Genomic DNA, 72,089 nt, shown 5'->3' on the forward strand with positions numbered 1-72,089 from the left:
AAAATTTTTGGAACCTCTTCTGTAGGTGTGGCCTGCTTTCCAGGTCCACTGGTGGAACCTCTTCTAACCGGTTCGGTAGATTTGACGAACCGGTTCTACCGAATAGGTGCGAACTGGTAGGTACCCACCTCTGGTATCAGGTCAGCAAACTTGAGGTCAATTTCCTGGGGTAGTTTCTTTAATAAGAAAATCTCTCTATTGTTCCTTGAAAGTGTGCAGAGTCCTCCCGCTAGGAATTTGAGTGCAATTAGCCGGCCAGCCAAAAGGGGGTATCGTTGTGATTAGGCACCCTGCTGAGCTTGTGTTGTTTGAATTACAAATCAGGGTGATGGCCTAGGGAAGTTGCAGAACCTTTTGCTTGTTAGTAAGGAAATCTCTGGTGAAAAAGAAAGTCTTCATATCCTGAAGAGATTCCCTTTATTTGAGAAGGCTGATTAGGTTTAATGCGTCTTGCTAATTTCAACCTTGGTGTTAAATCCATCTCTAATTGGAATCTCTAACCTTTTGCCTGGTATTTCGTTGAAAGGTCAAACAAAGGGAGGTTTGGAGAAAGGCTGAATGATGGAGGAGTTGATATCCTAAGAATTCCCACTACTATTTAGTCAGGCTATCTAGGAAGACATATGATTGATGAACCAACCACTGCTACACAAAAATTCTGGATGCCACTGATGGAAGAAATGTCCTTCTGGATTCAGTTCCAAGTGGGGAAAAAGACACTGGAAACATGGAGGCTGCTTGGAAGGATGGTTTTAATGGTGGACAGTGTTAGAATCAGGTCGTCCAGTTCACGGAACTCACAGTGGGCTGTGGGTTCCCGGAGAGCCGCCACGTATTTGTTGATCGATTCTCCCTCCTTCTGGTTCCGTATATTGAGCTGGTATCGGCGAATGTATTTAGATGGCTTCGGCGCGTAGTGGGTCTTCAGCATTTGTTGTAGTGCAGACCAGGATACTGCTTGTTGAGGGGTCGGTTCTGAGAGGTTTTTCGCCATCTCGAATACTTCCCGGCCGCAGTACCCTAGGAACAAGTTCTTTTTTCGGGCTTCTGGAATGCCCGTGAGATCGTTCGAAACACTCAAATCATAGCATGTACGATTCCAAGTGTTCTGTAGCTGGATTGTACGGAGTCGGTGGGCCGTGCATAGCTATTCTGGTTCTCTCTGGTTGTTCAGCAATGGCTAGCTCAATGCCTCACGGGATGCTCCGGGCTGGATGTACTTGCAAGTCTTCTTTCTCTTTGTTTGCCTAGTTGCCTTCCAATCCTGTTCTGGCCCCCACTTAGCCTGTTCCAAAACTAAAGTCACAGAAAGCTTGCCAAAAGAAAGCCTTTATCAGTCTCAGCTCACGGTGGCTGCGAGCACAAAATAAACATAAATAAAGTCTCTGGCAAAAAGGTTACGCAGCAGAATGCAAAAACAAAGAGCTCTTACCGCAAAACCAGGTTTACAGAAAGAAAGCAAATCACTTCTCCAAGTGTCTCTTTGAATCAGGGTTACAGAAAGCAAATCACTTATCCAAGTGCCTCTCACAAACAAACCACGATCGATGAACCACGAACGAACGAATGAATGTTGACCTCTGCAACCAGGGTGTGGCACCATCAGTCCTTTTATCTCCAGAAGACGACGCTAACGAGCCCCAGCTGCATTGTTATTCCTGCATCCCGACTCAACTCACAGCAAACTTCTGCTGAGTCACAACACAATCCCACCTTCGTCGCCAGTGTTAGATCAGGTAAAGGGGGCACAAAGGCTTCAGTAAACAACAGTTCTTTATTGCAAGTCACGTAAACATCCGGCTGGAGAATGGTCGGGCGGCATCCCCTTTTAAAGGGATCTGTCAGACCTCTTGACCAATGAGATTCAACCTCTGTTCCCGCCGGAACAGAGGACCTTGGTGGAAGCCACTTGGTTTGAGTTCCTGAACAGAAAAGGGGGGTCACATGCTTTCAGGTGTTAGGTAAAGAAGAAAAAGAGAGAAAAGAAGGAACTTGCTGAGTTTTTTTATATGCTCTGTTCGGCCCCACCTCTCCGTTTCCTGTTCCTGTGTAAGAAATGTATTCTAATTGGTTGTCAGACTCCCATGGGGCCGTGCAGGGGCAACTCTGTAGGCTATGCTTTGAGCCCAAGCTTGGTTGAGCATTGCTTCTTCCCAGGTGCCCTGTGGTGAGATGGTAAAGGGCTAATACTATCATGCCTTAATCCCATCACCCTGGAGCTGAAGGGGGGAAATCTTTGTAATACAGAATAGACTGGTTCAAGCATTTTAATGGCCCATTAAAAGGTGGGGGCTATTAAGGTGAGTCTGCTTCCTGCCTAAAACATGCTTCTCCATTTCTGATCCAGGGAAATATAATATTCTGCCTTTTCAATATTTCCCAGGATATTTCATTTTTCTAGGAGAGGGGTGGGTGCTAATTTCCTATACCACCAAAGCAGTTTCAACCTTTCTGAACCTCTTTCTTCAATAGTACAACCCACACAGAGTTGGTTATTTACACACACTTTTTTCTAAATAAATGAGAATAATCAATCCAAGTTCACAACCGACACCAGAGTTCAGATTCCATTTACTGCTTCCAAACAGTGTTCGGGTGTCTGTGCAGGTTTTAATCCAGTTAATAGGAGAAAAGAGAGAGCAAGGGAAATAGCAATAGCACTTAGACTTATATACTACTTCACAATGCTTTACAGCCCTCTCTAAGTGGATTACAGAGTCAGCATATTGCCCCCAACAATATGGTTCCTCGTTTTACTGACCTCGGAAGGATAGAAGGTTGAGTCAACCTTGAGCCTGGTGAGATTCGAACTGCCAAATTGCAGGCATAGGTTAAGAGGTAACCAGCCACTGAGATCATGGCAGTGTGCTGCGCATGTCTTTACGTAATCTTTCCTCTATTCCTACAATTTTGTTTCTTTTTTATAATCCCATTTTAAAGAAATCTGAAAAACCAAACTTCTGCATCACGATCTTGGAGAATGTCTACTACAAAAGACCCAGGAGTTGCATTTATCCCGTAAGACATAGATTCAGTGGTGGGTTGCTAATCCCGTTCCAACCGGTTCGGTTGGAACGGGGCCGGCGGCGTCCTCGTGCACGCGCGCAGTTCACGCATGTGTCTTAGCGCCTGTGCGATGCTCCAGCTGCTCGCGGAGACTCGCGCAGGCGCTGTATGTGCCATCCAGCTGCTCGCGGAGAATCGCGCAGGCGCTGTATGTGCCATGTGCCTGCGTGGAAGTGCAGAAGCCTTCAAAGACGGTAAGGAGCGAGGGCGGGCGGGTGGGCCCTTCGCCGTTCCCGGAAGTTACTTACTTCCGGGTTCGCCGACCAACTGGTTCGCGGGGACCGCCGTGAACCAGTTGAAACCCACCCTGCATAGATTGCTTACTCTTAATGCAGAGGTAAATAAATAACAAGAAACCTGCTATACCACTCTTTAATGGTTTAACTATTGTGTTACATGAAAGCATATAAAAAGGAAATGCAAGAGAGTTTTATAAGCAAGAAGAAAGTCCTTTAAGATGTTGTGGACCAGTTTATACAGGCTCTCAAATGACATGCAGGGTCATCACAGTAAGAAAGAAGTTTATAAATGAAATAAATCCTAAAATCCTAATCCTAATGAAGAGAACATTTTATGGCTTTAACATCAATGAGAAAGTTCCATTTTAATTTCAAACCGAGTGAAACACATCTGCCAAAGATGCCACTCAGAGAACAATATTTCTTGTAGCTTTCACTGTTGCCTGGAAAAACAAAGCTCATATTGGCAAAAAAAATAATAATCCACCATTTCCTGGAAAGGTCATTTGTAATTTGGTTTTGTAAATACCTTTTGTCATTTAGAAAAGTTATTTATAAACCCAAATTAATGTCTGAGCACTGGAGATTGCAGGGGGAGAAGATAAAGATGACCAATGCTTTCATTATTAAACTGATATTCATACATCAAAATTGGGGACTGGAAATGTGGTTAGCAAAAACAGAATCACCTTTACAAAAAACTACAGGTCAAAACTGCTTACAAAGTGTCTCTGCTTCTAAATAGCTTTCCATTATCTCTGTGTTTCTGTTAATGATTTTTTATTGTTTGGGGTGTTAGCTCTTGCGAAATGTCATGGATTTCTTAGAATCTAATCATTAAACATTAAACACGAGCAAATATGACATAATTTTCTAAGTTAAATGCCTGAAGGTGAAGCTAGATGAATGTAATGCATCAAGAAGGGTAATTATTAGGTAATCCTGATCGCCAAGATTTCACATTTTAGCAGGAGACTGTTAGCAGTTTATGCATCACAACTAATTTCTAGTTTTTAGATTATGAATTTCTAGTTTTTAATAATTTAATGCTTCCGATACCCTTTCTGTTTTGAATACATTTATAGAGGTTGTTCTTTTCTACCATAAATTGTGGCTGTTTTCTTCTTTTTCCATCAGTAACATGGATTTTTTTTTGCTGCAACAATAAATTGGAGGATATGCAGTTGAATAAGCATTATCATGTATGCTTTCGGTAGACTTTGCAAGCCTTTTGATATTACTGAAAGACTATATCCTCCTCTGGATATGGTAAACATTTGGGTTTTTTGCTATCTGCTGAAATAACGGTGCTGAACATTATCTTTGCAAGTATCACTGGACAAAAGTTCTTTGATTTGCCTCTTCCGGCATTTAGCAACCAGAGGCAATATATTGATCTATTTCACTGCTTATAAGAAGAAATAGTGTGTTCACATCAGTGGTGGGTTTCAAAATTTTTTAGAACCTCTTCTGTAGGTGTCGCCTGCTTTGTGGGAGTGGCTTGCTGGCCATGTGACTGGGTGGGAGTGACTTGCCAGCCATGTGACCGGGTGGGAGTGGCTTGCCAGCCATGTGACTGGATGGGCATGAACAACTTGTAAAATGTGGTGAAACTCACTTAACAACGCTCTTGCTTAGCAACCAAAATGTTGGCTCAGAAACTCTGGCATTTGAAGCACGCAAGTCTTAAAGCTGTCAAGTTACAAGACCCTTGCTCCCCTAACCTTTTAGGAAAAAAAAACTCAGGGATGTTCAAACTTGACAGCTTTAAGACTTGTGGACTTCAACTCCCAGAATTCCTCCTCCAGTCATGTGGGCTCAGGAACTCTGGCATTGAAGTGTGCAAGTCTTAAAGTTGTCAAGTTACAAGACCCTTGCACCCCAACCCTTTACAAAAAAAAATCCAGGGGTGTTCAAACTTAACAGCTTTAAGACTTGTGGACTTCAACTCTCAGAATTCCTCCTCTTACTCTTTATCTTGATGATGTGCGGGTGGGCGGAAGGAGGGAGCTGGAACCGGTTCTAAACGGCACTGTAGATTTCTGGAACCTCTTCTATAGAAGAGCTTAGAACTGGCAGGAACCCACCCCTGGTTCACATGTTGCCAGAGGTACAACTGCTTCCAGCAGTATTAAAAACATTATGCAATTTTTGTCTTTCGTTTCTGACAGTGTGTGCGTGTGTGTATGTGTAGAAAAGAAGTACACTTAGTCCTCAACTTAGAACAGTGACTATTCAAATTTACAACAGCATTGAAAAATGTGACTTATGAGTGTTTTTCATAGTTATGACCTTTGCAGCATCCCCATGATCATGTGATCAAAATTCAGATGCTCGGCAACTAATTCATGCTTATGACCGTTGCTGTGTCCCAAGGTCATGTGATCACCTTTTGCAACTTTCTGACAAGCAAAGCCAGTGGGGAAGCCAGGCTCACTTAACAACCGTGCTACTCATTTAACAATTGCAGTGATTCACTTTAAAACTGTGGCAAGAAAGGTCGTAAAATGCAGCAAAACTCACTTAGCAAATGTCTCCCTTAACAGAAAATTTGGGCTCAATTGTGGTTATAAGTAGAAGGTTACCTCTAGTAGGAAACAGGATAATCATCTGGATCTTTTTGCAAAAGTCTATGAAAAATATAATATGACAAATCAATGTAGTATGGTGGTTAAAGTGTCAGACAGGGATCAGGGAGACTCAACTATAAAGCTACATGATGACTTGGGACAAGATTTAAATGAGATAAATGGACACTAAACCATATGAAGAACGGTTGCAGGAACTGGGTATGTCTAGTTTAATGAAAAGAAGGACTAGGGGAGACATGATAGCAGTGTTCCAATATCTCAGGGGATGCCACAAAGAAGAGGGAGTCAAACTATTCTCCAAGGCACCTGAGTGTAGAACAAGAAGCAATGGGTGGAAACTAATCAAGGAGAGAAGCAACTTAGAATGGAGGAGAAATTTCCTGACAGTTAGAACAATTAATCAGTGGAACAGAAGTTGCCTCCAGAAGTTGTGAATGCTCCAACACTGGAAGTCTTTAAGAAGATGTTGGATAGCCATTTGTCTGAAACTGTATAGGGTTTCCTGCCTAGGCAGGGGGTTGGACTAGAAGACCTCCAAGGTCCCTTCCAACTCTGCTATTGTATTGTATTGTATTGGTGGCTGTGGGCTGGATACATCACTTGTAGGCCACACCCACCCCAGCTCTGCGAAGGGAACAGCATCATAATACGTCACATGAGGGCAACGTGATGCGGCAAGTTTGACATCTGTGAACTATTACTTATAATTAATGCCTGAATCTGGATGCATCCTACATTTTACTAATCATGAAAGATAATTTCAACATATGTTTAATAGCATTATATGTATAAAAGTAAAGAAACCCTCATATCAAGCTCAACTCTTAGTAATTACATCCAACTCCTGATGATCACACCTATTACACCAAGAATGGCAAGGCAATGGAAGTAGTAAACACCTAACAGTCCTATTCAGTCAGAGTCTGAATGTGATGTGTAATGTCCTGCAGTTATCTACGCATTAATAATGATCTAGTAATATTTCCTTATACATTTTAGGGACCTTTCCTTACATAATTGGTGTTTTCTTTCATACTTTTGGATTTCTAATTTCTGTTTCCGTTAGTTGGCAATTGCTAAAACCAATCCCACGTGAAAAAGTATTCAAAGCCTTCTTGATTTTAATTGTCAATTTATTTATTCCTGCACATTGTAATATTTATTCATTTACATAATCTCTGTTTTTCCACTGTTGTCCAAACACAATTCCAGCAGCTGCTAACATGTGTAAAATTAAATATATATTATACTCCCTTTCAAATAGCCAACAAAATATTTCTGGTTTTAATTCCATATCTTGCTTTACGATTGCTTCTAACCACTAACTTCTGAATAGCTACTTGGACCGACCTAAGTACTAATTCATAATTTCATATACGGTCACATCGGCGGCAAACCACTCCCATCCGGTCACATGGGCAGCAAGCCACTCCCATCCAGTCACATGGGTGGCAAGCCACTCCCACAAAGGAGGCCACACCCACAGAGTAGGTTCCAACAATTTTTGAAACCCACCACTGAGTGAGACCTAGAATGTATCTAATCCAGCATTTCCATCCAATGGCAAAGAAAAGATACCGAGAAAGTTCATACATGGGACAGGGCTATATATACATATATAGATAGTCGTCTCCCAAGTGACTGATATTTAAAGATGTATAAAATGTCTTCGATTCTGAATAGTTCAAGACTACTGTAGTAGCTTTTTAATCTCTATCCTCTTTGAATTCGCTAAATTTTGTTTTAAAAATTTAAAAAAGTATTTATTACCAGCTTTATTGGTGATATCAAGAAATTATCTAACTGAATGCCCATTTTTTCATAGTTGAGATCAAGCAACCAGCTTAATATAAGATCAAGTCAGTGGACAGAATTTTGTCTGATTTAAGACAAATGCCAAAAGTTCCTTGTGAGTGTTCTTTTTCTTTCTTCTTTCTTCTACACCAAAGTTTCCAGGTTTTGGATATTCTTCATCCCTAGTAAGCGCATAATAAATCTGTGTAAATCCTTTAAAAAAAAAAAGAATGTGTGGAAGCACATATGAAGCACCCCTTTTGAAATTGTTCACGCAGACACTTTTTTTAAAAAATCAGGAAGCTTCAGAAACTGCTTCCAGCTGCCACCACACATGGCTATTTTGCTCTGCATGTATGCACAGCTAGCCAGGAGCAGCTTCTAAAACAGCTGGGTGAGTCTGTAAAAAAAGAAGCACAATTCTGTTAACATTTCCAAAAGAGATGCTTTCTACATGCGCCTGAGCATTCCAGGCCATCCATCCCTAATACATACTTTCTACTCTGGAATACACTGTTTTATTATTTTATCTTTTCAATTCGTCACCCTCTACAGTAGCACAGCATATAATAAGAACCGTGTTTCTTGGATCATAATATAGTTATTCATAATTATCATAATTATATTGTGATTGGAAGGGGCCCAGGGAAGCCTTAAATTACCCACTTGTAAAGCAGTTCTCCTGGCAACCTCATTTCACAATGATCCATTTGAGCTTTCTTCCTCCCCTTTCTGCATCAATACACAAAGAAATAGCCACCCACAAATAGTCAAGGTGTTGGTATTAATAGAAGTGCTCCTTGCAGACTTCACCGTGGTGAATATTGTCATGTATTCACTGCTTACCAAACGGCAAGAGGTTGTACAGACAGTGCTCCTAGAGCTAGTTTACTTTGTATAATATAGCACCAGAAGTTTAATTGCCTCTTTATAATAATATGTGTTCTGTTGAGAAATATCTGAACTGAACAAAGACAAGTAAACTGTCCTATATGTTTGTGCAGTGCAGTGATGGATTTCAAAAACTTTTCAAACCTACTCTGTGGGTGTGGCCTCCTTTGTGGGAGTGGCTTGCAGGCCATGTGACCTGGTGGGAATGGCTTGCCGGCCATGTGTTCTTTCTCTCTCTCCCTCCCTCCCTCCCTCCCTCTCTCTCTCTCTCTCTCTCTCCCCTTCCTTTTTTGTTTGTTTATGTTGTTTATTTTATTTATATGCCGCCCTTTTCCCCCGAAGGGGACTCAGGGCGGCTCACAACTCAAACCAGGGAAGGGGGATACAGACAAAAAATTAAAAAACGACACATAACAATGCATAATTTAAAACACACGACAGTCATACCATTCGAGACGGGGGCAATGGTTCTTTAGTCTCTCTGTCCCTTTTTCCTTTTTTCCTTTCATCTCTCTCTCACTTTTTCTTTCTTTTTTCTTTTTTTATTTATTTCTTTCTTCCTTTCTTTCTCTTTCTCTCTCTGTGTGAGTCTCTCTCTCTCTCTCTCTCTCTCTCTCTCTCTCTCTCTCTGTGTGTGTGTGTGTGTGTGTGTGTGAGTGGTGGTTTCAAAAAATTTTGGAACCTCTTCTGTAAGTGTGGCCTGCTTTCCGGGTCCACTGGTGGAACCTCTTCTAACCGGTTCGGTAGATTTGACGAACCGGTTCTACCGAACTGGTGCGAACTGGTAGGAACCCACCTCTGGTGCAGTGGTTAAGCTGCTGGCATAGAAAGCAGAAGACTGAGAATTGTAGTCCTGCCTTAGGCATGAAGGCCAGTTGGGTAAATTTGGAGCAGTCACTTCCTCTCAGCCCAACTCACCTTACAGGGTTGTTGTTGTGGGACAGAGGTGGGTTCCTACCAGTTTGCACCAGTTCAGTAGAGCTGGTTTGTCAAATCTACCGGACCGGTTAGAAGAGGTTCCACCAGAGGACCCGGAAAGCAGGCCACACCTACAGAAGAGGCTCCAAAAATTTTTGAAACCCACCACTCACTCACACACACACACACACACACACACACACACTCACACACAGAGAGAAAGAGAAATAGAAAGAAAGGAAGAAAGAAAGAAAAAAAGAAAGAAAAAAGAAAGAAAAAGTGAGAGAGACATGAAAGAAAAAAAGGAAAACGGGACAGAGAGACAAAAGGAAGGAGAGAGAGAGAGAGAGAGAGAGAGAAAGAAAACACATGGCCGGCAAGCCACTCCCACCAGGTCACATGGCTGGCAAGCCACTCCCACAAAGGAGGCCACACCCACAGAGTAGGTTCAAAAATTTTTTGAAACCCACCACTGTTGTGGGGAAAACAGCAGGAGGAAAGAGCATTAAGTATGTTTGCTGCCTTGAATTATTTATACATTAATAAAGGTGGGATAAAAAAAACTAATAATAAATAAAAATGTACCCAGCACAGCTTGCCACCGATTTCCAGAAAAGCCATAACACCCAGTTTTAAAGCTGTATCCCAAATTCACATAAATTCAACCAACTCATTAGATTTCTGTTGAGCTTTTATCAAGGGGTAAGTAAGCTTTAATCATTCATGATTCTTCAAGATTTCAGTGCTTTATTCCAGCCTTCCAGAGCCTTGACAGATCTTCAGGCACTTTCAAAACTTGTGGTTAGGGATTCTGAGATAACTTGTATTTCTACTTTCTGTGTCTTGGATGTAAATCCACCAAGCAGTGGAGAAGTACATTAATTTAAATTAGCCAAGTCTAAGTGTTCTTTTATTTATTTCTTGCCTGTCCTGAATTGCAGCTCCCTTTTTCCTCTAGTGCAGGGATGTCAAACTCGCGGCCCATCAATAGCAATAGCAGTAGACTTATATACCGCTTCATAGGGCTTTCAGCCCTCTCTAAGCGGTTTACAGAGAGTCAGCATATTGCCCCCAACAATCTGGGTCCTCATTTTACCCACCTCGGAAGGATGGAAGGCTGAGTCAACCCTGAGCCGGTGAGATTTGAACCGCTGAACTGCTGATCTAGCAGTAGCCTGCAGTGCTGCATTTAACCACTGCGCCACCTTGGCTCTTATATCAGTCAAATGCGTCACATGTTGGCCACGTCCATCCCCAGTTTAGTGAAGGGGGAAAAGTCACAATACGTCACATGACAATGGGATGCCGCGAGTTTGATATCCTACTGCCACACTCCTCCCGGCGGCCGGTAAGATCCCACAGGGTTGGCCTCCTTCAGATGCCGTCAGCCAGACAATGTCGGCTGGCGGCTCCCCGGAGGAGAGCCTTCTCTGTGGCTGCTCCGACCCTTTGGAACTAACTACCCCCAGAAATCCAGACCTCACCCACTCTCATGGCATTCAGAAAAGCTGTCAAGACCTGGCTTTTCCGGTAGGCCTGGGGCTGTTGACTTCATTGTTGAGGTCCAGCCCCGTCTGAAGTGAATGTATTTGTGTCATTTTAACTTGTCTTATTTTCTTTTTATTTTCTTTTATTTTCTTTTTGTAAGCCACCCAGAGTCCTTCGGGATTGGGCGGCCTATAAATAAAATTAAACCTTAAACCTTAGTGGCACGGCTAGAATGATTTCTGAGAGAAGACAAAATATAAAGACATGATAAGGCATCACCAATTCACCCTTTCTCGTCGCAACAGATTTATTCTATTATTTGCTTGTGATATAAATGTAATCCTCGACTTACAACCACTTACAACAGACTTACAACCACAACCTCGACTTACAACCAAGTCCCAAATTTCTGTTGCTAAGTGCGACATTTGTTAAGTGAATTTTGCCACATTTTATGACCTTCCTGGCCACAAGCAAATCACTGCAGTTGTTAAGTTAGTAACAGAGTTGTCAAGTGAATTTGGTTTCCCCGTTGACTTTGCGGTCAGAAGATCACAAAAGATGGTCACATAACTTCGGGACACTGCAAGTATTATAAATATGAGTCAGTTGCCAAGCGTCTGAATTTTGATCACGTGCTGCAATGGTCATAAGTGCGAAAAATGGTCCTAAGAAACTATTTTCAGGGCTGTGGTAATTTTGAACAGTGGCTAAATGAATTGTTTTAAGTTGAGGGCTACCTATATCCCCTCCAAAATTGTTGTTGTTTCAGACATTTGTCTTACCTCAGCTCATTTTGTAAGAGCCGAGGTGGCGCAGGGTTAGGGTGCAGTACTCCTGGCCACTTTAGCTGACTGTTATCTGCAGTTCAGCGGTTCTAATCTCACCGGCTCAAGGTTGACTCAGCCTTCCATCCTTCCGAGGTGGGTGAAATGAGGACCCAGACTGTGGGGGCGATATGCTGACTCTGTAAACCGCTTAGAGAGGGCTGAAAGCCCTAGGAAGCGGTATATAAGTCTATCTGCTATTGCTATTGCTATTGCTTTTTTGATACAATCCTTACAGTTTCTGGAGATTGTTTAATTATATGTCTCTCTTTCCATCTCCTAAATCCTATTTTCGCTCCAGAATTTTAGGAAGCTGTTCTGACCCCCCTCCTCTGTCCAGGAACGAAAGCTGAAACGTAACGTAATTGAGAAGGTTTCTTTTAATCATTCAAGACTCTCGTTGGCTGAAAGCCAAATAAACAAAGAGATAAGACTTGGCAGCAATGCAAACAAACTCTGGCAGCAATCCAGCCTGCCAAGTTTGTTTCTTGTTAGTCCTCAACGTTGACTTCTGCAGAAAGGCGTGGCACAAGCAGTCTCTTTTATAATCAGGAGAGGATCTTAATGAGCATCAGCTGAGCGTAATCACCTCTTGTAATTATGCCATTGTTCTTGACGCAGAGTAGCCCTTCGACAGCGTGCATCCCGGAACAACTCACAGGTGTTTTCTGGATCACTCGCTCTTGTCTCCTCCCCACTGATCCAAGGCTCAGACGCCACCTGGTGGCCAACCAGTCTCTCCTCTCCCTGCTCGGAGTCGGACCCCTGTCCAGGGTCCTCCACCTCCTCCAGGGCCGACTCATAAGACCCCTCACTGTCGGAGTCTGGCGGCAGCTCCAACGGCTCCTGCCGGGCTACAACAGGAAGCTATGTGTGCATCTCCACTAATATCTTTATATGTCTTCCCCCTTTCCTTCTGGCAGCAGTTGTTTGCAACTACACTTTAAATATCTTGTTTTACAGGATTACCCAACCTTTCCCAAATATTTTTCTCATTTAGGATTTCAAGTCATTAATCTGATCTTAGGTTTATCAAAATCTTCCCCTTTAAAATCCAATATTCAAGTCTGACTTGATATCTCCTTGATATTACAAACCTAAGGATACTATTGTCTCAAGCTTCAAGAAGAAGTCAATTCTTCTCTGTTGGTGGGGATTAGGTCCAGGACAGCAGATCACTTTGTTTTTTTCTGACAAATAAAATCAGCAAAATGCTTTTGGCAGAGTTAGATTTCCAGCAGCTGTCAAGTTAGATGAAATCTCTTATGGTCATTATTATATTCCTTTCTGAATGCTTGATCATTTCACACAACATGACTTCATCTATAACTTCTGTCTGTCCAGGTGGTCTGTAATAAACTCCCACAATTGTATCACTTTTTCCCCCTCTCTCATTCTATTCTTACCCAATACTATAACAGGATTTTCCATATTCTTATCTGTATTTTGATGCAGCACATACATTTTTTAAATGAAAACCTTAACATCTTTTTCAATCTGTTTTTTTTCTGAATTAGCCCACGTGGGCCCAATTATGCCAGTCGAGTTTCAGTAACATCTACATCATCATTATATATACCCTCCCGGGTTAGGATTCCAATTTCCCCCTGTTTATTCCTTATATATTTTGCACTGGCAGAGGTAGTCCTCAACTTATGGCCACAATTGAACCCAAAATTTCTGTTAAGAAGTGAAACGTTTGTTAAGTTTCCCAAACGTTTGTTAACGTTTGGGTACTTGAGAGACCTCCTGCTGCCAATTACCTCCACCAGACCGATTAGATCCCACAGACTAGGCCTCCTCCGAATTCCATCCGCCGGCCAGTGTCGACTGGCGACTACCCGGAGGAGAGCCTTCTCTGTGGCTGCTCCGACCCTCTGGAACGAACTCCCCGTGGAGATTCGCACCCTCACCACCCTCTAGGCCTTCCGCAAAGCCCTTAAAACCTGGCTGTTCCGACAGGCCTGGGGCTAAAGAACCGTTGCCCCTATCTCGAATGGTATGATTGTTGCGTGTTTTAAATTATGTATTGTTTTGTGTTGTTGTTAATTTGTCTGTATCCCCCTTCCCTGGTTTGAGTTGTGAGCCGCCCTGAGTCCCCCTTCGGGGGAAAAGGGCGGCATACAAATGAAATAAACATTCATTCAAGTGAGCTTGCCCCGTTTTACAACCTTTCTTGCAACAGTGAATCACAGAAGTTGTTACACTAGTCAGTTGTTAATTTAATTTAATTTAATTAACCACATTTACATGTCGCCCAATCCCAAAGGACTCCGGGCGGCTTACAAAAATAAAGAGAAAGAAAAGACACATAACGAACACATAACAAACGAAAACAGTTTAAAATAGCAACACCTCATGCATTCATTCCAATCGGGGCTGGACCTCAACAGTGAGGTCAACAGCCCCAGGCTTGCCGGAACAGCCAAGTTTTTACAGCTTTCCTGAAGGCCATGAGAGTGGGTATGGCCCAGATCTCTGGGGGTAGCTGATTCCAAAGAGTCGGAGCAAAGGGAATCTGGCTTCCCCATTAACTTTGATTGTTAGAAGGTCACAAAGGCCTTCTCTGTGGCTGCTCTGGCCCTTTGGAACGAGCTCCCTGTGGAGATTTGGACCCTCTCCACCCTTCGGGCCTTCCGGACGGCCGTGAAGACCTGGCTGTCCCAGCAAGCCTGGAGTTGAGTCCCCCCCCCTACTCCAATTTGCTGTGTCTGTTGTGCTTTTAAATTGTTCGTATTGTCCGATTGTTTTTGTCTTACTTTTTGTAATTTCCCCTCCCTTGGCTTTTGTTCAGCCGCCCTGAGTCCCTTCGGGGAATAGGGCGGCCTACAAATTGAATAAACTCCAAACTCCAAACTCCAATCACATGACTTCACAATAATGCAACCGTCATAAAGATGAGCAAGACATGCAGTCAGGGGAGGCGGGGGAGGCAGAGCCTCACCACTGTCATCATGAAAAGAAAAAAAAATGTAAAAGGAAAAAGGCAAGAGCTGAGGTCAGGCTGAGCTAGTTGCTGCCAGAGTCACCATGGATGACTCTGCTTAGTGCTTAACTGTTTACAAAAGCCTCCAAAAAAAGCGCCCTCTACAGGAGGAGGCAAGAGAACAACGTGCCTCATCTAGTCTGACTTTAGGCGTTTTATGATCACTCCACAAGTCCACAAGTCTAAAAAAATTTGAAATCCACCACTGTGTCAGTGCCTCACCAGCAATAAACCTCGCCGCACATCACTGAAGATGAGTCAGTTGCCAAGCATCTGAATTTTGATAATGTGACCATGGGGATGCTGCTACAGTCGCAAGTGTGAAAACCCTACAAAAGTGACTTCTTTCAGTGCCATTGTAACTTTGAACAGTTCCTAGACAAACTGTTGTAAATTGAACACTACTTGTATAGAAATGTTTAAGATTGTGAATGGTACCCTCCGTGATATGCGATAGTTTTAATCACGAGGCAAGAGCCTTCAGATGCAAACCAATTTCATTTCTTTATTACAACTCATAAAACTTTCCAACAAAGCATGAGGTCAGAATGGTATCTGACTCTTTTAGTAATTTCTCAAAGATAGTCTCTATTCAGTGACCTGCTGGTACATTTGGTAGGCCAGACTGTGGCCCTGATCTAAAATGGATGGCTTTTTGCATTACCAGTCAGAAGGCCCAATGCAAAGCTTTTCTTCAAAGAAAAACCAGAAGGTCCAATTACTGCAACACACTCTACATGGGGCTGCCCTTGAAGAGTGTTCGGAGACTACAGTTGGTCCAGAATGCAGCCGCGCAAGCGATATCGCCTATCCTCCGCGAGCTGCACTGGCTCCCTATTGGTCTCCGGACGCGCTACAAAGTGCTGGTGATTATCTTTAAAGCCCTACATGGCATTGGACCTGGATATCTGAGAGACCATCTCCTGCTACACACCTCCCAACGTCCGATAAGAACCCACAGGCTAGGCCTCCTCCGGGTGTCGTCGACCGGACAATGCCGGCTGGCGACCACTCGGGGGAGAGCCTTCTCTGTAGCTGCTCTGGCTCTGTGGAATGAGCTACCAGCAGAGATCCGGACCCTTCCCACCCTCGCGGCCTTCCAAAAAGCCACCAAAACCTGGCTGTTCCAACAGGCCTGGGGTTGCTGATTTTTAAATCAGGTTCAACCCCCTGTTAAACCAAATGTATGTTGTGTTTTTAAATTGTTTGTATTCTTCCCCTATGTGTTATTTCATTTCATTTCGTATTTGTAAGCCGCCCGGAGTCCCCCGGGATTGGGCGGCATATAAACTCATTAAATTGCGAAATTGCGAATTCTCTCTTACATTGTTTTGTTCTTTAACCTGGGAAAGGAAGAAAAAAAGCAATATTGTATAAACACAAAAGGGTTTAAAACCTGTCTCTTCCGTTAAAATCTCCCGAACGAGAACCTCCATTAGAGTCTTTATGTCAGAACATGAATATCCCATTGTCAAAAAGTGTTTTTTATTCCTGCATAGAATACTTTTACTTAAGAGTAAACTCCAGAATCAGGTCTAGAGCACTCTGTTCCAATTCCAGTATTTATGTTCCGTAGTCAAGTAGATTAGTTTCTGTTTAGCTGCCGTGAATCTGAAAGCACACACACACAAAGCTACTTTTCATTTTGTAAAAGTAAAGTTTTGCATCTATATAGTATGCCTTGTGGGAAGTTATCATCCAGCCCTCTCCCAGAAAAATGAAATATCCTAGGAAATATTGAAAAGGCAGAATATTTCTCTGGATATGAAAAGAAACATGATTTAAAAGACAGAATAATTGCCTGTAGCTTCCTGCCCATCCCCACTTTGTCAATGGGCCATTGTGAAGGCCAGGCTAGCCCACTTTACATAATAAAGACTTCTCCACTCCAGCCCCAGGGGGTTGGGAGTAAAGGCATGATAATGTTGGAACTTTACTCAACTGACCACAAGGCATCTGAGAACTCATCACAGCCTAGAGAGTAGCATGGCCTGCATGGGAGTCTGACAACCAATCAGAATACATTTCTTACACAGGAACAGGAAACAGAGAGGTGGGACTGAACAGGCTATAAAAAGCCTAGCAAGCCCCTCCCTCAGCCCTTCTCTTCTTCTCCACCAACATTGAAGCATGTGATCACGTTTTCTGTTCAGGACTCAAGCCATGTGGCCCTGTCCAACAATAAACCATGGAGCAGCCTCCATGTCTCCAGTGTCCTTTTCCCCACTTGGAGCTGAACCCAGAAGGACATTTCTTTCATCAGCCTATTGGTAGGAACAGTCATTAGTAGCTTCAGCTGGTACAGGTTTTTTTTGTTTGTTATAAAATCTGTAAGGAAAAAGTGGTCAGTTACAATTCCTCAGGTTTTTTATTGCTCTATATACCTCACCCTCCACATTTAATTTTAAAAAATAGTTGAGATTGATTTTGGATCTTTTGAATTGGTAGATCCTTGCAATCAGTGATGGGATTCGGCCAGTTCGCACCTATTTGGGAGAACCGGTTGGTAACTTTCTAAGCAGTTCAGAGAACCGGTTGTTGGAAGAAATCTCCTTTTGTTTTTTTTATCACTTTACAGGGCTAATCCTATAAGGAAGGCAGGAAGGAAACATTCTGGTGTTGTTTCTAGCCTCATCTTTATTGCCCTGCTTACAGAAACTGCCTCTCCGGTTAACCCTTATTACCATTGTAACAGCTAAGGTGAAGCGCCCATCGACCTGAGTGACCTTGAGTTGGCCACGCCCACCCAGTCACATGACCACCGAGCCCCACCTACCCAGATGGTCATTAGGGCAGAGAACCAGTTGTTAGGTGGCGCAGTGGTTAAATGCAGCACTGCAGGCTACTTCAGCTGACTGCAGTTCTGCAGTTTGGCTGTTCAAATCTCACCGGCTCAGGGTTGACTCAGCCTTCCATCCTTCCGAGGTAGGTAAAATGAGGACCCGGATTATTGGGGGCAATATGCTGACTCTGTAAACCGCTTAGAGAGGGCTGAAAGCCCTATGAAGCGGTATATAAGTCTAACTGCTATTGCTATTGCTATTTGAATCCCACCACTGCTTGCAATAATTCATATGCTCGGATTAGCCTTGCAAAGGAAGGTAGGATGAATTTGGCAGGAGTTCTGCTTGATTCCTCCTTATCATTGGTGGAAAGGTTGGTGAATTCAAAATTCCAGGATGTGGTTTTGGTATACTGCCCGTGAATGGGCAGGATAGGTGTGTGTTTGGTAACAATTTCTTGCTTTTCTTTTCGGAAGTTAGGTTGAGGTTTCACTGACTTATTTTAGATGCTTTTCTTAGAAATTATTCTCCCCTTGTCTTCACCTCCAGCCACTGTAGTAACATGCAGTGATAAATACAGGGGCTGAAGAAAGTATGTGTTTGCAAAATTGGCTGCATTCTATACTTTCACTTGACATATTTTAAATGCAGTAAAAGGATATCGGCTGGGTGGCTTTACAGTTATGCTTTTGTTGCCGCTTATCAGATTATTATTATGTTTATGAACAGCCGGCCAATTAATGTAATATGTTCTGGAAAGGAAGAGGAGAGATTGTCCTTTATCTTGCTGCTCTTTTGGGCAAGAAAGAGATGAAGGGACTTCGATTATTCTAGGTTTGTTAGGGATATTGAATGCATGAAGTTTTTCTACTTTACCCTTAGTAAAATGGAAGTAGGTCTTACTTGTCTCATGGTGTCCTGAAATCTGTAGTGGTAGCAGAGGTGGGTTCCTACCAGTTCGCACCTATTTGGTAGAACCGGTTCATCAAATTTACTGAACCGGTTAGAAGAGGTTCCATCAGTGGACCCAGAAAGCAGGCCACACCTACAGAAGAGGTTCCAAAATTTTTTGAAACCCACCACTGGTCCTTGGATATGATTATTCTATGCTATCATGCTCATATTTATAAAACTCGGTGCCTCTGTGAAAGGCAAGGATGACTACTGCGTTTGTGGTGCAATCAGAACATTGCGTGTGTTGACGTTGTTTTAACGCAAACCAAAGATGCCTTTTAAAAAACAAGTTTACATCATATTCTTATGCAGGCCAGTGCTGTGTGTGAGGTAATTTAAGGTGGTTCTGACAGGTGTTGTCGGCATCTTCATATCTGGTCACATGGGCGTCAAGCCACTCCCATCCAGTCACATGGGTGGCAAGCCACTCCCACCAAGGAGTCCACACCCACAGAGTAGGTTTGAACAATTTTTGAAACCCACCACTGAGTGGTAATGGCAATTATATAACCAGCTTCAGCATTATTGACAGAGATTGGACAGTAGAACTGGATCCAACTGGAAGTGCCAAATATTGATTTTTTTTTTCCAAAAGTAAACTGGGATTGTAAAGGGGTGTAAAAATTGAGATAAAAGAATAATCCCATTCTGGAGTCTATATTATTTTTAAAAACTATTGTGTATTATTTTAGTTCAAAATCAATTGTGCCTCTTATTAATTTCTGTAATACTAAGTATTTAACTTTTTCATGGTAATTTAAGTACTTCAAACAGCTGTGATGAATCTGTTAAATTACTGCATATTAATTTCAAGTCTGAGAGATAGCATTAAATATTAAATATGGAGAGGAAGAAAAGTAGATGCATGCTAATTCACTGGGAAGCATGAAGGTATATAGAGGAAGCTTGTGGAATATTATGATGCTAGATAGCTGTCATGTAATAACAGCTAGGAAACTGGGTTCCACCACAAACCCTAACCCTAACCCTAACCCTAAACCGCGCCCGACTAAACCGCGTCGCTGACGTCATCAACAGGGCGACAACAGCGCGGAGACAGAAGCACGCTGTAAACCCTAAACCTAAAATTAACCCCTAAACCTAAACCTAACCCCCCTAAACCTAACCCTAAACCTAACCCTAAACCTAACCCTTAACTTAAGTTGAATTGCCTTGCTTTCAAAGCGCTATTTAAAGTGCCCTTCTTTCTCCGCGCTGGCTGTTGTCGCCCTGTTGATGACGTCAGCGACACGGTTTAATTGGGCACGGCTTAGTCGAGCGCGGTTTTGACGGGTCACGGGAAACTGGAGTTTTGTTTTAAGTCACAAAGTCTGATGCTCATTTTATCTTACATGATGGAGTTAGCGTACATTTTGTGCTACATGAAGAAAAAAAATCAGCTCACACACTTTTCCAGTTAAGCAAATATAGCAGTAAAAGACCCCACACACCCCAAAAAATCCCCACCCCACAACAACCGTCCTGCATGAAACCTACAAATGTTTAGACCACACAAGATAAGAAAACTGTCAGACCTGGAAGCATATCTCCTTAGCCATTGACTGTTATAATTTTTACATGAGATCTAACGAATTTCCACATAACAGAAGGTTTAGATACTAAAAATGCAACCTTGAAAACACTACTCTTAACAAGAAAGCTAAATGAGATTTTCCTGATATGTAAGCCTATAAACCAGTCCATAATCTTTATTCCATCCTTGACTCCCAGGATGACTTAATTACCAATATACAGTTCAGATGTGCATATCTGATAATCAAAGAGGGAAGAGCCTTTCTTCAGGCCTAACTGTGAATTTAAAGTATTTCATTATTTATCCCATGTAGAGTGTTTTCTTTTTAATGATTTCCAGAATGGAGAGAGTTGCTGTAATCTAGACGGCCACATTTGATTTAACTAAACAAATCCTTATGCATATCTATGAAGGATGTGAAGAGAATATTATATTAATATTAGCACTACTTTTAATATTAGTAAAATGATATGGGACATGCCAATCTGGGTTAGACTTTATAACTGACAATGTAAATCAGAAAAAAATAATCTACAGTATGGAAAAATGTTGAATGCAATCCTTTTCAATCAGCCGTACCATACTGTATTAAAATGACACAAAAGCTTATATAAGTAGAAAACTTTTGTATAAATAATAAAATCGGGACAACATCATTGTAACGCTATATATGTGGGTAGAATCATCTGTCCAAATTTTTCTGGCCTTGGAAACAAAGTTATGACTGGTTACTGAGATAGCCAGAGAATTCTACGGTTATTGTCTGTGTTAATAAGTAAAAGAAAATAAAATATCTGAGCAAGAAAATGAGAAATCATTTTTATATCACTAACGTAAACTGCAAAACTGATAGGTGTGATCATCAGGAGTTGGATGTAATTACTAAGAGTTGAGCTTGATATGAGGGTCTCTTTACCTTTTATACATATAATGCTATTAAATATATGTTGAAATTATCTTTCATGATTAGTAAAATGTAGGATGGATCCAGATTCAGGCATTAATAATAAGTAATAGTTCATGGATGTCAAACTTGCCACATCACGTTGCCCTCATGTGACGTATTATGACGCAGAGCTGGGGTGGGTGTGGCCTACAAGTGATGCATCCAGCCCACAGCCATCAATACAATACAATACAATAGCAGAGTTGGAAGGGGCCTTGGAGGTCTTCTAGTCCAGCCCCCTGCCTAGGCAGGAAACCTTATACAGTTTCAGACAAATGGCTATCCAACATCTTCTTAAAGACTTCCAGTGTTGAGGCATTCACAACTTCTGGAGGCAAGCTATTCCACTGATTAATTGTTCTAACTGTCAGGAAATTTATCCTCAGTTTTAAGTTGCTTCTCTCCTTGATTAGTTTCCACCCATTGCTTCTTGTTCTACCCTCAGGTGCCTTGGAAAATAGATTGACTCCCTCTTCTTTGTGGCATCCCCTGAGATATTGGAAGACTGCTATCATGTCTCCCCTAGTCCTTCTTTTCATTAAACTAGACATACCCAGTTCCTGCAACCGTTCTTCATGTTTTAGTCTCAAGTCCCCTAATCATCTTTGTTGCTCTTCTCTGCACTCTTTATAGAGTCTCCACATCTTTCCTACATCGTGGAGACCAATTCCAAGTGTGGCTTTACCAAGGCAGTTTGATATCCCTGTAGTTGAACACCTAAATGAATTTCTCTGCACTCTTCTCATAATTCAATGGTACCCATGCAATTACTGAACTCTGTTAAACTGAATAAACTATGAAGTGCACAAGTAAGATGCCATGGGAGACAGACTGAGAGAGAGATTCTTTGCAGTGAGCCCATCTCAAGAGCATCTCCCAACTCTTGGTATACTAATCTTTAGGTAGCAGAATTTGTTTGAAGGAGGAAGGAATAAAGAATTTTGATTCTCCCTGTTCATCTGTCCATGAATGAATCTGAATTCAAACTGCTTTGTTCAAGATTCAAGATACTATTTGGATCCCTTAAAAGAGTCTGTCATCCTTACTTTTTCAATACGGATCAATTTGGCATTGTATTAAAATAAATAACTGCCAATCATTATTGTGTAATGCACACATTTCTCTTTAATGTGTTACTATTCATTTCAGTCTGAGCTATCACTGATTTCTCACCTTCTAAAAATAAGTCACAAGAAAGATTTTAACATCTGAACTAAGATCTGATCTTAATATATTATTTAACAGAGCATTCAGTAACAAAAAAACCCTATACCACAGCTTTATAAATTATGATCAGAATTGTCATGACATTATTTTTAAGCAGAACGTCTATATTATTTCCTTCGCTTATCCCATGGCTTCCAAAGACCGAACTCACAATATTTTCTTTCCTTGCTTCCTCATAATAAAAATAAGCCCCCAACTATGTAAGTAATAGGTAAATCTCATGAAATCAACTGCAAAAGGACAATACTCTTAAGATAAGTTCACATGGAATTTATTGTGAACTCCCACAGTGCCATTTGTGTTTAGCAGCTGATTTAGTTTTAGTCTCAGCTGTGGTGTATCCTTCCTTCCTTTTAAATCATCTTTTATTTGAAGTTTTGGAGCTTTGGAATGCTTGTGGGTGGCCTATTTTCCCATTGTCAGGAACTCATTTTAACCCATCCTCCTACTGTAGCTTTTGGGCTCAAGTGACATTCTCCTCATTCCTTGTGCTATAATAGCAATAGCAGTTAGCAGTTAAGACTTATATACCGCTTCATAGGGCTTTCAGCCCTCTCTAAGCGGTTTACAGAGTCAGCATATTGCCCCCAACAACAATCCGGGTCCTCATTTTACCCACCTCGGAAGGATGGAAGGCTGAGTCAACCCTGAGCCGGGGAGATTAGAACCGCTGAACTGCAGATAACAGTCAGCTGAAGTGGCCTGCAGTACTGCACCCTAACCACTGCACCACCTCGGCTCCAATGCCTCCAACTACCAATGTCTTGGTAGTTTTGCATCTCAACCCTCCTTAGCAATATGGTTTTTTTTTTAAATCTCTTCATCCCCTTCCAAACTTGGTAGCCATTCCTCTGCTTTGGGGAGTTGTGATTTGCTTGGAAATTCATTGATCAAATGCACAGAATATGAACTAAGGTCATAGTAAGGGAGGCATGACGGGGTACTTAGTGAGTGCCATTTTCCACACTTGGGCAGTAGGAAGAGAGAATTAATTGGCTCATTCAATTCTCTACATTTTAGGCTCAGTACCAGAGGTGGGTTCCTACCAGTTCGCACCTATTCGGTAGAACCAGTTCGTCAAATCTACCAAACCGGTTAGAAGAGGTTCCACCAGTGGACCCGGAAAGCAGGCCACACCTACAGAAGAGGTTCCAAAAGTTTTTGAAACCCAACACTGGTCCTTGGATAGGATTATTCTACACTATCATGCTCATATTTATAAAACTCAGTGCCTCTGTGAAAGGTAAGGATGACTACTGCGTTTGTGGTGCAATCAGAACATTGCGTGTGTTGAAGTTGTTTTAACGCAAACCAAAGATGCCTTTTCAAAAACAAGTTTACATCCTATTCTTATGCATGCCACAGTGCTGTGTGTGAGGTAATTTAAGGAGGTTCTGACAAGTGTCGTCGGCATCTTCATATCCGGTCACATGGGCTGCAAGCCACTCCCATCCGGTCACATGGGCGGCAAGCCACTCCCACAAAGGAGGCCACACCCACAGAGTAGGTTTGAACAGTTTTTGAAAACCACCACTGCTCAGTACCGTTGAACTGGTTTGTCAACTACTGAGGGGTTAGGGAAGGAAATAGAAATGCCCTCAGTTAAACCTGTGTGAAAAGCTTTGGCTAAATGTGAATATTTATCAGTTCACCAATAAGAAGTCCCAAATTGCTTGTGTGGTAAGCAGACTATTCCGCCCATCACTTCACTCATTTGGAGCAGGAGAGGAAAATTCATAGCTGGTAGCAATTGTAACTTTTAAAATAGCTATATTTCACATAATTATTTTCAGTATTATTATTTTTTTCTTGGTGCAGCCACCTGAATTTCATTCTCATTCTGCCTACAGGAATTATGTGAGTAATTAATAAATCATCTTCATCTTCTCATATGGACATATCCTCTGTTTCTCAAATATGTAATTGAACTGAATTATGTTCATAGAATTTTACGAAGGGCAAGGATATCATTAAGCTAATGTAGGTTATTTTCCACATTATAATTTATATACAAAGCTTTTATTTCCTACATCTTCTTTATTTAGTTGTGGACAACATGTAATTCACGTCAAGGTTAAAATCCTTCTTGATCATCTGGCAGTGAAATGGCAGAGCTAATTTACTTCTGTTGTTGCCTGTAGGGAACAGTGTTGATTTAAATAATAAAGTAACAATTAATAACTAGAGGAGAACAAAAAAATGCAAAATCGCTTCTGCAGATGGAAGCAGTGTGAACTAGATATAATAATATATGTTTTAAATCAGGATGCCATTTCATTTCTTAATTGTTTCACTTAGTCTCCACAAAATGAAAAAAAGGGGAAAACTTCAAGGCTGTATTTATCTAAGGTGGAGTTTCCCATCCTAGATAAAGTCTTTAAATGCTTTTTTTTCTCTACAGAGAAATTTAATTTGCAGATGCACCAATATATTTGTAAAGAAATAACTTGCCCAAATTTTTATTCTTATTTTGGATTGATTTGCTATTTGTGTACTTAGCTACGGCTATGCTGGCTTCAAAAATAATTTCAGAAGTATTTGAGATTTCAGACAAGTATTAGCACAGCACCTCTGCAACACTTTAAAGCAGCCCAATGTTTTTCAGGCTTCTACCTGATCCTGAAAAAGGGAAGATATAGCCGCTTTCATATTACATACACCCCAGTTTCCTACAGCCTAAAAAAAAGTTTTAATGGGAAGTGCTGTTGCATGAAAAATATTAAGCCCTTATTTTAAATGTTTTTGAAGTGTGCACTGTCCTAATATAGCATTCAAAACATGTGATTAAGTATAGGATTCCCATTGAAAAGGTTTTTATTTTCCATTTTTTCATTTTCATACATTCACATATATACTGTGCATAGCCGAAGCCATACCACATTAAACAATAATCACAGCAATTCCTCTTGTCAACAATACCCCCCAAAATAGAAACCCAATATACCTCTTCCACTCTCCATACACCTCTTTCTTCCACCCCCTCCAACTTTCTATCTTCCCTCCGTCATCCCCCTCTACCCTACGTCCCCTCCCCCTCTACCACTCCTCTCTCCCGATCCACTCCCTCCCTTCCTTCTCACCTTTCCCTCCCACCCTCTCTCCCATCCCTCTCTACCCCTCTTTCTTCTATCCCACTCCTCCTCCCCTTGGTGTATTTCCACTATATGTCAATGTACTTAACTTATCCTATTTTTACAGAGAAATTAAAGAAAAACAATATACATGTGAAGTCGCATTACATTGAAATCTAACACATCGTCTCTAACCTAGTATATATCCCTCCCTCCCCCCACTCTCCCCCCAATACCCCACCTCCCTCCCCCCCCGACTCCCCAGAGCCCGTACACGGTATAGATTTTTAACAAACACAGTCTAAAATATATTGAGAAAAAAGAAGTAAAAAAAAGAGGGTTAATAACATCTCTACATTGATCTTAGCTTCTTCTTGCTACGCTAACTTTGAACAGTTTAAATCATTCCTGATCTTAAGCATAGGCTATCTGGAATTTCTTAGTCCCATATTTGTTTTGTATATTCTTGCAAACAAATTATATCATTCTTAAACTGTTTAAGATAGTGAAATATTTTCTTTCGTGATTAAGCATAGGATTGAAGAACCACTAAACAAGAATTACTAGGTATGAACCCTAGAAACATATCTGCAAATATAGCTGATCATAGCTTGATCTGCTGTAATAACATATGGCCCTTGAAGTTCAACAGCGGAAGAGCATTTTGCAATCCCGTATGGTAATTTTGGTTATTGGGGCAGATAAAATAGAATGATATTGCAGAAGCTGAATCTGAATTTTCTCAGAAATAAAATACAGCCTTATACACATAGCCCTCCATCATAAGAAGTTGCCTGACACATCTTTTCTACTCCAGGAACTGTTCCTAATTCTTTCATCATAACTACTTAGCTATATTTTGTACACACAGAATAATTGATTGTGGTGTGATCGCTCTCTGTTTGCATTCATTTTTCCTTTCCCATTGTCCAGATTGCAAATTGATTTACTTATGTAGTTAATAGTACTACCGTTGTATTTAATAAGGGTCTTTTATTATGCGAGGAATCCATTTGGATCTGTCATTTTTGGAGTAAATTGTTTTCTATTGGAGCTGCCAAGATTCTTCTGACTATGAGTAAAGGAGACATGACATTAAAATGTCTTCACCTTTAACAGGCAACTGCTTTACAATACAAATTGCATAAACTGGGGGGTAGGGGGTGGGGGCTATTGGAAGCTGACCGCAAATGGATTAAAAGAAGCATAGAAGGGTTCTGAAGAAATCTTATTCATGGAAGATATTTGTACTGGGAGGAAATCTCTCGTTGGTTCTGCTCCAAAGCTCCTGATTGTTTTTAATCAAATAATTATACTAGTAAGAAGCAGCACACCTGCTTTACTAAGATTTTATATATATATATATATATATATATATATATATATATATATATATATATATATATATATATATATATATATATATATATATATATATATATATATATATATATATATATATATATATAAGATTTTTACAACCCCCGGTATGCCCAAATATGGGAGGAAGATCACTACTTCCATTCTCTGTCCTTCGGCTCGTCACAAGAGACCATCCAGGCAGAAACCCAATTTTTTTTTTTTTCTGCCTGGATGGTCTCTTGTGACGAGCCAAAGGACAGAGAATGGAAGTAGTGATCTTCCTCCCATATTTGGGCATAAAAATCTATTTGGGGTTGTAAAAATCTAATAGATACCTTTCACCCTGGCTTCGCTGATAACGGATAAAAGCCTGTGGTCTAATGGCTAAGATGTCTGCCTAGTATGTAATATAGCCCAGGTTCAAATCCCAGTAAGGGTATGGCTAGCTGATGAGAGCTAAATAGCTTGAAATAGATCTATACTAGTCTCCCTTTATATATATATGGCTATCCTGAGTGTCCTTCTTAAACTGAATTTGGACGATAAATTAGTAGTTTTATTTTCATATTATGCTAACCAACTCCCTACTTAACACCAATTTGTTAAATTAACCCGATTCTTTAGTTCATACTGTACAGCTAACCTAACCACATAATGAAGTGTATTGTGAGAATCCAGTGAAAATGCAGCAGTAGATAGGACTATCCACCAATGGGTGATACATTTATCCAGATCTTGGTTGATTTAGATGAAAAGATTCTTATTCTCTATGAATTACATGCATTTAGCAGTAGCAATAGCAATAGCAGTTAGACTTATATACCGCTTCATAGGGCTTTCAGCCCTCTCTAAGCAGTTTACAGAGTCAGCATATTGCCTCCAACAATCCGGGTCCTCAATTTACCCACCTCGGAAGGATGGAAGGCTTAGTCAACCCTGAGTCGGTGAGATTTGAAGTGCTGAACTGCAGTCAGCTGAAGTAGCCTGCAGTGCTGCATTTAACCACTGCGCCACCTCGGCTCTTATTTCTTCTAGTGCTTTACATAACAAAGAAATCTACCATGCAGTTATAAAATTACAGCTGTATTGTTTGTATATTAATAGACATTACCAAAAAGATACCATAAATTAATCTCTTTAAACTGAAGTATGAGCAGTATCCTACAAACTAAAGTGTCATGGAAAAATCTGTCCTTGGATAAATATTAAAAAATAGCATTGTGTCCTTTAACAACTCTGAAATAGTTTATTTGATTAAGTCTTTGCTAAATATTTGCACCTATGCATTAAATATATTCTCATTTTAGCATAATTGCTAAACAATATTTTCCTGCTGGGCAAAGGGATCAGTATGTTAAACATGTGTAAGAACAAAAAAAAAAAGATATAGTAAGATACTTAATTGGCCAGCTGCCATCAACCATTTCAACACTTGCACACCTTCTTGACCACTTATACCGCATTGTTAAAGGATGATAAATCATTTGACACACAACTAGGGGTTTTGAAAAATATGTGAAAACCATTCAGCTGAAAAATCTGTTTGAAATGTATGAAATTTTCCACCTGGCTGCTTTCCGCTAGGAGGAAATACTGCACTGAGCTGCAAATATTTTTTAATCTTGTTTTATATTAAATCGTTTAATATATGAATCACTCAAGAGTACAATTGTTAAATTTAACACAATTTTTATTTCATTTTCACCTGACAATGTTTCTCAGTTTGATTTCAAGTAACCCAAAATGTAGACATTCAAATAAGACTGCTGCTCTAGCAAAAGCTGCAAATTTTAAGAATACAAACAGAAACACACAGAACGCTTAAGTCAACTGAAATTGGAAAACGTTGCTAATAAAGGTGAAAGCTGAAGCTTTCATTTCAAACTGGCTGCTAACTAAAATGCATACATCTTGCGTCATCCGTTCAGATGGATTCATCTGTTATTTTGATATGAGAGAAAATATAAATTTGGAGCCCTACGTGCAGAGAAGTTACAGGGAGAAATGGAGTAGTAGAGAAATAGATGGGGAAGGAATTAAGCTTCTCTGTTTGACATTACCTCTCCTTATCTTGTTTCTTAAAAACAAACAACCACCAATAATTTATTATGCACATTAAATTTTAAAGTTGAACTTGTCCTTTCAGTCCGAATAAATAAGAGCAAAATTTCACTAAGGCTTGAGTCTCACAATGTTGTTTATCTGTGGATGGGTTGCCTTCAATAAATCATTTTGAGAATGTTTTTCCCAGTCTTTGGTTCAACAGACTCCCAGAGTGTACTTACATACAATAAGTATAAACAACAGTCCCTTAGTGCTAGCTTCCAACTTAAATAAATGGGAAGAAAAGATGGGGGGGGGGGGGGAGAGAGAGAAAAAGCAGATTCTTAAGCCTGATAAAAGTTCTCAGGATATTATTACATGAAGGCTTTAAATCAACATCCGACCAGTCTGATCACAAGACTTAGTTGGTGTGGGAATTGTCCCCCCCCCCCTTAACTTTGCATCAACTTATTTGAATTAGAGAGAACAGGCATTTTCTATCAAAATTGTTGTGGCTGTTCTGCGAAGCTGATTCATAATAGAATTTCCTGAAGGAAGGCAAGTATATGTGTCCTAGGATAATGTTGTAGGATCCAATCTGGGTCATTCACTAGGACCAGAGGTTTAGTCTTCTGAGGATGGGCTCCAGAGCCGAGGTGGCGCAGTGGTTAGGGTGCAGTACTGCAGGCCACTTCAGCTGACTGTTATCTGCAGTTCAGCGGTTCTAATCTCACCGGCTCAAGGTTGACTCAGCCTTCCATCCTTCCGAGGTGGGTGAAATGAGGACCCAGACTGGGGGGGCGATATGCTGACTCTGTAAACCGCTTAGAGAGGGCTGAAAGCTCTATGAAGTGGTATATAAGTCTAACTGCTATTGCTATAAGTCCCAAACCTTAGAAGACTGAATTTCTGGTCCCGATGGCAGACCCGGATTGGATACTGCCATAGAATTTCCCATTGGTAGTTCTTTTGTCTCACTTTTGGCTCCTAAATTCAAAAGAAACATTTTGTCCCCTATTAAGTTTTAGGATCTTCTTATGGTGCTTGTTTGGAGATACCTTTTAAAATATATATTTCATTTTTTTAATGATTGGAATAAGATGCATCAGCGGTGACAGTTACTGGAAGTGACATCTGATTGCCGAATTGCTAACATGCAATTCACCAGCAGTGGATCTATAATGCAAGAGTTACAAAGCTTTATCTCATAGCTATAACTCAGATTTTTTGGGGAGGGAATAGATAAACAAACGTATATTGAACAGATTGGTGTAATAGGCTGAATATTAGCATTTTCCCCATTTTGTATGAAGTTGAGGGGTTGGGAGATTTTTGTTATTCCACAGTGGAATTCTTTGGACTTTCCTATTGAACAGCTGCAGGGAGTATTACAGATTAGGCCAGGTGTTCTGTGCACATTCCCAAGATTTTGGAGGACAGCAGAATTGAAGTTACGTGTTGGTTGCAAATTGCTTCCAGTGGATTGGAACATTTGGTGTCTTGGACTGTAAATACACTTTGATTTATTGATTTATTGATTGATTGGAGAAAACATACAGCTCTGTCAAATCAGCAATGCAACCTGATTTCCAAGAAAAATAGAGATAAGGAGCTTTAAGATTCTGAATGCAAAACAGATGAAGGGAGGGAACATAGCTGCAAATAATTTTTAAATTCAATCATTTTTAACAGAAATTTAAAGAAAGCAAAAGGCTATTTGCATTCTCGTATATATAAAACAGAATAACAGAATTATAAGTGTGTTTGTGTGTGTGTGTGTGTGTGTGTGTGTGCATGTATATGTATATGTATATCAATGATGGGTTCCGGATGCCGTTGCTACCGGTACGTTGCAACTGGGCCAGGTGTCCTCCAAGTGAACGTGCGCAGCGCATGCGCAATGCATGCATCCATACTTACCGCCTGTGATACTCCAGCTGTTCGGCAGAGCGTCACGCAGGCGCCGTACACTTCGTGCCCATGCGTGAAAACCCCAATTGGCTCAAATAGCGGTAAGCAGAGCGAGCGAGCGGGTGGGCTCTCCAGAGCACCGTACCGAAATGGTACCTGGTGCTTCCAGTTGATCAACAATCGACTGGCATACAATCATAGTAGTGAAGGAATGGTGTGTAATGATGCCATTCATCACCAATTAGATTCCAAATTTCTTTTGAAGCTGTGTACCCAATGTACCCATTCTTCGTGACCCGACAATTGCACGATAGACATATGCGCACCGACAAAATAGCACCGATTAAAACTCGACGTCAAAATCGCACCCACAAATTCACGACAATAAAATCGCGACGACAAAAGCGTGATGACAAGACAATAAAATAAAATAAAAAATTAGGGTTAGGGTTAGGGTTATAATGTACGTATACACGTCCCACTATGTTAAAGGCCCAGCACACTCACTGGGCTGTCTATAGTTTGTTGATGACACAATTTTGTTATTGCGCATTTGTCGTCGTGCTATTGTCGAAAATCAATTAGCGATTTTGACGGCGCTCATTTGTCCGTCACGATTTTGTCGGCACACGTATGTCTATCGCGCATTTGTCGGTGAACCCCTATTCTTGCAGGCATTGAACATGGCCTCAGAACAAATTTGGAATCCAGCAAAGATAAACATAACAAAGATAAAGGTTTCCTGAGGGTGAAAATAATAGCCCTTCTCATGCCACCTTATGAGTAACTAGTAACTTGCTGGTGAGATAGAAAACGGGGGGGGGGGGGGGCTCAGTGCAATCACTTCTCCCTCTGATTCTTTGTAATGATCAACTTGAATTCTTTGTAATGATCAACTTGAATTTTTTGTAATGATCAATTTGAGTGGAAATAATCCATGGGGAGATAGAGATCTTCAATAAGTGATCTTGGAGAGAGGAATGGTCTGATGGAGCTAGGTTATCTATAGTCTTTTTCCATAGCAATTGAATAATGTGTTGTTGTTGGAAGACAATTTCATTCCTTCTTCCTCTTAGGAGTCCCTGCCAATGTCTGAGGGTTTTTTCCTGCTCTTATTTTCCACTCTCTTCCCTAATTCCCATCTGCCCAGAACAGCCCTCTTTTTGTCTGCATCCTGAACAAAACAGTACTCTTTGATTCTGTGCAGCAGCCAATATAAAATTTAAATTTCCGCTGTCCAATGATGACACTCATGGTAATTATCATTTGTACTTTATGTTGCATGTTGTAAGCTGATGTCATTAGCAAGAGTGTGTGATGCATCCATATCTTCTGGAACATTTGGGACTACTATTCTGAAATCTTTCTCCACCGGACAAGACTTCTGTTGTATACAGGGAAGCAAAATGGCTGTGTATCAACCAGAGGTGGGTTTCAAAAATTGTTTGAACCTACTCTGTGGGTGTGGACTGCTTGGTGGGAGTGGCTTGCTGCCCATGTGACCGGATGGGAGTGGCTTGCTGCCCACGTGACCGGATATGAAGATGCCGACGACACTTGTCAGAACCACCTTAAATTACCTCACACACACAGCACTGGCATGCATAAGAATAGGATGTAAACTTGTTTTTTAAAAGGCATCTTTGGTTTGCGTTAAAACAACTTCAACACACGCAATGTTCTGATTGCACCACAAACGCAGTAGTCATCCTTACCTTTCACAAAGGCCCTGAGTTTTATAAATATGAGCATGATAGTGTAGAATAATCATATCCAAGGACCAGTGGTGGGTTTCAAAAAATGTTGGAACCTCTTCTGTAGGTGTGGCCTGCTTTCCGGGTCCACTGGTGGAACCTCTTCTAACTGGTTCGGTAGTTTTGACGAACCGATTCTACCGAATAGATGCGAACTAGTAGGAACCCACCTCTGGTATGAACTCAAACATAAATTGGTCTAGGCAAACTCTCCAAGCACTTATTTGAAATGGTTCAAAAGTTATGTTTTACACAGCCCTAATAGGTGTTTTAAACACAGGTGAAATATTCTACCCTTACATTTGTCCTGAAAGAAATCCCTCTTCCTTTCCTACTTCCTTTCCCTTTCTCTCCCTCTCCTTCCCTCCCTCTCTCTCTCCACCCCTCTCTCTCTCAAAAATGAGCTAAACTGAAGAATCATCAAAATTATCCAATCACTGGCCATCCCAGAATACAAAAAAGTGGGACACAGGATAAGTATAATAAAATGTGAACATATTGCCATAGTACAATTTTTTTTTTAAGATGTGGGTGGGATGGGGGAGTAGATAATGGTGTTCCTGAGCAGTTCTTAAATGATTTCTTAAACTCCTGAAATCTGCCCTAAATTATATGCTGAATATAAAACATTGCATTTTTGGTCATGACATGTATATATAAAATATACACTAACCCCATTAAACATTAAGCAGCAACACATGAGTACTATTAATTATTACCTGTCATATTGAGATTAAATTGGGCATTAAATTAAGGTTAAAGAGAGATTAAATTGTGACCTGAGGTGCAGAAAAGACTCACTAGGCACTGAAATATAAAGTCATTATTTGCACAGAATAAAATTAAGGGCCTGTTCTGGCTGCTTCCTATGATAATGAGATACATTAGGAAAATTAGTACCATCCATATCATTGGTGCTTCCTAGAACCTAAGCTTGAAGATCACTTTTAAGGACAAACTGGTCACCAGTTTGTCAGCACAGGCTGAAGATAACAATGTGTCACGATATTTTTGTTTTGTGGGTTACTTGAAAATGCTGTTTTCTGTTCTAAATCTATTGCTATCAAGCCCATTTTTTTTTAAAAAAAGAACCTCTTGAAATTAATTTTAAATCTATTTTGAATTCATTTTTTAAAGGGGCGAGTAGTCTGGTGCCTCTTTGCTACAAGACATTTTAATCAACACTAGTTGATGTCCAGAGATAATATATGATGCTATTTAATAGTCATGACACTCTAGGTAAGCTAACTCTGGGATTCTTCTACCAAACTGCTTCGCTGTCTTACTTTATTATATTCTTTCTTGGTTTTTAGGTGGCAGGAGGAGAAACAAAACTTCCTGCTTTCTTTTTTTCAGCTTTTTACAGGAGTTTCAGTCAGGGTAAGTACCAAATTTCCTCTTGAAAACTTCTGCAAAAATATCAGCCATTTATTCTTCCCTAGTCGTTTCCCTACAATTTTGCCTTATTCTTTCTCATGTAGCACTTGTGTCTATGGTGTCAATAACAGGTTGCTATATTATGCAAGCAGTCCTATACTTACGACCACAATTGAGCCAAAAGTTTCTGTTGTTAAGCGATACATTTGTTAAATGCCTTATTTTATGACTTTTCTTGCCGCAGTTGTTAAGTGAATCACTGCAGTGGTTAAATCAGTAACAAAGTTGTTAAGTGAATCTGGCTTCCCCATTGAATTTGCTTGTCAGAAGGTCACAAAAGGTGATCACATGACCTTGGGACATGGCAACCATCATAAATATGAACCAATCGCCAAAAAGCTGAATTTGACCATGGAGAGGCTACAACTGTTGTAAATGTGAAAAACGGTCATAAGCAGGGGTGGGTTTCAACCGGTTCGCGGTGGTCCCCGCGAACCGGTTGGTCGGCGAACCTGGAAGTAAGTAACTTCCGTGAATGGCGAAGGGCCCACCTGCCTGCCCTCGCTCCTTACCGGTCTTTGAAGGCTTCTGCGCTTCCACGCAGGCGCATGGCACATACAGCGCCTGCGCGATTCTCTGCAAGCAGCTGGATGGCACATACAGCGCCTGCGCGATTCTCTGCAAGCAGCTGGATGGCACATACAGCGCCTGCACGATTCTCCGCGAGCAGCTGGAGCATCGCGCTGGCGCTACAACGCATGCGTGAACTGCGCGCGTGCACGAGGACGCCGCCGGCCCTGTTCCAACCGAACCAGTTGGAATGGGATAAGCAACCCACCACTGGTCATAAGGCACTTTTTTCAGTGCTGTTGTAACTTTAAAAGGTCATTACATGAACTGTTGTAAATCAATCACACATTTTTTATACATAATAAAAAAAAAACCCAAAGCATCTGTGGTGTCAAAAATAAAGAAAACATTTAAATAGTAGCTGGACTCATTACAAATCAGAACTCCAGAACATCCAGTTTCATAGTTCTTTGGAGAATCTCTAGACCAATGGTTCCCAACTGTTTTTTTGGCTAAGCCCCACCTAAGAATCTTTAAAATCCTGATGCTCCCCCTGTGACATATAATTTTTACTTTACTCCAAAAGTGAACTCTACTTACACAGAGGAAGCCTAAAAGGCCATTAACTTGGTTTAAACAAGGTTCAAATTGCCCCCATTAAAAATCAAATTGCCCCCTCCCGTGTGGCGTGGGGCAGTGGTGGGTTTCAAAAATTGTTCAAACCTACTCTGCGGGTGTGGCCTCCTTTGTGGGAGTGGCTTGCCGCCCATGTGACTGGATGGGAGTGGCTTGCCGCCCATGTGACCGGATATGAAGATGCCGACGACACTTGTCAGAACCACCTTAAATTACCTCACACACAGCACTGGCATGCATAAGAATATGATGTAAACTTCTTTTTTAAAAGGCATCTTTGGTTTGCGTTAAAACAACTTCAACACATGCAATGTTCTGATTGCACCACAAACGCAGTAGTCATCCTTACCTTTCACAGAGGCACTGAGTTTTATAAATAGGAGCATGATAGTGTAGAATAATCATATCCAAGGACCAGTGGTGGGTTTCAAAAAAGTTTGGAACCTCTTCTGTAGGTGTGGCCTGCTTTCCGGGTCCACTGGTGGAACCTCTTCTAACCGGTTCGGTAGATTTGACGAACCGGTTCTACCGAATAGGTGCGAACTGGTAGGAACCCACCTGTGGCGTGGGGCCCACATTGGGAACCACTGCTCTAGACTCATGTTAATCCAGATACCTTTGGGAATGAAAACAGCCTTTGCTTAATGTTTCATAAAAGCACAATACAGCAATTGCTGCTTCTGACACTCTTATATGATGAGCTCAAAACAATGCAGATTGCCTCCAGATTCATAATGAAATTGCTTTTTTCTAGTGTTTTAAATGGAAATAGCCAGCACCTGATCAGCTTTGGAACAGTGGATAAGTGCTTTGGTGTGAAGATAGAATTGGTTTCAACTCAGATACAGAACAAAATCTTACCGTGTTCATTTTCTTAAGCTTGGCTTTTCTCCCATTAACTGTATTGGAGAAAATAATGTGATATTAATCTTGCAATTAAGCACTTAATTTAATTAATTAAATTTTATTTTAATTAAAATAAATACTAGCGGGCTGTGAGCTATCAGTTCCAATACAAATGATAGTAGCTCAGATACCGAATAATTTAGGACTAGTGATCATAAAAAGGACATTTTTCCAAGAAAAGCAAATGCTTCCCCATCAAGCTTGGTGGAAATTGGAAAGCTATAACTAGAAGAAATAATGTTAAACAAATAGTTAAAATTCAGTAAACTACAATAATATGTAGTTTGAAGGAAGCAACAGAAAAAATGTATGTAACTATACAACTGTTAAAAGGAATTGAAAAGACAATAAAACTGTTTTGGGTTAAGAAGAAAATACTCTGCATTTACGGTAATTTTAAAAAAATAAGTTTATTTTGGTAATGATTGTGCGTTGTAGCAACCACATATTGTGCCACACTGGCAATGATCATCTTGTCTCTTGCACACTGCATCACAACTCAAAAATATTGGAGTACATGCTAAGTGTACCATCTTTCAGTAGCTCCAGAGGCGAGGAGCCGAGGTGGCGCAGTGGTTAAATGCAGCACTGCAGGCTACTTCAGCTGACTGCAGTTCTGCAGTTCGGCTGTTCAAATCCCACCAGGCTCAGGGTTGACTCAGCCTTCCATCCTTCCGAGGTGGGTAAAATGAGGACCCGGATTGTTGTTGGGGGTGATATGCTGACTCTGTAAACCGCTTAGAGAGGGCTGAAAGCCCTATGAAGCGGTATATAAGTCTAACTGCTATTGCTATTGTTTGTTGGCAACAAGTTTTATCAACTTCCTTAAGTGAATTATCCCTAAGCTAATAGGAGTGAATACCTTCACAAATGAATTTCAGCCTATAATTAGATACAATTAAATGTCTCTATATGACATTGTTACTATGCAACAAATTGTTTACATGGCATGACTTACTATACTATATCAGCTTCTTATTCTGTTTATTCATCCATATATAAAATGTGCTATTTGCTTTCCATTATTACTATAATTTTTTTTCTTTACACTGGTATAATCCACATTTTTTTTCCAAATATTTTTTACCTGCGCTTCCAACCAAATAATGAGATGCTGAAATTGATAAGTGAAACTACAAAAAGTTACATAAATGTGGTGGTTGCGATATGCAGATCAGATTCTGGATTCCTTGTATTATAGGGTCGCAGATGATCTAATAATTCTAGTTCGTTCAGCACAACTGCCCTCTGAGCTATTCTTTTTCTTCTATATATTATTCATAGGACTGATATTTTATTTAGTGTTAGTGAAAGGGATTGAGATAAATTCTGCAAATAGTATTAAAGGAACCTGAGTGAATTACAACCCTGAAATTGAGCTATAATAGCATTGTTTCTGAGATACAATCTGTTATACTTCCAGCCAACTAATTCAACAGAAGCAAAAGAGAGTACCATGTCAGATCATAATTACTGAACAGATTCTGTTGAAGTGCTTTGCTTTATCATTGGGTTTTAGGAAGGAAGAGTAATACACATAAATTATCCCTAGCCGGAAGCAGGGCTTACTGTAATTAACAATTGTTTAGGGTTCAACCCAACAAATGTAGTCATTGAAGTTGCTTCGGGGTATGAATGTAATAATGCTTGAGTAGCACTGTGAGCAAATATTGCTACAGGTACACTGTGAGTAAACACTGATACATAAACACAATAGTTAAAATGGTAAATATGCACTCAAGTCTCTGATTTGAACATGCATATTTAGTACTCGGGGACTGCAGAATTGCTGTTGAAGATTAACAATCAATTGTATAGCATTCATATTATTTGACGTTGCTTCATATATAATCTTTTTCATGTCATTGTTTCTTGAAAGATAGGAAAGAATGTTTCATACAGTCTTGATGTCAGAGATAGATTAAATCCTTTTGACAATTTGGTATCCTATTTAAAAAAAATCTACTGGTAACATCCTATCTTTCCATGTTATCTTGGGGTGGAGTGGGAGCAGGGGTGGGTTTCAACCGGTTCGCGGCGGTCCCCGGAAACCGGTTGATCGGCGAACCCAGAAGTAAGTAACTTCCGGGAACGGCGAAGGGCGCACCCACCCACCCGCGCTCCTTACCGGTCTTTGAAGGCTTCTGCGCTTCCACGCAGGTGCATGGCACATACAGCGCCTGTGCGATTCTCCGCGAGCAGCTGGATGGCACATACAGTGCCTGCGCGAGTCTCCGCGAGCAGCTGGAGCATCGCGCAGGGGCTAAGACGCCTGCGTGAACTCCGCGCGTGCATGAGGACTCCGCCGGCCCCGTTCCAACCGAACCGGTTGGAACGGGAATAGCAACCCACCCCTGAGTGGGAGGGACAGATATGAATGGGGAGGAATGGGAGAGACAGATAAATTAAAACTTCTGAGCATCAGAAATGTAAACTTAAAGAAAACAAATTGAGATTGAGATTTATTAGATTTATATGCCACCCTTCTCCCAAGGACTCAGGGCGACATACAACAATTAAAAGAAACACATAATATAAAAGTTTAAAAAAAAATGGAATATCCCAAACCCAATTAAAATTGACATTACATTTTTTTAAAAATTCGAATTAAAATTAACAGTGATCAATAATTTGTTTTGTTCAGGCCAGGCTGGCTTGCTGGAAAAGCCAACTTTTTAGGGTGCGTCAGAAGGACCGGAGGTCAGGGATTATACGAAGCTCTGGGGGCAGCTCATTCCAGAGGGACGGCGCTCCCACAGAGAATTCCTTTTAAATGGAGACATGATTTCTTATACTTTCCCTCCACATCATTTTGTATATCCTTTTGCTTCTGTAGTTTTTCAAGTATGTTTCACAAAAGTTAAGCATGGTGATTCCAGTCTTTAAATTGGTCCTGTAGGCACACTGATGCTCTTTTCTGCTAAGTTTAGCAGAAATAATTCAATACCCGTTTCAATATCTACACCTGGAAGTATCCAGGTGACAGGTTTGACCTCCATTTTCTGTTTCATACTATATAGTCTATTTGATTCAGTGTTGTTCATACAATGATCATAAAATTATAGAGATGGAAAACACCATTTAAGTCACCAAGTCCAACCGCCTGTCCAATGCAAGAATCCCAATTAAGGGATTGTAGATAATTGGCTAGCCTCTGCTTCAATACTTCTAATGAAGGGGAGTGCATCAACCTCAATAAATAATTGATTCCACTAACTCTTCATACCGTTAGGATCCCTCCCTCCCCCCCCCCCCGGCAGAATTAGCCTCTCTTTCATTTAAATCCATTATTTCATATCTTATACTTGAGAGAGAATAGGTCTTGGCTTTCTTCGGTGTGACATCCTTTCAAGTATTTGAAGCATGCTATCATGTCCTTGGTCATTTTTCTCAAAACTAAAAAGACTTTTTTCTGTTCCTTTTCATGGGGCTTAGTTTCTAGTTCCCTGATCAAATTCTCTGCCTTGCAATGAACTTGTTTCACTTTCTCCCTTCTTAAAGTATGGTAATTAGAATTGGTCACAGAGTAGAGTGAAACAATTATATGCTATAATTTGTGAAATTATAAGTCTCTTTGCACAGTCATTTTGGTATGAAGTGAAGAACATAGGATATATATCATCTATCTACATACATACATACACATAAATACACACACACAGACAGACAGACAGACACACACACACACACACACACACACATGTGCGTGCACACACACATCATATCTCAGCAGGTTCTGACCAGTTCTGGAGAACCAGTAGCAGAAATTTTGACTGGTTCAGAGAACCGGTAAATACGACCTCTGACTGGCCCCGCCCTCATCTATTCTCTGCCTCCCAGCTGATTGGGAGGAAATGGGGATTTTGCAGAAACCTTCCCCTGGAGTGGGGTGGGAATGGAGATTTTACAATATCCTTCCCCTGTCACACCCACAAAGTCATGCCATGCCCACCAAGCCACACCCACAAAACCAGTGGTAAAGAATTTTACTACCATTTTTATTATATTTAATATACTGTGTGTGTGTGTGTGTGTGTGTGTGTGTGTGTGTGTGTGTGTGTGTAAAAATATTGGGTTTCTGTCTGGATGGTCTCTTGTGACGAGCCGATGGACAGAGAATAGAAGTAGTGAACTTCGTCCCATATTTGGGCATACGAGGGGTTGTGACTTTAAATATATACCTTTCTCCCTGGCTCAGCTGATAACGAAGGAGATCCTGTGGCTTAGTGGTTAACACATCTGCCTAATATGTAATACAGCCCAGGTTCGAATCCCAGTAAGGATATGGCTAGCTGATGAGAGCTAAATAGCTTGAAATAGATCTATACTAGTCTCCCTTTATTTATTTATCAGCACAAATACAACACAAATGTAACAAAGGCAACAGTAAAAATATTGGGTTTCTGTCTGGATGGTCTCTTGTGACGAGCCGATGGACAGAGAATGGAAGTAGTGAACTTCCTCCCATATTTGGGCATACCAGGGGTTGTGACTTTAAATATACATACATACATACATACATACATACATACATACATACATACATACATACATATTCAAATAGTTTGAAAAAAGTCTGTTAATCCACATCTTGCATGATTGTATTTATTCAATCTAAACCTTCCTGTGATTTTTCCAATATTTGCATTCCTTAAGTTGTGATATATTCTTTCTTGATGTCACATCTAGCACAGTTTGCTATAAAATTTCCTCCTATTTGTGTATTTACCCGATTGCTGTTCCTTCGTTCAGAACCCAAATCCATAGATTTTTCTACTTGGCTTCTCCCATTAAATTCCTAGTGGACAAGATGTAAAACTACATATATACATTTGTTCTGTTTTGACCAGCTCTAACACACAGGTCAGCTTTACTAAAATCAGCTTTACTAATACTAGAACTGCATGTCAAGAATAAAGTGGGCAACAGTTTGGCATATTGGACAGGAAGAAAGAAGCCATTATATCAAATTATGCTCTAAGTAAACAGCATTATATACAAAGATCCTGCTGAACACTTTTCTGGCTATTTGTTAAGGCCGTGATCTAGAACAAATTTTCTTTTTGGAAGTAGGATTTTAGATATTTCCATATTATACCTCCTTGCCCCAGGTCTTTAACTGAATATACTGTTTGTAGGGAATGATCTTTTTGGATCTAAAACAAAAGCCTTAACATCCTCTGATTCTCCATGAATCAATGGGATGAAGATGGAATATATAAACAGTGTTACATGGCCATTTTCATAAATATTTATTATGTTAAAAATGAATTATTGAAAATATTTTTCCAAATAGATATTTTTCTAAATTCTGCTCATTAAAATATGCTGAATTCCAATCAAGCAATTTTAATCTGCAATAGTGGCTAATATATTCGAAAATTATATTAGAGAAGAAAATTATTTCTTTGAATATAGGCATTCACTTGCTCCTGCATTTCTTGCTGCTCAATACATTCACCATTTTTTAAAAGATATTTTAGAATAAAACAGGCCATATACTTTTATTAGGTTTTACTGTCAGTGGTATCAGGTGTTAATTCTTGTGCTTCGGTTTAAGATTTGATTGAATTCTCTTTTCCTAAATTAAATTATCTTCTTTTTCCTTTTTCTATTTCTTGATTCTGGGTGAAAACATTTTCTTGCTCTTTCTTCATTAGCTTGTTGTTTATCTTATAACTAGGTGGGGAGAGAAATTGAGTTTCATCTGCCAGAAGAAGATATGGCATGTTACATTTCAAAAATGAAATTTGATGTTTGTATCTCTGTGGCTTTCTTATATTTTTCTATGCTACTTTCCTCCCCTTGTATTGGTGCTTGTTCCTTTTTTCTCTTTTTCATTTCTTGCTGCTGTTTAGCATGAAAATAAAGCAATATTTTTCTTTCCTCAGTAAATAGCTGAGTCTCACATTATAAGCCAAGAACTTTTTGTTTCTACAATACTGAATTTAATGTGGCCATTGTGTATCTTTCTCCTTTCACAGTGGGAAAGGTGATTGCATTCTAATTAGCTTCACACACACACACCTCTTCTTTAAAAAAAAAGAAAACATTATCTTTTCTGACTGTACTTCAAATTCTCCTGACCTTGCTTGAACTTGGCATTTTGTGTGGTAGAGGTCAATACTTTAATGTCACCTTTCTGAAAGTATTTAGCATTGTGGTTTCCTATCTTTTAGCCTGCTGGAACTGTGTTGGCTGAGCTGATTGTAAATAAAGAATTTGACATTGCAGATATACTTGGAATGATGTGCGCTTCAAGTTCACTATTCTGCCCAGATGAGTAGAGGCCATGGTTCTGCATTTTAATTCGAAATTCAATGAATATTTTGAATGCCACACCATAGCTATAACATTATTTCAAGGCTCTTGTGCATTCATGGGTGCAATGATTGGCATTGGCAGTAACTTGATGCAATGTTGCACAATTTTATTTTATCTTTGATCACTTCCTATTCATTGGAAAAATCCCACAATTGCAAACCCACATTATGTTTCACTCAGGATGCCAAGTTTTTTTTTTTTATATTCCAAAGCTTATTCAAGGCACTTGGCCATCCTTGGGCTGCTCATTAAAGGAGTGGCAGTTTCCAATTTGATGAAGAAGGGATGGTGCAAATGTTCCTTTCATTCATGTTGTTTTAATAGTAAAGGGATGAACTTTTCTCATTCCTCAGTCATTTTTTTTCTCTTTATAATTAAATATGCATCTTCAAAAATGATGAGGGTAATTGTCAGGTGTGCCTCCATCAATAACCAAGAAAGAAAACTCCCAACTCCATTGTTCATGGAATTAAAATACTTTTACTGGTTATGAAAAGATAGCAACGAAAGCAAAGCAAGATCTGAGCAGAAATAGCAATAGCAGTTAGACTTATATACCGCTTCATAGGGCTCTCAGCCCTCTCTAAGCGGTTTACAGAGTCAGCATATTGCCCCCAACAATAATCCGGGTCCTCATTTTACCCACCTTGGAAGGATGGAAGGTTGAGTCAACCTTGAGCCGGTGAGATTTGAACAGCCGAACTGCAGAACTGCAGTCAGCTGAAGTAGCCTGCAGTGCTGCACTCTAACCACTGCGCCACCAAAGGCACGAACAAGTATATATCAAATGATAACCCAGCCCTCTCCCTGCAATGACCCCACGCCAGTGTCCAATCTGCAATGCCCTTAGATGTCATGTGGATTGCATCTCCAAAAGGCATCATCATGTTGGTATGCAGGACAGTTGACCTTGACCAGGTCCAAACACCGGCCACCGGCATGCACAGATGGTGAGAAGAAAACTCCCTTTTCCATATCACCTCCTGTACCATTTATTCCCATCCCAAATACCATGCCCTCACCCTCCCTGTTTCTATGGAAGCCGATAGCAGGTAAGCGAAGCAGAATACTTTATTCACATATAGCAATGTCCTCTTTAATTTTTACTTCATTATTTACACTACTACAAGTTTGCGCTACTGAAGGATGTACTTCAAATTTTAATCACATAGAAAGAGAATACTAAAATTCATATAGTGGCTTGTATATCTTTGTAAAAAGGTTAAAAGAAACTAGGTCCAAATGATGACCATGGACAAGTCAATATGCAGTATGGGTGAACCAGTGGTGGGTTTCAAAAATTGTTGGAACCTACTCTTGGGTGTGGCCTCCTTTGTGAGAGTGGCTTGCCACCCATGTGACTGGATGGGAGTGGATTGCTGTGCATGTGACCGGATGGGAGTGGATTGCCACCCATGTGACCGGATATGAATTAGTACTTAGGTCGGTCCAAGTAGCTATTCAGAAGTTAGTGGTTAGAAGCAATCGTAAAGCAAGATATGGAATTAAAACCAGAAATATTTTGTTGGCTATTTGAAAGGGAGTATAATATATATTTAATTTTACACATGTTAGCAGCTGCTGGAATTGTGTTTGCACAACAGTGGAAAAACAGAGATATGTAAATGAATAAATATTACAATAAATATTACAATGTGCAGGAATAAATAAATTGACAATTAAAATCAAGAAGGCTTTCAATACTTTTTCACGTGGGATTGGTTTCAGCAATTGGCAACTAACGGAAACAGAAATTAGAAATCCAAAAGTATGAAAGAAAACACCAATTATGTAAGGAAAGGTCCCTAAAATGTATAAGGAAATATTACTAGATCATTATTAATGTGTAGATAACTGTGGGACATTACACACCCACCAGTGGTGGGTTTCAAAATTTTTTGGGACCTCTTCTGTAGGTGTGGCCTGCTTTCCGGGTCCACTGGTGGAACCTCTTCTAACCAGTTCGGTAGATTTGACGAACCGGTTCTACCGAATAGGTGCGAACTGGTAGGAACCCACCTCTGGGGTGAACCTTCCCCAATCTACTGCGCTTTATTCATCCTTCTAGAAAGACTACAATTGGTTATGATGGCTGAGATGTTGGGAAATATACAGCAATATAGCCAAGATCACCAGATTACGGAATGCTGTTGTAGTTCATCTCTTACAGCTGCCATATTGGTTACATAGAGATTCACAATTCCTATTACTATTGCCAATACTATTCCCCACAGGGAAACTGTTCAAGTTTTGCAAGATTTGCAATTACAGTATCATGGTCAAGACGCACCCCTTGTATATAGATGTAATGTTACATGTACAAAATTAATAGGATTCAATAACAATGCCATGCCCATTGCTTGCAATTTTACCCTCCTGCGGACACCCAAGCATTGAACCAGAGATGGGTTGCTAATTTCTTTACTGTTGGTTCAGGCGCGCCCCTGCGCATGATGCTTTTGCACATGCGCAGAAGCATCCGGACGGGTGGGCAGAGCCTCTGATTGTCACTACTAACGGTTCTGCTGTACTGGGCCAAACTGGCAGCAACCCACCACTGCATTGAACTCATTGCATATATGATTGTTGGAGTGAAAACACAAGAATTGGCTTAGGAAATAATTGTAACAAGCCTAACCCTGTATTTCCAACAATGTCTACTCAAATATCCTAAGGAAAGCTATATAATGAAACCGTGTAATATTATTCTCCCGACAACATACATTTCACACCTGCATGTAGTATTTTTATTTATTTTATTTATAAAATTTCTACAGCGCCCACCTAAGTGATTCAGGGTGGTTTACAAAAAAAACACCATACAACAGTGTAAAAGTGTAATTGGAAACATAATTAAAAGCAGAGCTAAAAACAGAATTAAAACCAACTTAAAATCAGAGGTTAAATAATTAAAAGGTTAAAAAATTAAATTAAAACACAACGACCCCCCAAGATTGCATATTATTCTTAGACTCCGATTCCCATTTCAAGAGCCAGGACAAGATGTTCTTCCAAAATAGAATCTTGTCCTCTATGCTGTCATATATAAATAATTGTGATTGATGAATCCACATATGTTTAGAAGATATATCTTTAAATATATTTATTCATTTACATTGTAAGTCTTTGTAAGCATACATGGGCTAGTCATGGGCCAAGAACCACATTTGCTCTTAGTCACAAACCAGTGACTAGTGGAAATTTGAGAAATCACACAGTTTTCCCATATCAGTTAACCTGTGAAGAAACATTCTATTTTACCTACTAACGTTTCTTTCTTTCTGTTTAAATAAAGTCGGAATCTTTTTGTCCTTCCTAAAATCTGTATTATACATTTTAATTGAGCTTCCCCCCCCCCTTTTTTTTTTAAAAAAAGTCTTCACGGTGTCATTGTAACCTGCGTACTCGGAAATAAGCCTAACTAAACTTAGTGAAAGTTACATCCGAGAAGAGTTTAAGGCTGTTCCATCTGGCTCCTTAACATGTTTTTTTTTTAATCTTCCATATCTTGTATACTTGAGAAATGGAATCATTAGCATTATGTATAGTTGCCTTAGATTTTCTTGGCTTCTTCCCAATTATATTACTTTCTTTGGATAACAGAGCTATAGGAAAACAAACCTAGTATTTACTGTTAACCAGGGACGTGCAGTCACTAGAGGCAGGGGAGGCGTGGCCTCACCAGTCATGAGGAAAAGGAAAGAATTTTAAAGAATTTTTTAAAAAATAATTAAAGCCAAGGTAGTTGCTACCAGATTCACAGTGACTTGGAACAGTACTTTGTGTTAACCATAGGAGGAGGCCAGAGAAATAGGGGCCTCCTGTGCATAAGGAATTTTTCGCCTTTTAAGAGATAACCAAGGGTTAAAATGCGAAGAATTCCTTATGCCAATGAGGCACGTATTCTCTCGCCTCCTGTAGAGGGCATTTTTAGAGGCTTTTTAGAGTTCTCTGGGAGCAATTAGCTCAGTCTGACAGAGCTCTGGCCTTTCATGAGGGCAGGGCACGGCAGGCAGAAGCAGAGTTGAAATTGTCTCTGAAACAGCTGGAAAAAGGTCCGTGTGTGGGAAGGGGGGAGGAATTCAAAAAATTTGCTCGGAAGGCAGCAGGGGAAGGGGAGGGGGTATGGCAGAGGAGCTGCTTTCAAGCCTTTGGAAAATATATCCAATCCAACTTCTGTGTTTGTTTGAGAGTGAGTGAGGGATCCAATTTCTCTGTGTGCGTGTGTCTGTTTGAGAGAGGGGGGAGGGATGGAGAGAGGGAGGAAGGAGGGGGAGGGAGAAGAAAAAAAATGGGAAAACTTATTTTGCAAGGGGGGAAAATGCTGTCGCTTTAAATCGGAACTGAGCATGCCTGGCTGTGGAATTCTGGGAGTTGAAGTCCACAAGTCTAAAAAGTGCCTCACCAGGCCTAAAGCTGACCGCACGTCACTGCCGTTAACTGAGATGTTACAGGTCTCCAGAAAAAAGGAAGGAGACTTAATGAACCAAAAGGGCTGATGGGCATATCTGAGAATTCTGAAATTGTGACTGCTTTCATAAAATGGCTCAGTATACTTGTATCTGCGCTAATTGATAAAATGACTACTAAATTAGTCACATATCCCTGATTTGCTTGGAATGGCAAGCAACTTCCTTTGTTTTCTCTGCTTAATGTTGTCCTCTTTTTCTAATTAAGCCTCCCACCTGTTTTTCCCATAACTGTGGAGCTCAAAAGGGTGGTCTTTGTTTTGTCCTATGAGAGCTTCCCTCCCCCCTCCCTGAATTTAAAATACCAGGTGGAGCAAGGAGATTGGTGAATAACATGCTGGGGACTCCAGATAGGAATAGTAAGACTTAAGGGGATCTGAACACGAAAAGGAACAGGAACTCTGGAAAAAGAAATATTGACCGTTACAGCAAATAAAGCTTCCAAATAATATACAGTATGTGAAGCAAACAGGATGGAAAGAATTATTTAAGAAAAAAAGTGTATTGATATTCAAAAACAGCAGAAATAGCACCGTAAATTGAGTGAAACCTCTAAAAGGCCTGGACTTTGCTAACAAGAGCCTGTCTTATAAAAGGACTACTAAAAGGAACAGTGTATAGAACCAGCAGCCTAGAAAAAACATCAACAACTCAGAAACTGAAGTGTTTGAAGTTTCTAGGAGCTGAGGTGGCACAGTGGTTAGAGTGTATTACTGCAGGCTACTTCTGCTGATCACCAGCTGCCAGCAGTTTGGCAGATCGAATCTCATCAGGCTCAAGGTTGACTTAACCTTCCATTCTTCCGAGGTCGGTAAAATGAGGACCCAGCTGTCTCTGTAAACAGCTGAGAGAGGGCTGGAAAGCACTATGAAGTGGTATATAAGTCCAAGTACTGTTGCTATTATGTCAACATTCAGCCCTAATAGGCAAGCTTCATAAGTGCTGGTCGTAACTTATAAAGCCCTTCATGGTATTGGACCTGGGTACTTGAGAGACCGCCTGCTGCCAATTACCTCCCAAAGACCCGTTAGATCTCACAGGGTCGGCCTCCTCCAGGTTCCGTCCACCAGCCAATGCCATCTGGCTACTACCCGGGGGAGGGCCTTCTCTGTAGCAGCTCCGGCCCTTTGGAATGAACTCCCCGCAGAGATCCGGACCCTCACCTCTCTCCAGGCCTTCCAGAAAGCCGTCAAAACCTGGCTGTGCCGGCAGGCCTGGGGTTGATGAGTTCCCCTCCCCTCTCGACTATATGGCTGTGTGATTTTTGTGTATTTTAATTATGTGTACTGTGTTTATGTCCCCTTTCCCCCCTGAGTTGTTCGCCACCCTGAGTCCCTCCTGGAGAAGGGCGGCATACAAATAAACTAAATACAATACAATACAATACAATATCGGTCATAACTCAACAACTTCCTGTATTCTTTGTGTTTTAGAATAAAGCTTAAAGCATCTACAGGATCTATCATTTTTGTCAAAAGCGCTGTGCTGTTGCAATGCAAACTTCTGCCTCTTTTGTAAGTCATGCAAAAAAGAGAGGGGGGGGGCTTGTATCACATCAGCATGAGGATGTTTTCATAATGTCCCTGAATGAGATTATTATTTCGGCTAAGGTTGGTTAAATCACCTTCCTTGAGATATATTGCTATTCTCATCAGGACTGTGTGCTTAGTATGGCACATTTAATGAATTCAGTATGCAGGGGATAAATGCTGGCAATGTATTCTCTATTGTTTTTATTTTATCTTTTTTTATTACTACCAAATCTTATGCATCTTTTTATTAGTTTGGTTTTGATTGCTTGTTTGGCTTAAATTCACAGCAATTGATCTGACTGAACAAATTTTAGTTATGCTTTTCTTGCAGTGATGAATTTTAACCTCTTGATATATGGCTCCAGAGTTGTCAATTAATGCTCTGGACTACAGTCTTTTACTGGATTTCTAATAGGATATTTTTATTGTCTTTCATAATAATTCATTATGGCTATATCAGCTGTGGTCCCTATTTGTTAATTTTCCTGATGCTCCCATCTTGCCTCTCCATCACATTCCATGCCCTCTCCTATGCTGAGATGAACTGTATTCTATCAAAATGTTAATTTTTTCCCCCTATTTTCGAGTTTTCTTCCCTTTCCTGGCATATTTTTAGCAATCTTCTTGCATTCCATCTAGAGTTGATTACGACATAAAAATGTCACCTTACCTGCCAACAAATTCCTTAATGTTTAAGAGACAAAATATCAAACACATCTCCTCTGCAAAGATCACTGCAGTCAATGGAGCTTTGGGGCAATATCACAACTGATTGATACATAAGCACATATGGTTTTCAAAAGCTAAATTTGACCAGCCATATGCTTTCTGTACCAAGTCTGGGGGTGATTGTTTCTGTCGAAAATCGTATATATCCAAAGAAGGATCAAACTGTAGTGGAGGAATGATAGGGCAAAGTTAGAGTTAACTGAAACATCTTTTAATGCCTTTTTGCTCATACGTTGCAAGACATTTTATCAAGGTTTTGTAAGTCAGCATGCTTTAAAAATCTTTGGAGATGAGTTGCATTCACAGTAAATGGTACTCTGATGCTTCAAATCCATTTAAGGTAAGGAAGCTGTCATCATGTATGATGCTCTTTCTTTGACATTTGGTGCTCTTCACAAAACATACTTGCACAACTCTTATTTTGGTGACACAGAGTAGAAAAGAGACAATTACTATCCAAAACAGAATATCCATTTCATCTTGCATGAAGGACTTTAAAGAAGCCTTTCTCAACTTACCATAAATGTAAGTAATAGATTGTGTGGTTATCAAAACACAGGGTCTTCTCTTCAAAGCTGTCCTGAGTGCAGAATGCCAAACCTGAGGAAGATACAATTTGTAGTGGTGCTCTTCTTAACCGTAGGGGTGATACAGATGTTAAGAAACTTTGAACAGATCAAGAGACAGGTTCAGAATAAAGGAATTACCTCTTGGGAAAAATATGAAACTGGGGTGGACAACCTGTTGGTTGGTAGGAGTTAGGGGAAGCTAGCATAATGGGTAGATTAATTAAGAGATGTTATTATTATTATTATTTTGATTAGATTTTATTGTCATTTATAGGCCGCCCTTTTCCCTGAGGGGACTCAGGGCGGCTTACAATTCGTGGGGAAGGAGTGCAAGACAAAACATGAAATAATATGTGAATAAAATAAAACAATAAAACACAACATTCATTCAGCATTCTGGTGGGGCGGATGAAAATCTTATTTTATATTACGAGCCATGGTGACGCAGTGGTTAGAGTGCAATACTGCAGGTTACTTCGGCTGACTGGAGTTTGGCAGTTCAAATCTCACCAGACTCAAGGTTGACTTTGAAGTGGGTAAAATAAGGACCCAAATTGTTGGGGGCAATACACTGACTCTGTAAACCACATAGAGAGGGCTGTAACGTGGTATATAAGTATAAGTGCTATTGCTATTAGAGGCCACACCCACAGAGTAGGTTCGAACAATTTTTGAAACCCACAATTGGCTTCCTCAGTATGTGAATATAACCCATACAGAGTTTTTAAAAGTGCCTGTTATATTTGCCTTATCTGCCTGTATGTTCAGTGTTCTATGGTCCTCCTGTGGACCATATTAATCAAGGCATGTATTTTAAAATAAGCATATTAGTATTCTTTGGTATAAACTGTATTTTAAGCAGCCTGTCCTCCAAAGCATGCTGCCTTGAGTTTCATAGTAATTAAGTAACAAATACATAAACCAATTTATTTGACATCCAAATACAAAATACATGAATGCTACTGCTCAGGAATAAGAAAAAGATTGGCAAAAAAAAAAATTGAATAATGGAAAAATTACATTTTCAACAATCCAGATATGAACTATATGTTAAAAGCAAGGGAGTTATAATTTGTTCACATTTTCTGTTTTTTCCTTCTACATTTGTGGAGAGAGGGGAAGGGGGAGGGAGACAGAGAGAAAGATTTTACTTTGAAAATGGTGATGATAATTATGCAAATAGTAGGCAAGAACGGCTTCCAGATACTGTATAGCTGTGGCAATCTTTTTTTTTTCCCCACATGAAATAGGCGGCAAGGTAAACTATCTTCTTCAACTTAAACCACTTTTTCTGGTTTTCTGTCTTCTGCCACCTACCTGGTTTTATCTGGTATTTTTGGCACCTGATTGTTCCTTCCATATACATCTCAAACATACCCAGAGGGCATCTCATTTTGTATAATAAGTTAAGACTGTGAACAGTTTAGCACAAGAACTATCTAGCTCCAACAGGGAGGAAGATATTCTCTAATAAGAAAAGCACTATCCCTTGGGGGTATCACACATTTCTAATGTAATATTATAATAAGGTACTTGTATTGGCATTAAAATGTAGATTAGAAATTCATGTTACCTTTTGCTGCATGGAATTCCCTGCAGTCTTCCAGTCCTTACCTCAAGGAACAAAATCTTAGTATCCCAATACTTGCCTTTTTTTAAAACTTTCCAATTTCAGCATCCATTTAAAATCAATCAGTTTCCTAAATAAGGTCAATAGTTCATTGACAAATCTTATTAAGGACATAATATTATATAAGGTGAGAGAAAATAAATATGTAAGAGAGGGGGGAAAGAAGCCATGTGCTTTCAAAAACCTGGAAATGAAAATAAGGAAATAAAATTTGTTTATTTTGCTTAAATCTGTACCATTGGTCTGATTATTTTTTCCAATATAAAATTCAGAGTCTGCTCAATATGGTGTAAGTGAAATTAATTAAGGAGAAAAAAAGCACAAAGGAACCATGACATGAACAAGCAAGCAAATGTTCTTATATCTCCATGTTTCAGTAGCCAAGGTATGTTTGTAAGGGTTCACCGACAAATGTGCGCTAGTCAAATGCGCGGCGACAAATCCGCGGTGACAAAACCGCGATGTCAAAATTGCGCGCCATCAACAAATAACATACTAGGATGTGAAAAGGACCTTATAACCCATCCACCCTAACCCTAACCTAACTCTAACCCTAATCGCGCTTTTGACGTCGCGGTTTTGTCGCCGCGGTTTTGTCGGCGCGCATTTGACTAGCTCGCATTTGTCGGGTCACGGTTTGTAAGTGAGCCTCTCAAGTAGTTTCCCTGATTCACCTTTCCCTACCATTTTACAAAATCCTATGATTTCATGAGATACTGACTCTACAAGTTCAAAATTTGTGGTACGCTTTAGATGGAGGTATAGAAAACACTTTCTTCTAGTCAGATCCGAGAAGAAAAAAGCATTATCCCAAAGGTGTTTTTTCAAGAGGCAACTGGACTTTCTGGTTTTTCTTTGAAGATGTTTCACTTCTCATCCAAGAAGCTTCTTCAACTTCTTTGGGACCACCAGGACTTGGATGACTGAGAATCTCCAAGGACAAAAAAAAAGTATTTATTATCTTTTCTTAGAATTAACTGGATTCTTGCAACGTCATGGGACTGCAATAGAAATTGAGCAAAAAAAAACTTATATTCTTTTTTTTATAACCTTAAGATTGTAAAGTGTGTTTTAAAAAATGGAAAAAGAAATTAAACAGACTTTTTCAGTAGTCAGAAATCAACTTAACACAGAAGTCAAACAACACTTTCCATTAAAATTAATGCTTTATTTCCATTAATCGCAGTGCAGCAGGTCAAGATTTCATCTATTCTTCTTGCAGCATTGATTAAGTTTTGTGAAAATATTTTTTAACATTGTTTATATTTAAATATAAACAGATGAAGATGAGATTAGTAGCAACAGAAACTGATAACTAAAATATTAATAAGCCTGTAACCCTAATATTTGGTTCCACCACAAAACCGCGGTAGACTAAAGCGTGTGTGACTAAAGCGCGGTGACAAAACCGCACCATCAAAACCGCACGACAACAGCGCGCCAACAGAAGCGCGCTGTAACATAACCCTAAACCTAACCCTAAACCTAACCCTAAACCGAACCCTAAACCTAACCCTAAACCTAACCCTAAACCTAACCCTAAACCTAACCCTAAACCTAACCCTAAACCTAACCCTAAACCTAACCCTAAACCTAACCCTAAACCTAACCCTAAACCGAACCCTAAACCGAACCCTAAACCTAACCCTAAACCTAACCCTAAACCTAACCCTAAACCTAACCCTAAACCTAACCCTAAACCGAACCCTAAACCGAACCCTAAACCTAACCCTAAACCTAACCCTAAACCTAACCCTAAACCTAACCCTAAACCTAACCCTAAACCTAACCCTAAACCTAACCCTAAACCTAACCCTAAACCTAACCCTAACCTAACCCTAAACCTAACCCTAAACCTAACCCTAAACCTAACCCTAAACCTAACCCTAAACCTAACCCTAAACCTAACCCTAAACCTAACCCTAAACCTAACCCTAAACCTAACCCTAAACCTAACCCTAAACCTAACCCTAAACCTAACCCTAAACCTAACCCTAAGCCTAACCCTAAGCCTAACCCTAAGCCTAACCCTAAACCTAAACCTTACCTTAAGTTAAATCGCGCTTCTGTCGGTGTGCTGTTGTCGGCGCGCTGTTGTCGGCGCGCTTTTGACATCGCGGTTTTAGCGCCGCGGTGTTGTCGGCGCGCTTTTGACGTTCACGGTTATGTCGTGCCACATAATATTTATCAGACACTAATAATACAACAGAACTATTGAATAGCAATACATAAAACTGAATACCCATTCATGAGACAGGGTGTTACAAAAACACAAAAACAACTTTTATTTGTTCCACTATCTGAAGTAGAGATGAAACATATAATTTTAAAAATGGCAAGTAATAAAATCCCAGGTTCTCTACTGAGAAGTATAAAACATTTATAGATCTTTGTATGCCAAATCTTTGTCATGTATATGAAGAGATATTTAACATCATCGGTCTTTAATCAGACTTATATTATAGTTATACCAAAAGCAGGTAAAGGTCACATTCAGTGTGCTAATTATTGTCCAATCTCATTGATTAATGTTGATACAAATTTTTAACAGCAGTGTTATAAAATAAATTACAGCAGGTGATATTGTTTGTTATTAAGAATCAAGCAGCAGATAACATTAGGTTAGTCATAGAATTAATAGGCTTGAATAAAAATAAAGATCAATTTGTAATGTTATCATTGAAAAAGTCTTTGACAAAATATATAAACAGTAAATGTTTGCAGTACTAAATTGATTTGGATTTCCTTTGGCATTCATAAAATGAATTAATATATTACATGAATCTGCCAATCTAAAGTAAACATTAATGGTATTTTTTCTCCTATTTTTCCACTATTCAGAGAAACTAGACAAGGATGTCCACTTTCCCCCTGAATTTTTAATATCTGCATGGAGCCCTCATCTTGTGCTATTGTGAAACTGAGTAGTACATAATACATAAATAATTCAGTTGAACAGTAGTATTATAGCAGTGGTTGGTTGCAGGCCGTACGCCCTGGTATGGGCATACCGGAGCCTGCCCGGAGCACTAGGTACCGCTCCAGTACGGCGCTTCCACTTCCGCACACAGCACGTACAGCGCCTGCGTGGCGCTCCACTGAGCAGCTGGAGCATCGCGGAGGGTTGCAGAGGCGTCACTGGATGGCAAGATGCATGTGCGCTGCATGCATGCATGCGTGCTTGCGTGCATATGCTGCACCCGTTCATGTGGACACTTCTGGCCCCGTTCCAACCGTACCACTTGGAACGGGATCCTGAATCCACCACTGTACTATAGTATATACTACAGTATACAACAAACATTAAGTATTGAAACAACAGTTTGTGCTGTAAGAAGGCATTGCTTTGCCATAAACTCAGTTGTATTTTCCCATGAGCATGTCTCTGTACACTGAATTAGCTTGTTGTTCTTAGCCTTTTTAGCCTATATCTCCAATTCCATATCAGATGTAACTGGGGTAGCTGTTTGTGAAAATAACTATTATTTTGCTCCCCCCATCCCCAAGAAGAATGGGAAAGTCTAATCATTGTTTTGTCAAGTCTCTTTGCAGATCCCATTCTAACATCTCAGATTTGCTAGAGGTGGAGGGGAGATCTTTCCGGCAAAATGCTCCTCAATTCTTGGTTGTTTTGCTGAGTTCATGGGTGGGAGAGATCCTGGGCTGCCACCTTAGCGTTTATTTCTTTTTCCCATGTCTTATCAGTCCCCAGCAATCAGAAATAGATTATTTCTAAGAGCCGAGGTGGCGCAGTGGTTAGGGTGCAGCACTGCAGGCCACTTCAGCTGACTGTTATCTGCAGTTCAGCGGTTCTAATCTCACTGGCTCAAGGTTGACTCAGCCTTCCATCCTTCCGAGGTGGGTGAAATGAGGACCCAGACTGTGGGGGCAATTTGCTGACTCAATTTGCTAAAAATCTGTAAACCGCTTAGAGAGGGCTGAAAGCCCTATGAAGCGGTATATAAGTCTAACTGCTATTGCTATTATTGCTTTCTGGGTTTTTTTATGAAAGTTTCTGCTACAGCCTTTGCCTTCCCCTTGAGACCAAAATTGCTTTTGCCGCTTTCTTGAAAGTGGCTTTTGGCCGCCCTGCTGTTATGTCCAACATAGAGGCGTCCCGGGACACCTCTATGTTGGACATAGCACTGGGGCAGCCAAAAGCCACTTTCAAGAAAGAAAGAAAGTGCCAGCCCGCCAGCAGAGGCAGGTAAAAGACCCGCCTCTGCTGGCGGGCTGCCCTGACACAGAGAAAGAAAGCTGGCGGGCTGCCCCTCTCTTCTCAAACAAGCCGCTTTCTAGAAAGAAAGAAAGTGCCAGCCCGCCAGCAGAGGCTGGTAAAAGACCCGCCTCTGCTGGCAGGCTGCCCTGACACAGAGAAAGAAAGCTGGCGGGCTGCCCCTCTCTTCTCAAACAAGCCGCTTTCTAGAAAGAAAGAAAGTGCCAGCCCGCCAGCAGAGGCTGGTAAAAGACCCGCCTCTGCTGGCGGGCTGCCCCAACACAGAGAAAGAAAGCTGGCGGGCTGCCCTCCCTGCCTCTCCTACCCCCTTCCCTCTGAGTGAAGAAACAAACACATGCATGCACACACACACACATGCACATACACACAAACAAATTACTTACAAATACTTACAAATTACATTAATTTTGAATTCTTCCCCTCCCTCCGACCCACATATCTTTTCCAGCTGTTTCGCAATCACAGAGGATTTCAACTCTGCTCTTGCCTGCCCTCATGAATTCCAACTATCTAGATAATCTCCCTGGGAATATATCTTGATAAACTTGGAATTTTGGAGAATTTGTTTAATCAGCAATTAAGAACAGTAAATATATAAAAGAGTTATTGTGAGAGGCAATTGTGAAAATATTGTGAGATATTGTGTGTGCTCCAGATCCCTTCCTTTAAATGCTGTAATTTAATGGCAACCGAGATATAAACCTTCCCTGTAGCTGCTTAAGCTCCTTAAGAATAACCCCCCGCACCTGAGGGAGGAGCAACATCACGACGTTACAACGTGTGGTGTTGATACTTTTGCCACTGGGGGGGTCCATTGAGGCCTAAACCATCCCGTAGAGACAGTGATCAGGAAGACAAAGTCTTGTTGGTCTCAGGGATATCGCAAAATCCCTGTTAGACCCAAGGGAAGTGCTTCAAGCCTGCAGTGAACAGGCAGCCCCTAGGCTGATGAAGTCTGGATGCTTGGGAAGGAAGGAAGTGAAAAGAGAAAGTGAGTCCATCTGGTGAGGTATTTTTTCTATTTTGATAAAGACTGCCCAAAGAAATGTTTCCTTAAAGCCAAATTGATCCTTAAACAAAAGAACTAAGCTGCGAAAATAATCCTAATGGGATTACTGTGGAAAGTTTTTTCCCCTCTGTCATTGTAACTATTTTTTGTGGATTGAAATGTTCGTCACGTTCTCCATTTCTCCTCTTAAAGTGAACGGATTGATTTTTTTTCTTCTGCTTCTTGTTGTTTGACTTCTGGATTAAAATATTCCTTTTTATTTTAACAGTTCTTCCTACTACTTGTTATTAAATCACACTAAAAGCAATTTAAAGAACTTTGTTTCCTACAGAAGGTGAAAATTAACTGCCAGTCAGAGTTTGTTTTTGAAACAACGTATCTCTTTCTTTATTTGACTTCACTAACTCTGCAGCTGAAGGGTTTGCAACTTGTTTACAGAAACTGATAAAAAAACCAAGGGCACCAACTGTTTTCACAGGTGCCTCTGAGAACTATTTTGGCAGAGAAAAAGAAAGAAAGAAAGAAAGAAAAGAAAGAAAGAAAGAAAGATGGATGGATGGGGGAAAAGAACCCTTCCTCTTTGAAGAGCATAAAAGAACTTGTGTTTAAGTCAACTTAAATAAAATAAAAGCTAAGAGAAGCCTGGAAGACTAGATTGGCAGTCATTATTGGTTTTTTTCTTTCTCTCTTCTGTTTTGGAAACATGGGTCAATACTTAGATGAGGAAACCTTAAAATTCCAAAATATCTTGGCTGGAATTCAAAATCTATTGGAAGGATATGGGAGAATTGAGAAGAAGCTGAAAAGACTAGTCTTCCTCACAGCAAAAGACGATGGGGTTGGAGCCCCCAAAATTAAAGGGGAGAATGAAGATATAGAAGATAAAGATAAGACAATAGATGAATTTAATAATGGAGCAAATGTGGGTGAAAATGGAAAGGGAATGTGGAAAAGGGAATTCGACAAATTGGAGCTCTACCCCAGATTCCAGGACACAGAAGAGAAAAAAAAAACTAATGATGATAGCAATAGCAATAGCAGTAGACTTATATACCGCTTCATAGGGCTTTCAGCCCTCTCTAAGCGGTTTACAGAGAGTCAGCATATTGCCCCCAACAATCTGGGTCCTCATTTTACCCACCTCGGAAGGATGGAAGGCTGAGTCAACCCTGAGCCGGTGAGATTTGAACCGCTGAACTGCTGATCTAGCAGTAGCCTGCAGTGCTGCATTTAACCACTGCGCCACCTTGGCTCATTAGACATAAGAAGAGAAATTTTTTCAGAAGCAAGATTGACAAACAAAGACAAGTTAATTTTAGTAGCAACTGGTGGGCAAGGAGATTATTTGAGAGACCCTTCAAGCAACAAAGTGAGAAGAGAAGCCTATAAAAACCTTATAAAGGAGACAAAAAGAAGACTGACTCCACAATTGGCAAGAGAGATAAGACTGTTTTGTTACTGGAAAGATACAGGTTGACAATGAAAGTTGGTAATAAAAAGTTAGTTTTTTTATTATTGGTGATTAATAAGTAGGAACTTTGTAACTTCTAGATTGTTTTAGATTGTTATTAAATGTTTCCTCGCTAACAATTAATTAACCAAAAATAATAATAATGAAATGATAATTGATACAGCGTAATGATATAAGAGCCAAGGTGGCGCAGTGGTTAAATGCAGCACTGCAGGCTACTGCTAGATCAGCAGGTCAGCGGTTCAAATTTCACCGGCTCAGGGTTGACTCAGCCTTCCATCCTTCCGAGGTGGGTAAAATGAGGACCCAGATTGTTGGGGGCAATATGCTGACTCTCTGTAAACCGCTTAGAGAGGCCTGAAAGGCCTATGAAGCGGTATATAAGTCTACTGCTATTGCTATATACATGTATTGACAATTTAGTAAAAGAAATTTGGATATAAATTGTAAATTGTGACTTGGGAAAAAGACCTATAAATTTTATTAACAAATTTTCATTTAGATCTTGTCATAAAGGTGTAAGAGGTTTTTTTTTTGGGGGGGGGGGCTGATGAGAGGAGATGGGGCATAAATAGTAAATGATTTTTAGCCAATTATAATAACAAGGAAATGTTAATGGTCATTGTTTAACAATATATACATGCTATGGTATTGGCTAAAGTAACTTAGATATAAATGTTAGTCAGTGAGTTGGAAAAACAGGGGGGGGGCTTTAAAATGTTATCTATTGACTTTTACTTAAAAGATGCTATAAAGGTGTAATGTTATTGGAGGATTTTTTGAAATAGCTAATGAATGCCATTACGTGGTTGTGTCTTTAAATATGAATGATTTGAGGTAAAAGCCTGTTCAAATAATTGTAGTCAAATGAGAATTGTGGTACATTGATAGTAAGATATACAAAGATTTTTGACTTAAAGCATATAATCTAATATGAACTATAAGTAATGACTGTGGAAGAAATGCACGAAAGTTATCTGTAACCAATCGACATGCTTTCTACAAGATGTAATGAAGGATGATTTTTTTGTGTTTTTGTTTAATTAAAATAAAAAAATTCAAAAAAAAAAAGAGAATAGCTTCCTACCTGAGATTTGAGGGATCCTTACCATTGTAGTCCTCCAGAAAGCCATGAAGATTTGGCTTTTTACCAAAGTGAAGGGCTAGAATGGGGTTCACTGGAAGGCTGTTTGATCTGATGCCTCATGGGAAGGGTGTTTTTGCTTTTATCTCTATTTTTATTGACAGCTGTGAGCCATTTAGGATAATTGTATGAGATAGGTGCTAGTTTACATTTGCAAATAGATACATACATACCATGCTTCCCCAAAAATGAGACAGGGTCTTATTTACCGTACATTTGACCTCTGAAATAAGCACTTGGCCTTATTTTCGGGGAGATCTTATTATTTTTGAGGTGCAGGAGGCGGCAAGCATGGTCATCTCATGGCTGCTGCTGTGTTGCAATATTTTAGGGGAGGGCTTATTTTCAGGGGAGGGCTTATTTTAGCGCATGTGCTCAAAAGCCCCATTAGGCTTATTATCTGGAAAAGTCTTATTTTCAGGGAAACAGGGTACATACATACTTACACACAAGAAGAAGGAGAACGGCAGCATAATTAAACTTGTAAGTTTCTGTTTTATAGCCAATCTCAATAAAAAATAGTGTCACCCCTCCTATGGAGTTGATTTCCTGAGGTGTTTTATCTAGTGAAACCTCTGGAACTGAAGTGCTTTGCAATGCCATAGAGCTGTAGGATGGATAGTTTCATATAATTTTATGCCTGGTAGGACATTCATCTATCTATCTGTCTGTCTGTCTGTCTCTCTGTGTGCTTTTATCTCTATTTTTATTGACAGCTGTGCGCCATTTAGGATAATGGGATAATGGGATAATAACACACACACACAAAAACACAAACACACAAACACACACTATATATATGTGTGTGTGTGTGTGTGTGTGTGTGTATACCAAGACTATATATATATATAGTGAGAGAGAGTGAGAGAGAGTGAGAGAGAGTGAGAGAGAGAGAGAGAGAGAGAGAGAGAGAGAGAGAGAGAGAGAGAGAGAGAGAGAGAGTGAGTGTCTGGGCGTATTCAGGACTTTTCCCGTGTAAGATTGAACATATCTTGGCAACGTTTCGACAAGGTCCCACTCACCATCTTCAGGCTGGTGACTTTGTGGACAAAGCATATATGTTTGAGGTAGCCCTTTATCAAGTTTTGTATGGAACAAAAGCAGTAGATTCCAATGAAGCCCAGAACTTTATCATAAGGCATCCCTTTTGCTTGTCTGCAAACTATACCTATCTGTTGTGGCCCGGCAGGAGCCATTGGAGCTGCCACCAGACTTCGACAGCGAAGGGCCCTATGAGTCGGCCCTGGAGGATGTGGAGGACCCTGGACAGGGTTCCGACTCTGAGGAGGGCGCAGAGAGACTGGTTGGCCACTAGGTGGCGCTTGAGCCTTGGATCAGTGGGGAGGAGACAAGAGAGAGTGATCCAGAAACCAACAGTGAGTTGTTCCGGGATGCACGCCATCAAAGGGCTACTCGGCATCAAGAACAGCTACGTAATTACAGGAGGTAATTACGCTCAGCTGATGGTCATTAAGCTCCTCTCCAGACTATAAAAGAGACTGCTTGTGCGACGCCCTTCTTGTAGAAGTCAACACTTGGACTAAAGAGAAACGAACTTGGATTGCTGCCAGAGTTAGTCTGAATTGCTACCAAGGTTTGTAGGACTTGCTACCAAGGTCCTTATCTGTTTGTTTATTTGGCTTTCAGCCATCAAGAGTCTGGTCTTGTTATTAAAGGACATTCCATTTTACGCTTGTCTCGGCTTTCATTACTAGACGGAGGAGGGGATCAAAACACCTATCAACATGTCTTCACTTTTTAAAATAAAACAATGTGTAGTGGGGAAAAGACCTTGTTAAAAATGCTTTAGAAATGAGTAGTTTCATAGAATGTTTGTTCACAAATGCATGTAATTAAAACTATAAGCCTAAAACCATTCCTTTGTGAATTAACTGTTTCTCCTCACATTCTGTCATATTTAATTTTGTTGCATTATAGAAACCACCCCTACTGACAAAAGTGGGGGGGATGCATTTGCCTCAGCTCTGTATGAAAATGAAAACTAATTGTGATTCTGTAATTAAGTTTTTAACAAAACCCCACCACCACATAAAGACAATTCCACAAAGGGTGCATTGAAGCTGAATTGAAAAGTTAATTCAGAGTGAAATGGATGAAGTTATATTAATCATTAGGTGTTAGTAAAGAAAATATTTAACAAATATTTCATTTCTTTAGAAACAGTGTTAAGGATATCTAAATAAGTTAATATCAATTAAATATTCTAGCAATATCTATTCCACTGTATGAAGTGAAATATGTTACAGAAGTTGAATGCTTATAACATAAATCACCAGTAGGAAGAAGGAAGGTTCAGCCTAATGTTTTTGAATGTAATAACAATATTCTGCTAGTCTTCAAAATTTCAGAAAAGGAAGACTCACTATATCACTACAAAATGCAACTTAGTTAGGCTCTTTACAAAGGCAACAGTAAAAATATTGGCTTTCTGTCTGGATGGTCTCTTGTGATGAGCCGATAGACAGAGAAAGGAAGCAGTATGCCTCCTCCCATATTTGGGCATACCAGGGATTGTGACACTAAATAATACCTATTTCCCTGGCTCAGCTGATAAAGGAGGAGAACCTTGTGGCTTAGTGGTTAACACAACTGCCTAATATGTAATACAGCACAGGTTCTAATCCCAGTAAGGGTATGGCTAGCTGATGAGAGCTAAATAGCTTGAAATAGATCTATACTAGTCTCCCTTTATTTATTTATCAGCACAAATACAACACAAATGTAACAAAGGCAACAGTAAAAATATTGGGTTTCTGTCTGGATGGTCTCTTGTGATGAACCGATGGACAGAGAATGGAAGCAGTGGACTTCCTCCCATATTTGGGCATACCAGGGGTTGTAACTCTAATTACATACCTACTTCCTGGCTCAGCTGATAAAGGAGGAGAACCTTGTGGCTTAGTGGTTAACACAACTACCTAATATGTAATACAGCACAGGTTCTAATCCCAGTAAGGGTATGGCTAGCTGATGAGAGCTAAATAGCTTGAAATAGATCTATTTATTTATCAAAAATGTGCAATGAATTCATATGCAATAAAGACAAGGATAGCAATAGTATTGATAATATTGATGCTTTTGAACTGAGAAGACTCCCAAGAATGTCATGGACAAGGAAGCAAACTGATGGATCTTTGACTAAATCAACGCAGATTTCTTACTGGAGGCATAAATCAACAGGCTTTGGACACATTATGCAAAACTTAGTTTTTTTAAAGAAGGCTCTAATGCTGGGAAAAAATGGAAGGAAAGAAAGGAGGATGACCAAGGTGGATGGACTGTTCAACCATGATGGGTGCACTATTAGAAGACCTGAAAGAAAAAGATTGAGACCGATTGTCATTGAGAAAATCTTTGTGGTCACTAGGAGTCAACACTGACTTGATGACCAACAATGTATGCATGTATATTCTGTTTTTATGCCTTGTTTGCTGGCCAGCCTTCCTTGATTTATAGCAATAGCACTCAGACTAATATACAGCTTCACAGTACTTTACAGCCTTCTCAAAGCAGTTTACATAGTCAGCATGTTGCCCCCAACAATCTGGGTCCTCATTTTACCGACCTCAGATGGATAGAAGGCTGAGTCAACCTTAAGCTGGTCAGCATCGAACTCCTGGAGTGAGCTGTGAGTTAGCATGCAGTACTGCATTCCAACTACTGCGCCATGGATAGACAATCATATAAATTTGCAGAATAATTAAATGAACTATATTTCTTATTTTGAAGCACCGTCCTCTGTAAGTTCTGCATTTCTGCTTCTATCTTCTGTTGGTGTTGAAGTAAGGCTTCCACCATCTGCCTGAGGAGACGTAGCAGTTGCCCATGGATGTGTTATTATTGCTGGAGTTGTCTGCTTCCTGGGAGCAATGAGACTGGTGAAATTAGTGTCAGGCACAAACAAAGAACAGCTCCCAGACAGGATCAAATAGATTTTTTAATTGTTGATCACTAGTTTAAAGAATCTCATCAGACTGCCTTGGGAAACAGGGAAACAGATATAGCAATAGCAATAGCACTTAGACTTCTATACCGCTTTGTTGTAAGAAATGACGGGACACACAAGCCAGCTCTTTAGAGAAGGAAAAGTTTTTATTTGCGCAGGTTCAAAGCAAAGAATAAATGGCCTGAACTCCAAGTGAAATTCAGGAACTTCCTTATATAGTTTATCACTTCCAGCCAAAGCATCTGTTAGTTTTGGAAACACCCCTCAAGATTTGCCCTTGAGTTACAGCAATATTACGTCTACAGGATGTCATAATACATGGGTCAGCCAACGGACAAACATAGCTCGTATTTTGAGGAACTAACAATATATGTCTACCAAACAAATTAAAAGCCAAGCAAGCAGATGGGCTAAAATAGATGCTTTACTTCAGCATATTTCATGTGCAGACTTCCTTCTAACTCATGTCTAACCACACTATGTCCTAAAAGCAAATCTTGCAATTTCTATATGAACAGTTAAAGCTTAATATCATGAAACCCTAGTTTGGTTCAGGCTTGAGGCCTACCTTGGTTCAGCCTGCCACCTTAGCTTCCCAGTCCTTTTGCAGTCTCTCTAAGCGGTTTTACAGAGTCAGCATATTGCCCACAACAATCTGGGTCCTCATTTTACCCACCTCAGAAGGATGGAAGGATGAGTCGACCATGAGCCTGATTAGATTTGAACTGCCAAATTGCAGTCAGTCAGCAGAAGTAGCTTGCAGTACAGAGATGGATTCCTACCAGTTCGCACCTATTTGGTAGAACCGGTTCGTCAAATCTACCAAACCGGTTAGAAGAGGTTCCACCAGTGGACCCGGAAAGCAGGCCACACCTACAGAAGAGGTTCCAAAAAGTTTTGAAACCCACCACTGGTCCTTGGATATGATTATTCTACACTATCATGCTTATATTTATAAAACTCAGTGCCTCTGTGAAAGGCAAGGATGACTACTGCGTTTGTGGTGCAATCAGAACATTGCGTGTGTTGAAGTTGTTTTAACACAAACCAAAGATGCCTTTTAAAAAACAAATTTACATCATATTCTTATGCATGCCAGTGCTGTGTGAGAGGTAATTTAAGGTGGTTCTGACAACTGTCGTTGGCATCTTCATATCCGGTCACATGGGCGGCAAGCCACTCCCATCCAGTCACATGGGCGGCAAGCCACTCCCACAAAGGAGGCCACACGCACAGAGTAGGTTCGAACAATTTTTGAAACCCACCACTGCTGCAGTACTGCATTCTAACCACTTCCCCACCGTGGTTCAGTGACTTAAGAGTTGCCCTCAAACATTTCCTCCCCTTCTGAATGGGCTCTAAAATATCTTAGATTATAGAAAGGAGCAGAAACGTATGAAAAAGATTTTCAGTACTACTGGATACCTGGGGTATATAACAAGCAGTATATTGTGTTGTTGTAGTAAAAGGCTCCTGTTAGACTGCTGTTGAAAATGGTTTGGAAACTGTGGGCATGTGTGGTTCAGCACATTTAGAACAATTTGCACTATTTATCAGTTTGTTTCCAGGAGGCTGTCGGAAGAACAGAATTGGGAGTGCTTTGGAAACCGACAGATGCTTTCTTGCATGGAAAAAGGAGCATAATTCTAAGACACTGTATTAGCCTGTGCTTTATTTCAGGAAATCATTTTTCCTCGGGGCTTGATTAGCCCTCAATTAGCTCTGCTATCTTTTGGGCAACCGAGATTCATGTTAAGCTAAAGAAATCTTTCTGATGTGTAGAAAGGGAGAAATCTCTCTGAATGGCAAAAAGCGTAGAAGTGCTAGAAGCAAAACAATAAATCTTCAATGAGCGGAAAGTAATCAGATGGACGAACCAACATGGAGGAAGGGAACCATGCATTTAATCTCATTTGGCGTGTGGGGGGGGGAACTATCAATTTGTCTGTACTTATTTCAAGGAAGATTGGGGGTTGCTTTTTAAAATATTTTTTCTATACTTCTTTTTTCTTTTGTTTTTCTTTTTTCATGCTTTCTTTTTTGCAAGTTGCATTTTTTCCCTTTGTTCCAATTTCAATTCATGTTATCTTTTGATTCTGTAAAACTTTTTAATAAAAACATTTTTTTTAAAAAAAAAATACAACGTTGTAAGCATTGCAGTGGTGGGTTTCAAAAATTGTTGGAACCTACTCTGTGGGTGTGGCCTCCTTTGTGGCAGTGGCTTGCCACCCATGTGACCGGATGGGAGTGGCTTGCCGCCCATGTGACCGAATATGAAACTTAGGTCGGTCCAAGTAGCTATTCAGAAACTCTGGCATTGAAGCACGCAAGTCTTAAAGCTGTCAAGTTACAAGATCCTTGCCAGTGGTGGGTTTCAAAAAAATTTTGGAACCTCTTCTGTAGGTGTGGCCTGCTTTCCGGGTCCACTGGTGGAACCTCTTCTAATCGGTTCGGTAGATTTGATGAACCGGTTCTACCGAACCGGTGCGAACCAGTAGGAACCCACCTCTGGAACTGTTTAATGGTTGGCAAAGGATGTCAAACCCACCAGATTGCTTCAGCAGCTAAATGACAGGATATTAATGACTGAATTTTCCTTTTTTCCAATTTGTAAAAAAAAAAGGAATGAATACGTTGATTTGATATGGCTATGCTATAACTGTGAAGAAACATATTTATTCTTTTTCTACAAAACCTTTCTGTCCTCTCTCCTAATAGCTTATTTCCCTTCACCTAGTTAGGACATTAATGTTTCTATCACGGGGCTTGATTCTCAGGATTTCACCCACTTACTTACTTGAAGTCCATTCTAATCTGTCTTGTTTCATTTAGATTCTTAAAAACAGCCAGCATTCAATAGGCACTTTTCTAGCAAATTCTGTCGGTATATGTTATGTTTTGTGTTTTTTTCCCCCCATTGTGACTGACAGCTTGCACGCATTTACCACACAATTCATTTTTTCTCTCCAAACATCTGAATTATATGTATTAGCTGAAAGGCAGCCAAAACAGCTGAAAGGACTCTTTGTCTCCAAACTAATATTGTATCAATATAAACCGAGTACGGCACCCAAACAACTGTATATTAAACCTCCCCCCCCCCAAACATCTTGACTTTCAGGCCTGTATAACACATCTCGATAAGAGCACAAAGAAAATGCCTATTTTTGTTAACGTCAGCCGTCTAATGTAACTGCTCGATCAATTGTTCAGGATACATAAAAATATACCTAAAGAGGGAAAATTATTAATACCGTAGGAAGTGTTGTGATAGAACTGTTGGATTATTCTGAGCACCCTGCTCAAATCTAAAAATTTAGACAGGAGTTAAAACTATCAAATTGCTTCATATCCCCATATCTCATTAAGTTCAGAATAAATTAAAGATAAAAGGGGAAACAATGTTGTTACACAGCCCATTATAAAGTGCCATAGTGGTGGTTAAAATAAGCATAATTACTCTTACATTATTTCAGTTTTCTAGCAACACAGGAAAATAATTAATACTTTATTTTCCGTGGTGTGCCTTTACTTAACCTGTCTGTCACAATTGCAACCCATAATAAGTCTATGGATATGTTAGCGCAAGAAGAATAAAGTGTATTTTCTTATTTTCAGCCTGTCATGAAAGAGCCAGGATGAAATTGGGCTGAACCCAAACATCCATTTTAAAAATCCAAACGAAATACTAATGCATACAACATGAATCATGAGAGAACTAAGGATGTTGCTTTGAAATTAATTCTCTCCCCCCCCCATTGTCCTTTCAAAATAGAAGATTAAAACTTGTATGCCAATGTTGACTATGTTTAATTTTTCAATTGTTTCTTTGATGTAACAGATAGAAAGGTTTGCACCTGTGAAGTAAAAAGGCTTTGAACAGATTGCAAACATTCTGAAAACACTTCATCAGGAATTTTAGTTGTCAGCCTCCCCTAACACAAGGGAGCCTTGATGATATCTTTGTGCGCTTTTGACTCCTTTTGATTAATAAATGCAAACAAATTTCTCTCCATAGCCTCTATTCCAATCTATGCATGACAATTAGAGACAACCTCTGGTGAGGGAGGCACCGAAGTCTGTTCCCTCTTCTTCTGCTACAGAATAAATACTTGATGTTTAATGCTTTTTGACAATTAGAGAATGAAAGCTTTTGTAGCTGGGCACCCGGCTTCTGCTCATTAGTCTGTTTTCAGCAATGTAGAATCCATGTTTTCTGTAATATTAATTCTTGTTAAGGAGAAGAATTCTTCCTTTCGGAGCTCTGGGTCCCATTAGTGATATCTGTATGAAATATGATTGCCTTCCTACGTAGTAGAATATACAGAAATGTTTTCATTAATTCATATATGGGGGTATAAAATTGCAAAAACCACACATAGGTATTTCCTAGGCAGTGGTAGTTCTTGATTGTTGTATGCACCTATGTACCCCAAACCCATTGGCTTTGTTGATGGAGCTCAGGCGGATATAGATTCCTGTTCTGACCCCCCTTCTCCGTCCAGCAACGAAAGCCGAAACCAACGTAAATGAGAAGGTTTCTTTTAATCAGTCCAGACTCTTGTTGGCTGCAAGCCACATAAACAAAGAGATAAGCACTCTGGCAGCAAGTCCTACAAAACTTGGCAGCAATGCAAACAAACTCTGGCAGCAATCCAGCCTGCCAAGTTTGTTTCTTGTTAGTCCCTAACGTTGACTTCTGCAAGAAGGGCATGGCACAAGCAGTCTCTTTTATAATCAGGAGAGGATCTTAATAAGCATCAGCTGAGTGTAATCATCTCCTATAATTACGCAGTTGTTCTTGCCGCCGAGTAGCCCTTTGACGGCGTGCATCCTGAAACAACTCACAGGTGTTTTCCAGATCACTCCCTCTTGTCTCCCCCGCACTGATCCAAGGCTTCGGTGCCACCTGGTGACCAACCTGTCTCTCCTTGCCCTGCTCAGAGTCGGCACCCTGTCCAGGGTCCTCCACCTCCTCCAGGTCCGACTCATAAGACCCCTCACTGTCGGAGTCTGGCGGCAGCTCCAACGGCTCCTGCCGGGCCACAACAAATTCCCATCCAAATTCCATTGCCCAGAAGGACAGAACAAGGTAAGTTTTTCTCCTTCTAGTTCTGCCTGAAGAGGGCATGTAAACAAGCAAACCAATGATGAGTAAAAAAAACAACAAGAACAGAGTGAGGAATAGATATTCTTCTCAAATTCAACTTCAAAAGATGGTGATAATCTCTGATCCTTGCCATGTGTCAGGTAAGAGATCTTATGCAGCTTTATTAGATTGCACTGGAGTGTTGTCAAGTTCAGAAATACACGATCAACTATGTAGGAAGGACTGTCGTTCTCTTTCTTAAATACATATTTATATGTATATCAGATGTGGGTTCCTACCAGTTTGCACCTATTCGGTAGAACTGGTTCGTCAAATCTACCGAACCGGTTAGAAGAGGTTCCACCAGTGGACCCGGAAAGCAGGCCACACCTACAGAAGAGGTTCCAAATTTTTTTGAAACCCACCACTGGTCCTTGGATATGATTATTCTACACTATCATGTTCATATTTATAAAACTCAGGGCCTCTGTGAAAGGTAAGGATGACTACTGCGTTTGTGGTGCAATCGGAACATTGCGTGTGTTGAAGTTGTTTTAATGCAAACCAAAGATGCCTTTTAAAAAACAAGTTTACATCATATTCTTATGCATGCCAGTGCTGTGTGTGAGGTAATTTAAGGTGGTTCTGACAAGTGTCGTCGGCATCTTCATATCCGGTCACATGGGCGGCAAGCCACTCCCATCCGGTCACATGGGTGGCAAGCCATTCCCACAAAGGAAGCCACACCCACATAGTAGGTTCGAACAATTTTTGAAACCCATCACTGATGTATATGTATATTTATATTAAATATGTATATTTCCATGATATTTATTCATGGATAAGTGAATGGATCTCCCCAACTAAGGCAGTGTTAGATAATAAAGACAAAAGAAATCTAATGACAAACCCCTTGATTTCTTAGCATATTTTCATAGTATGTTGGGGCTCATCTGGAATTCAGAGAACCTGATGAAATATTTTATGCCATCTGATTGTGACAGAAGGAGAGCCAGTTTGATGTCATGGTTAAATTCACCAGACCAAAAACCAGGAGACCATGCATTGTAGGTCTGAGAACAAAGCTAGTGGAATGAATTTGTGCCAGCCACTGTCTTTCGGCAGTAGGAAGAAGGCAATGGCAAACCTCCTCTGAAAAACTTACCAAGAAAACTGCAGGAATTAGTCCAGGCAATTTCCTAGAGTCAAATACTGACAAAAAGACACAAATAACAGTTGTGATCAAGTACATTTAGCAACTGATCATCACACCTCAACCGAACTGAGGCTTAACCTAAAGGACAAGACTATGTTGCCTCCTGAAATCATTCTCTTCCTCCTGATTATATGCTCATGGTAATCTAGCTGTCCAGACCTGTTTCTGCTATTGCTCATCTCCAGAATTGGGAAATATGCTGCCATGGAAGTAAATAAATAGCAATAGCAATAGCAATTAGACTTACATACCGCTTCATAGGGCGCTTTCAGCCCCCTCTAAGCGGTTTACAGAGTCAGCATATTGCCCCCACAGTCTGGGTCCTCATTTCACCCACCTCAGAAGGATGGAAGGTTGAGTCAACCTTGAGCCGGTGAGATTAGAACCGCTGAACTGCAGATAACAGTCAGCTGAAGTGGCCTGCAGTACTGCACCCTAACCACTGCACCACCTCGGCTCTCAATAAAATGATGAAGGGAAATGATTCAGACAGTGCAAGTTACCATAAGCTAAGAATTAACATATGATAATTTGTAGAAGGGACAAGTGGACTTGTCACCTACAAGCACAGCAGTTGTAAGAATTAATCTTTCCTCTGTGCTACTGTAAACGTTGGGAAATGGCATTGGGGTTGATTTTACCAGCTTGGTGGTAGTGGGAGAGAGGAAAAAAACTAAATATGGGTCAGCAATGCCTTGTACAATGTTATGCATACTTGGCGTGAGATTTAGGCAGCAGAGATAGCTACTACTCTTGGGAAGGTCAAAAGCAGTGGGGTGACCAATACATTAACAAGCAGAGTGTTTTGAAATGCAACTAGTGATTGCTGGTGGAGAGGATTAAAAGGATGGCATCAGGTGTGGAAAGGACCTCTCGTGCCATGCTCCAGCTGTTGGGAAATCTATAATCTCCCCTCTCCCCAGCAGGTGTCAATAGAGGATTTCTTCCCAATGATCAGGGCTTCAGAGGAAAGGTTTTCCTCAAGTTTGAAGGAAAAGCGCAATAAGTTCTCCTGTGCCTGCTAGCTAAAAGTTTCCCGATTAATGCCATTTGCATCTGGAAACCAAGCAGGTAAATATCAGATTTGATATGCCATGTCACATGTGGTCCGAACTTCCTTACCAGAGTTAAAATTCTGTTTTTAAACTCACCCCCTTTCAGATTCCTTCTCATTTCATTTTCTCTTAGTAAGATGCCATCAATGAGTGCTCCCCTTTAGCTGAACTGGATTTTTCCTTTCTGAGAGGTAAATCTTTTTTACCCAGGACGCACACTCAGTAGGATGAATATGTCAGGAGAGCAAGCATTCCCATTTGATGGCTCAGTGATTCATTTGGTGTTGTAGCCAGATGCAGTGATTTTACCCTTTTTTTTATATTAGCTGGCAGCTTCCCTTCAACTGATTCACCGGAGTGACTAGAATTGCTTTTGTCTGCTCTCTGCTGAAGAAAAACGTTGTCTCCAGTAAAACACATTTCTGATATCTTTCCACCTAAGCGTAAACAATATTTATATGAGTCAGTATGTCTGTAATTTATTTATCCATTAAATTACACAATCTGTATTAAGATTCACAATCATACACCATGGGACATTGCAAACCCTCTGGGACCCCTCCCTGTCACTTCTGTAAGTTTTTATGCGCTTTCCTTCAAATGTAGTGATTTGAATTTCTGCCTTTGTCTACACAATGCATTCAGAGCGACAGAGACATATAGACACAAGATCACACACACACACTCATTCATGCACACACACAGATACAAATACACACACACACACATGCATGCATACATTTGAAAATGACAACCTTGGCATCCGAAAGTGAACTTTGTCGTGTTCTAAAAATGACAGCTTATATCATTCAAATTTACTGGTGATGTGTTTCTTTTTTTTAAAAAAAAGAAATCTGGTAATGAAGTTGTAAATGCAGCATTTCTTTCATTACCTATTCATTAAAGATATGACATGAAAACAGAGTTACCATGGAAATAGCACAGTGAATTCTAAGTACATAATAAGAATTTCATTGTTTACAGTACTGCACAGATAACCGACGGGGTTATTGTAGCTGGTCAAAGTCTTATTTAGCTTCACAAATGCATGGAAAGAGGGTGAAGGTTGTGGATCTGGTCTTTGACTAAGTTCATGAGCATAAGCAAACCTCTTCGACATCATCAATGTAACAGAAATCTCTGATGAAAGGATCAAATGTATTTCGAGCTTAATGTCTTCAAGTATTAGTGTGTCCTGATATTCAAGCATTCACGAAAAAGTCAATTCCCGCATATTAACCAGTACCACCATTGCACATCCAAGTTGTGTGCAATGAGTATCTTTAGGAATTAACACACACACATGTACTTTATAAAGCCACATAAATGAAAACAATACACTTTGTGCAAATGCACAAATGTTATGATTTAATATTAGGAAGATGTGGAAATTCAGAAGACTATTGTTATTTCAAGGAGTTTAGTGACATATTTTGATTTCTCCGTCATATTAAGAAAAGTTTAGAACAGAGCTATCAAACTGGTGGCCCATGGACTGCATCAGTGGTGGGTTTCAAAAAATTTTGGAACCTCTTCTGTTGGTGTGGCCTGCTTTCCGGGTCCACTGGTGGAACCTCTTCTAACCGGTTCGGTAGATTTGACGAATCGGTTCTACCGAATAGGTGTGAACTGGTAGGAACCCACCTCTGGATTGCATGCATCACGCACAGGCCACACCCAGATCTATGAAGGGAAACCCCCCCCCCCCGGTCTAAAAGTTTAACCTGCTTGCTTTTTTACTCTTGTTTACTGATTAAAGGAGAAGGGGGGGGGG

This window comes from Thamnophis elegans, chromosome 10 (genome assembly GCF_009769535.1).
Source record: "Thamnophis elegans isolate rThaEle1 chromosome 10, rThaEle1.pri, whole genome shotgun sequence".
NCBI lineage: Eukaryota > Metazoa > Chordata > Lepidosauria > Squamata > Colubridae > Thamnophis > Thamnophis elegans.